The 72,089-nt window shown below is 45.9% G+C and overlaps 1 protein-coding gene across 2 annotated transcripts; it reads left to right on the plus strand.

Annotated features, from left to right (window-relative positions):
* The first annotated feature begins 3,305 nt into the window (after positions 1-3,305).
* On the plus strand, positions 3,306-25,130 carry LOC115650618 (acyl-CoA (8-3)-desaturase-like). 2 transcript variants are annotated; one of them, XM_030560834.1, is made up of 12 exons: positions 3,306-3,553; positions 9,812-9,922; positions 10,493-10,690; positions 11,806-11,907; positions 12,117-12,245; positions 19,220-19,280; positions 19,965-20,041; positions 21,482-21,579; positions 21,931-22,027; positions 22,610-22,689; positions 23,335-23,464; positions 24,178-25,130. In XM_030560834.1, exons 1-11 carry the CDS (start codon positions 3,353-3,355, stop codon positions 23,462-23,464), a joined length of 1,284 nt encoding a protein of 427 aa, XP_030416694.1. In that variant the 5' UTR covers positions 3,306-3,352; the 3' UTR covers positions 24,178-25,130. The 2 variants fall into 2 exon arrangements, with proteins under 2 accessions (XP_030416694.1, XP_030416693.1); XM_030560833.1 differs by having other exon boundaries at positions 23,335-23,460.
* Positions 25,131-72,089: the final 46,959 nt, after the last annotated feature.

The raw sequence follows: 72,089 nt of genomic DNA on the forward strand, positions 1-72,089 counted from the left end.
ACACAGCACTTTGTAATCTCAATTCAGCTCTTTCAGTGATTTCAGCTCTTAGCAGGGGAGCCCTGGTGCTGGTGCCCCATTGGCCCAACATGAATTCAGCTTAGCAGTCTCTAGATGGACTCCTAATACAATCAAAAACTAGCTTTATTTTTAACATTGGAGAGAGGAGGATGTGCAATTGGTGTTCCAGGCCCTCAAAAGGGGCCCATACCATCAGGTACACACACCAGTCCCCAACCTTTCTCCCCTCATGGGGTTTTGGAACCCGTGTTCCAAGTTTAGCAAGTACCATCTGTTGTCAGATGTGTTCTCAGATGCTACCGGTGTGGTGCTCTGCTCTCTCCTTGTTGGTATCTCTCGGCTGCGTGCGTGTGTTCCCTCTGTGTGCTGCCCCAGCTCTGCAGATAGCTGACACAGCAGACCCGAAGAGAACCCCCAATGACCACAGAGTCTAGGAAGGTACGAAGGCACGTCGTCCAGGTTTATTGCTGTATTGGATACAACAATAGTTCCCTGTAGGTTTCTTAGCCTAACTCAGGGCATACTACGAATATGTACTATGGTCAATGGACTCGGCTCAGTTAGTGGCGGGACTTTCCACTGCCCCTTCGGCCGGACAAAGACGTCGCCCCAAGGATGCATTCTTATACACAGGTACAAACAAGTTACACATCACTCCTGACGTATTGAGGTGCAACCCCTTTATGCAGTAAGGTGCAACCCCTCTACGTAGTAAGGTGCCGCCTCTCACCTTGTACATGTTGGTTTGAACAAAACAACTCTATCCATCATATTACCCTTTTGCATCTGTCATTGGGATGGGTCAGTCTGTTCCTTGTTATCTGTGTGGAATGTACAAGTATGTGAATGTTCTGATCTCTAGTGTTCAGTACCTTTTAGGTACGTATCTTCTTGCAGCATCAGCCCTTTCCTTGCCAGCTTCTGTGAGCAGGGCCTGCCTCTGGCTCACAGCTTCACTTTGCTTTATGTTAGCAAAGTCTTGGCCATTATTTTAGTTCAGGCCTCAGGCCTTATACTGGGCCTTTACCAGGGCCTTCACTTACTACACAATTGATTTTCAGTGGGAGTTAGGCATCTAAATATCTCTGAGGAGAGGATCTGGGCCCATGTTCTGAGCACAGCTCAGGGCTGAAATTGTGAATGAAGAGGAAGTGTTGGTGTCACTAAGCATAACCCTAAGTAACTCGGGAGGGTGGAAGGCCACAAGGGTATGGAGCCTTCCTGGTTTTAGGCCTCAGCAGACAAGAGTCCCTCCATGTTTGAACTTTAATCGATCTAAAAAGCCAGGTGTAACAGTCATTATCAGTTGCAACAGTTCTAACTGGTCTAAACCAGAAATAATGAGGCCTGTGCACCTTTAGCAGCAGGACAAGATAACTTGCAGAAGGAAAACTTACTAACGAGCTGCCGCTGCCAAGATTACTTAATGCACCTGCGCTTACATAATTGCTACAGGGGGAGGAAGGAGGAGGGTGGGGGAAGAAAGAAGAAAGAGAAAAAAAACTTATAAAAAGGGAAAAGCCGCTTGTGTAGGTGTGCTGGATCTGAGGCATGCTAAGTTTCTCACCACCACTTTGAGAAGTTTCTCACCACCACTTTGAGATCTCAGATAAACTTTGCTTGCTTCTCCACCCTGGTGTGTTTTCATTGGCGCCAAGCACTCAGGGCACGAACCACTGTTGCTTGCCTCAGGCACCCTCTGTGCCTGCAACAGAAGGGGAATTTGAAAATCAGTACTGCAGGTTTATACAGAAGACTAGTCTCTGCTGGTGCTGGGGAAGTTAACATCCCTTACAACTGCCACAGCTCCCCACCCCCCAGAAAAAAGTGGGGAAGAAGGAGGTGTGTTAACTATTTAAGTGCATCATTAATTTAGATAAGAGGCAGTGAAAAGTGGCAACAGCTCAGGTGGTTTAGCTGCTTTGTGGTCCCACCAATAGAAAAAGGGAAGGCAGCAACAGAAAACAGAGAGAGAGGGTGTATGTGGGGGGGGGAGGTGTTACCTGCCCAGCCACCTCAAATTTGAGTGGTGTTGCAACCTGGTGCATGGGGTCGCAACACCACTCAAATTTGGCCCAGCCACCCCTCTGTCATTCTAGCAGGGAAGAACTCCACTTTTATGACAGCTCTGGTCAAGTGCCAAAGGGGGCATGGGCCCTCCTCCCTTGTTGCTCCCCTGTTAACAGCCTGGCTCCCCAGCTTTCCTTCCTCCTCTCATGCTTATCTTGGGTGACTTCAGTTTCCAGGCTGCTGCCTTGTCTGATGGTGTGGCCATTCACTTCTTCTCCCTTTCCCAAATGGTTGACCAGTGATCTAGAGTCATCTGCCTTGGTGCCTCTCTCCACCTCATCATGCCACACACTGCTCATCTCTGATCTCTGGTAGCTGATTTCCTATCTCTGTTCACCATTTTATCTCCTTTAACGTTGTTCACCATCCCCTGCTGTCCTCCTCCCCATACCCTGTGCTCACAATGGGTAGCGTGTTCACTCACTTGCTCTCCTTTCCCCACACCGCCTGTTACCAAACCCAACTGGATCTTCCCTCACATCTTGGTAAACCCTGTAGAAGTCGCCATGTGTCTTTGTCCTGAAATGCAGCATGGGAAGCAACCGGCTGAATGAAGCCAGAAGAAGGATTTAGTCAGGGAGCAGGGGAGTTGGGGAAACAACCATCCATTTCTTCTGCCATTTGGTGGAGAAGTGACACTCCAGTTCCCATTCTCAGCCCCGTCCCAGGAGGGCAGTGGGGTAGGGAAGGACTTGTACCCTGACTCTTGTGAGCTGATTGTGCTGAAATCCGCTGGTTTTTAAGGGGGGGCAGGAGGGAGCAGCAGGAAGGATGAAAAAGAGGAATCCAGAGCACAGACACACGAGCTGCTCCCTGCTGGGGCTCCCCCTTTCTCCGCCCCGCTGGCAGCCAGAGGGAAAGACTAACATTAAGACCCAGGGGGCTCCCTTCACAGCAGAAATGCGGAAAGCATAGTGCTCCGTGTCTGGGATGATTGACAAGAAAATAAGCCAATAAAATGACAAAGACCAGCCTTGGGGGGCCCGGAGTGACTCAAGAACCAGTGACATTGCGAACCGCTGCAGGGCGTACTGCAATGTGCCGGGATGAAGGCAACGAGTTCTCGGCGGGACGGCTATGGGGGCGGAGTTACGGAACAGCTACCCAATGTGTTCTCTAATGGGCGGGGCTGGAGGAGGGTGCTAGCCAATGAGCTCAGAGGGGGCGTGTCCTAGGACAGGGCCCCGCTCTTGCTCTGGTGGATAAAGGTGGTGCGGACCCGGCAGAGACCAGCTGAGCGCGGCTGCAGCAGCGAGCGGGGATGAAGGAGCCGGAGCCGGGTGCGGGCTCCTCCCCGCGGCGCTTCACCTGGGAGGAGATCGGGCTCCGCACGGGCCGGGGGCACCCGCAGCAGGAGCGGTGGCTGGTGATCGACAGGAAGGTCTATGACATCAGCCAGTTCTACCGGCGGCACCCGGGGGGCGCCCGAGTCATCAGTCACTACGCGGGGCAGGACGCCACGGTGAGGGCCGGGGCTAGCGGGTTCCCTTCATTCCCCGTGCAGCGCTGAGTCCCGCGCTGGGGCAGGCGGCGAGCGGGTCATCGCGGGCGCTGGTGTGAGGGTCACACTGTGGCTGTGCCCTGCCTTGTGGTGCTAGCACGCTGTGGGGAGGTTTTGCGTGTGGCAAGCATTGAAGAGGTGGAGAGATCAGCAGGGGTGGTGGGGATGGGAGGTAGCAGAGCCTAGGGGATGAGCTAATGGGAGAGGCGATACTAGGCACAAGCTAAATGTTATGGAAAGGGGAGAGAGCGAGAAGGGATTTAGATGCAGGGATTTTATTCCCTGTAGGTGGGGCTGTTGGAAAAATCAAAGGGCTGTATCTAGAGCTAGAGGCAATGCCAGGAAATGAGAGGAATGGAGAGAGCAAATCAGGGGAGGAAGGAGCAGCATGGAGTATGTATGGGGCACAGATGGTGGAACATCTGAGTTAGCCCAGTTCCAAAGGGCCACCTGCTCTTTTAAGCCCTGTACATGTGATGATGATGATACTTCCACAGTTCTGTGAGCATCACTAGTCCCCATACAGAGATCCTGGTAAAGACCAGGAGGTTGACAGTGTGGTCCAAGTTCTCCTATGTACCTAAGTGAGAGTCTGGGAAAGGGGCTTTCTGGAGCAGCTGTATGGTGATGGGGATCCTGAAAGTCTGTAGTAAGACAGGGAGGGGAAAAAAGGAAGAGCAGGTTCAGTAGAACACGTGCCCCAGTGGTTGCAAGGTGATGTGCTAATGGGGAGAGGGAGATAAGTAGTGGGATCTGCTTATCTCCATTGAAGTGGTAGCTTGGCTTATTTGTTTAATTCTGATTGTGAATCAGAGATTTTAAAGCTGCAGTCTGAGGAAAAAAGGAGGTCACAGTATGTTTAGCACTGGACTTGTAAATTTACCATATATGTGCTAGCTAGAGGTTGATATGAAAGGTGAAGGAAAGGCCCCACCAGCATAGTCCTGGTAGCATGTTGCTGAACATCTAGATTCAGCAGGGGAGAGATAATTTGGGGAGATGGGGGTTTCTTATTTACCCCTTACAAGGGTATTGCTGTCAGTATTATCCTCAGCTCCATCACTTAGGCTCCAGTGTAGTAAAGCACTTAAGCATATGCTTATTTTTAAACATGAGGTCAGCAGGATTGCTCACACACTTAAAATTTAAGCACATGCTTAACTGCTTTGGTGGACTGGGTCTCTAAAGTGCATCTGCTTTCCAGGATTTTAGTTCTGATTTTTTTTTTATCTAGCAGTGTAGATGTACTTGGTATTTAGGTAACTGATGCTAGACAGAGACCAAAATCCCTACTCTGCTGAGCTTTCACTTTTAAAGCACAAGCTGACATGCCCATTATGCTTCATGAGATCACTTGTCTGTTAACGCCACATATGGTTTCTGGGTTTTACTGGCCAGCGCATGAATGCCTACTTCATTAAAGCATGGCACATATTTTTGCGTGTATGCCCTGGCTATGTGCACCCCAACTGTCAGCTGTCCTAAAGCATCTCAATGTGGGGAGCTGACAGCAGAGGGTAGGACTTGGGCTGGGTGAAAGTAGTAAAAAGATTTTCACACGTAAGATTTTTCAACAGTTCACTTTGTGTGGTTTTTGCAGACCCACAAACTGAAGTTTTGTAAAGATTTCAGAAGACCATTTTTTTTGCAGTGAGATGTGAGAACTCAAAAAGCAATTTTAATTGCCTGCTCCATTCCTGATCCAGTAGACTACAACATGCCCAGCCCAAATAATGCAGTTTAACTCTCTGGGTCTGAGAAGTGGCAATGAGAACTTCTACCAGAGAGAACACCCCCCCAAAAATACTGAAATCTGCACAGCCACATGTGGGTATTACATTTTACATGTTTGGAAACTGAGGCACAGAAAGGTTAAGGCCAACATTTTTGACTGAGGGTGCTCACTGGTATCCATCTATTTGTTGTTTTCTAATTAGGCATACAAAATTAGTGAACGCTTTTGAAATCAATGAGTCTGAACCTGTAAACACTTCTGCACATTTAATTTTATTTACCTGAGTAGTCCCACTGAGGTAAGTATTTGCGTGGTCAGGGTCTTGGGTCTTAACCTCTGTCAGCTGCGCTTTCCTCATCTATAATAAGGAGATAATGAAAAATACACTATGTATGTAGTTATGAAGTACTAGGTAAGAGCACATGACTTGTCAGTTCTTTTAGATAAGATCAGTATTTGCAGTGTTAAACCACATGCCTTATTTGGAACCAGAAGTACACAATAAGGCATCAGCAGAGACAAAAAACAAACAGCAAATACAGTACTACTGTTAAATGTAAACTACTAAAGAAGCAAAGGGAAAGCAGCATTTTTCTTCTGCATAGTAAAATTTCTAAGCTGTATTAAGTTAATATTCAGTTGTAAACTTTTCGCAGAACAACCATAGCGTTTTATTGAGAGTTACGAACATTTCAGAGTTACAAACAACCTCCATTCTCAGGGTGTTCGTAACTCTCTCTGAGATTATACTGTATTGTCTATACTAAGCAGAAGATACTGTGGTGGGTATAAACAGCTGTTCACAGGAGGTAAAACTATCTAAGGCAACACTGGAAGATTTTCAAATGCAGTCTCCATAATGTGCCAGATTTTCAAGGTTAGGTGCGCAGTCTTGCACACATGCATTCATACACGGACAGTCAGGCCACATCTGCATACAAATATTTGACTTGTGCATACAAGGTACACCAATTATTTATCTGAGTAAATTAAACGTGCAAATGTACCTTTGAAAATCTAGCCCCATGTTTGCAAAGAGCTATATAATTGCAGAGTATTATTAAAGGGTACTATCAACTTAAAAATCACCCTGGTGTCTGAAAATGTTTTCCCTGCTACTTTTACAAAAACAATAGCTAAGATTACTGGAACTGGAAAAATGTGACTACCCATGTAGGTGCTACCAAATACACACATCACATTTGCTCTTTCCCTGTGTAGTCAGTTTCTCTCTGAGTCTTTCACACGTGGGGAGAGAAAAGGTTTTTAAAAAATTAAGACGATGTGGTTGTAAACCACAAAGTTTGGCACATGGACTAGGGGCAGACATAGTACCTGAAACTACTCTTAATTGATTGTGATTGATGACATTTCAATTTCATTATGTCCCTTTTAATCCCAGACACCAACTGGAGTAGGAATAGAATTTGGGACCCAATGCCTTCTAGAGCTGCACAATATGGGCATAGCCAGCAGCCTAAGGCAATGTGCGGACCTTCACAACCTCCACAAGATCATGACAATTCCATCCATTTTAAGCCCTGTTCCAGTAAAAGAGTGTCTGAGAAATGGGTCAGTCATAAGGGTCACAGGCACTTTGTGTTGGATTTATGTGCTGTCCGGTATTAACAGACCCGTAGAGCAAATTGTGACAGATATGATAATATCCTGCAATAGCCTACACAAACCTTATTGAGCTGCAATAAACCTTATTTTCTTCAATTGTGTTTAATATCTTTGCAGTCCATTGTATTAAATGAGTGGTGTATATATCCTTGTGGGCGAGGTATTATATGTATTTTCACAGGAAGAGTAAATACAGCTTCTTCAGGAACTGGGAAAAGAGGGAAACGGTGATTAGTCAAAGATGTACAGGTTATAACATCTTCAGAGAAGCACCCTTCCCTGATGAGGTTTGCATAAACTGGATTTTCCAGAGATCAACAGACAAAGAAAGGACTTTTGGTTAAATAGCCTGAGTTAAAACTGACTTGGACCTTCTTTCTGATCCAGCAAAAGGCCAGGCCCTCTTATCCAAGGGGGAGGAGGGGCAATCCTTAGGAGAGGGTTGGGAGGTCTTTGGTCCACTGAGGCCCCATAAAACTTGGATTCTTGTTCTGAGCAAAGGATGTTATAAACCTGAAACCATCGGAGAACCACTGGGAGGGGTCTGAAGGACTCTTAGCCTCCCAGAGCCCATGCTGGAATTGAGGTGACCTCTGGTAAGCATATTACCAAGCCTGTAGGTTCTTTTATTGTTTTAAAATATGTTCTCTCTGTAATACTTTCCCCTTAAGAATTGAAGTGCTTGCTTAGAAAGAGCTGTATGGTAACTCATAATTGTTGGCAATTACCCTGTTGCTAGTCTCTGAAAAGAAAGCAAAACACAGACCCTGGCCTGTTAGGCAGTCTGCCTTGCTGGGGAATAACACAGTGTAGGCAGGCAACTGTTCAGCCTGGAAATACCCTGTTCAGAAGGGAGAGAGAAGCAGGTTTCCACGCAAGAGAGGCAAGACTGGCGAGCCAGAAGCCTAGAATGGGATGCCCTTGCTGAACTATATGGAGGGAATATGGGAACAGTTGCCCTGAACTGTGACACACACAACAAGCGTTACACTTTCTTATCTTCAGAAAGTAACTACAACTGGGTGAAACAGAACTGCTGACCTCTGAAGTAGCTGAGCTGGAGTGAATCCCAGCTTTTTTTGGATATTTTCTGTACTGGAAATCCAAAATCAGACTCCTAGAAAAAACCAAAAGCAAAGGAAAAGCACTTCCCCCTTAAATGCGTGGCTTGCTTCCTCAGTACCATGATTATCACTGTAGTGACTGGTCTAAACTTGTGGTGCCACCGTTTCCTGGTCTGCCCATGTACAACCCCCTTATTCTCCCTCTTCCAATAGGAGAACAGAGATGAAAATACCCCTCTCCTTCTCCCCTGTTTAGGTAAGCCTGAGCTGAGAGGATGCCCTCTCTCCTTCCTGATTAAATACAACAAAGCTGAGCTGGAATTGGCTGCATCAGCCACATTCAAAAACTGTTCCTGGCTAGGTGCCATTTAAAGGGCCAGCACTTTCCTAAAGAACAGAAAGCCATGTTGGCACGTGTTTTGCTGAGCAATGAACTGGAAACAAAGAAAACCAGGAGTGGGGGCAGGGATTCCCTTGAAAAGAGAAAGCAAAGTTAGTCCTGGGAAGACTGTAACTGCAATGCTAGGACAGACATGGGGAGAGGAAATGTAACAAGAGTCAAAGTGGAGACTTTCAGTGGGAGTGAGGCACCAAACTAACATGTGAACCCCCTCCATTGGGTTTGGAATCTAAAGCAAGGTGGACTATGAATATAGTGATACAGGTGTATATAAACCCTGACTTGCTTGGTTGTGGCCATGCTTTCCCAGAGAGGGCACAGGGAACATAAAGCTGCTAAGTGATTGCTGATTTTCCCAAGTGACAAGAAGTCACTGATTTTCCTGGCAGGGCTCTCCCAAGCAGCAGTGCACAGGTGTTGGGGGGAGTCAAGAGCGTGTTACACACACTGCTCAGTAATGTTGGGGGAGGCACCTGAGGGAACCAAAGGCAGCTAGAGGGGGAGCAGTAGTAAGCAGTGAAGCTGGGGGATGGGCCCGTGGGAGATTGTCAGTTGGGACAAACCTAGAACAGCCTAGGGGTTTTGTTTGCAGTGAGTGGCAGAACCTGGGGTAAAGGTGGGGGAACCTCTTCAACCCGCCTCCGTCACCTGATTAGCCTTTTCAATTCAGCCAGCCCAGCCCAGTCCTGTCCCTACCCTCCAGTTGCCCCAGTCCCCAGCCTCCCTACTAGCTCCTGTACACCCATTCTGCAGGTCACTGAGGCAGCCCTTTGCAGTGGATGAACCATGCTGGTTAGTCCAATAAGGAGAGTGCAGAGCATCCAAACAAGCAATGTGCATTGGAGATGTCACAGCAGTTCCTGTGATCAGGGGGAGCGACTGCAGCGTAAGCCTTGCTGTCTGCCCTTAGCCCAGCTGAAAGTGTGGGAAGTGGAGGGAACGGGAGTAAACTATTGCTTGGAATGCAAAGTAGAGGCAAAGGAGAGGGGGAAATAAGGTGTTAGAGAACCAGGTGGAGTACAGCAGAGGGCACATTGGTTCATATTTTGAAAGTGGACAGGCTGGATCCAGAAGAGGGACTGGCTGGTGGTGCACAAAAGGAGAGAAATGAGAGGAAACAGGATTCAGAAGAGAATGGGGTCAAGGATGCATGTTATGGGTTGGACAGGAAAAGACTTTTGATTCAGAGGTAGGGAGGAAGAGGGCCAAGATAACATGGTGATGTGCATTAGAAATAGCTATATAGAAAGTGGCAGAGAGCTCCTACTGCAAGGTATCTGTTTTGGCTTTGAAGAGATCGCCAAGGCATTGGGCAGGGAAAGAGGAAGGGTCCGGCAGTGCCACCTGCCCCAATGTGTGATTTATTTCACCCCATTCTCTTGTCTGTGTTTCAGGATCCCTTCACAGCATTCCACCTTGACAAGGCTCTGGTGAGAAAGTACATGAAGTCACTGTTGATTGGGGAACTGGCACCAGATCAACCTAGCTTTGAGCCCAGCAAAAACGTGAGTGTCGTAAAAGTCAGATGTTAGGATGGGATTAGGGCAGCAGTGGGGATGTGCTGATATCCCTCATTTACTGGCAACCAGAACTCCCAGGAAATGGCAAATCACGTTGCATCTTGGACTCATGCCTGTTTGAGGCATCCCCTTGGTGTCCACCAATACTGGCCTAGAAAAACAGGGCCTATTGGTCACGGGTTCCCTCCTGTGTTACCTCTACACTCATCAGGCAGGGAACAAAACATGTTAGCTACAGATTCCCCTCAGTGATACAGGGATGCAGACTGGAGAGGGCAGCTCCTACTGACCTGGGGATCCCTTTGGTGTCCTAGTGACTCCCACCTGAGAGTGGGAGTGAGAAGGGCAGATCCAGTCAGCCATAGGCTCTCCCTGATGTCACAGAGACCCTTCACCCACCCAAGGGTTATAGCATGTCAGCTGCTTACTTTCCCTGATGTCACAGCTACTGCCTCTGAGGGGACCCCTGCTTTCCACTGCCTGGAGCTCCCAGAGCTTCTGAGGCTGCTGTCTGGACACCCATGGGAGAATGCTGAATGTTTGGTCTCCCTGCAGAAATTGCTGCTAGAGGACTTCCGCGAGCTGCGCACCACCGTCGAGAGGATGGGACTCCTCAACCCAAGCCACCTCTTCTTCTTCCTGCTTCTCCTGCACATTCTGCTGCTGGATGCTGCCGCGTGGCTCACCATCTGGTACTTTGGGTCATCCTTGCTGCCTTTCCTCTTCTCTGCACTGCTGCTAGGCACCGTCCAGGTAAACTGCTAAGGGATCCTCCTGTACTTCCACAAACTCAGGACCAATGGTGTATCCCCGGGTGCTTCTGTCAGTACTTGTGATGCACTTTCACTTGGTGAGCCAAGGAAAGATACACTTGAAAATGCTTCAGAAATGTTGGGAGTGGGGAGCTGAAAACGACTGCATTTTTGGTCTCTCCCAGCAGGATGCACTATGAAGAGCAGTGTAGGAGTTCTGGATGTGAGGAGCTCACAGCTTCTCCATTCCTTACCTGTCTTAACAGGAGGAGCTGGAATGGAAGGCGCAGTGGTTGTGGGAAGTTCCCAGATATTTTAGACCCAGCCTCTCTTAGGAGGAGGTGCTGTTGGAAATGCAGCAGAAGCTCTGGATGTGGCAGGTTCGCAAGAATTCCAGTCCCCTCCTTCCCAAAGTCTGGTTGAGAGGAGGGAATGCAGCTCCTCAATGCATGCGTTTTGAGTGAGCAGAGTTAGAACTGGTATTCTATGTATCTCCTCCCCATAGTCTGCTAGAGCGCTTCATTCGTCCTGGACTTCTTGCTATAGTGGAAACAAGGCTATATTTCTCTGCTCTGGTTTGTATGAACTTTGAGACACACCAGGCAGTAGCCACTCCCTCCTTGTGTTCCCATGGGAACACGTAATGCGCTGGAGCTGAGGATATAGCCGCTCTGAAAGCCCCAGCTGTTCCTTCTCTGCCCAGGTGGTTCCTCTGGAATTACAAATGCTCAGAGGAGGCAGGCTTCTCCTCAAAGGCTACTTTGTTACGGTGCTCTGACCAGTTTGAAGAGAATAAATGCCCTGATTCTTAGTTCCATAGCCTTTTCTTCCTGGCCCCTTCTTCCCCACATAAACAATTCTCCAATGCTCTGTAATCTCACCCAGTCTGGGCTGGAGTTTAGTGGCAGTACAGTGAGGGAGCGATGATTGTTTGGGATTGTGTGTGGAGAATGGAAATATCTCCTTGTGACCAGTACAGGGTGCTCTCACCTGCTTGAGATGAACAGTCAGGAGAGCAGAAGTGTTGTTCCTATGACTGTACATGTGGAGAAAGAACACTGTTGCAGAAGCTCACTGAACTCTGGCTGTTTTCTCGTGATTCCTTTTGTCTTCCAGGCCCAGGCTGGGTGGCTTCAGCATGATTTTGGGCACCTCTCGGTGTTCAGCAAATCCAAATGGAACCACTTGGTTCACAAGTTTGTGATTGGCCATCTGAAGGTAAGTGTTTGGTGCTGAGAGCAATCGCCAGAGTTTCAACAGGACTCATGAGCAAGGAAGCCCCACAGGTTCAAGAAGCCTCTCGTTCCCTAAACATGACAGGGAGCAGAATGTGGTGCAGCTCTTGGGAAGGGGTAATAAGTGGAGGAGATGACTTATTTTTGGCAGCACTGAAGTTTGAATCCTCTGGGTCTCATTTGTTCCTGCAGGGTGCGCCAGCCAGCTGGTGGAATCACCTGCACTTCCAGCACCATGCCAAACCCAACTGTTTCTGCAAGGACCCTGATGTTAACATGCACCCCTTATTTTTTGCTTTGGGAAAGACGTTGTCTGTGGAGGTGAGTCTGGGGTCAGGTTGGGTCACTGGAAGTATGCAGCATTAAAAGGATCCAAAATCAGGAAGCAGCATAAAGTTGGGGAGAACACTGACTATCATGCAGAGCTGCAGAACAGCTGGGCTGGCTCTGTATTTCAGGCATTCTGGGAAGGGGTTGGGAGGGATGGACCTCTTGCTTAAAATCCAATTTCCTGTGAGAGAGAGGAAGTGAGAGATCATGGAGTGGCAGTAGCCTCCCTGTAGCTGTGGTTGAAACCAGCTTCCTTTTTTTTTTTTTGGTGTCCTGAGATAACTTTGACTTGGAAAATTTCCAGCTCTACTCTGGAGGCAAAAGGGTTAATTAAACTGCTTTTGAATCAGTATAAAAATTACCCAGATTTGAAATATTGTCTTATATTTAACATTACTTTGCCTTCCCCAGCTCCAAACAACTTGTTACAACTTCCTTAAACTTTCCATACAATTAAATTTCATTAAAAGTTGCTTTTTTTGCTATGTTTTTAATGTGTTAAAGATTGCTTCATGATTATGAGCCAGTATTCATTTTCTCAGCTGAAGAAAGGCTATGACAAGATACAGATGTAGATACAAGTTGCTTGTTTTGTTAATTTTTAGATTAGCTTGGCTAATTTTGGTGCTCCAGGAAGTGAAACACCAGCTAGCATATAAATATGATTCAAGATTCCTATGCATTTCAGCCAAAACACTAGCTAATTCAGTGCTGGACCTACGGGCCCACTGAAATCATTGGGAATCTATCAGTCAATTTCAGTGAGATTTGGAATTGGTCCCAGCTGGAGTGCAAATGCATCCCTGGTGTAACACTTCCAGAAATGGTTTTGACATTTGGGTTTTTTAAAACATGAACCCAAATGAATATAGTGACTGGCTCAGACTTTCTGATATTTTTTTTTTTCCCCCTGGAACTAAGGAATTGTTGTCCTACTCAGTGCAGGGAAGCAGTAAATTTGATATATCTGGATGTTAGTAATGCTTTTAGCACAGTTCCACCATGATATTCTCATAAGAAAACTAGAGAAATATGGTCTTGATGAAGTTACTGTAAAATGGATGCAGAACTGGTTAAAAGACTGTTTTCAAAAAGTAGGTAGTGGCTCATTGTCAAACTGGTAGGGCATATCCAGTGGGGTGCTGCAGAGGTCTGTACTGGTATCATTCAGTATTTTCATTAATGGCTGAGATAATGGCATGGAGAGTATGCTTATAAAATTTGCAGATGACACCAAGGTGTGAGAGATTGCAAGGTCCTTGGAGGTCAGGATTAGAATTCAAAATTATCTTTATAAATTGGAGAATTGGTCTGAAATCAGTAATATGAAATTCAGTAAGGACAAGTGCAAAGTACTATACTTAAGAAGGAAGAATTAAATGCACAAATACAAAATGAGAAATCAGTGGCTATGCAGTAGTACTGGAGAAAAGGATCTGGAGGTTATAATGGATCTCAAATTGACTGAGTCAACAGTGTGATGATGTTGGGGGGGGGGGGGCGGGCAGGCAAATATCATTTTGGGATGTATTACCAGGAGTGTCATATGTAAGACTTGTGAGGTAAGTCTTCCACTCTGCTCGGCACTGGTGAGGCCCCAGTTGGAGTATTGTGTCCTGATCTAGGCACCACACTGTGAGAAAGATGTAGACAAATTGGAGAGAGTCCAGAGGAGGGCAACAAAAATTATATGATTAGAAAAATCTGACCTATGAAGATGGGTTTAAAAACCCCTGAGCACGTGGAGTTTAAAGAAGAGAAGGCTGAGGGGGAACATAAGTCTTCAAATGTGTTGAGGGCTGTTATGAAAAGGACAGCGATTAATTGTTCTCAGTGTCCTCCAAGGGTAGGACAAGAAGTAATCAGCTTAATTTGCAGCAAGGGAGACTTAAGTTAGATATTAGGGAAAACTTTATAGTTAAGCATTGGAACAGATTACCCAAGAAGGTTGTGGAATCCCCATCACTGGAGGTTTTTAAAAACAGGTTAGGCAAACATCTGTTGGGGATGGTCTGGGTACACTGGGTCCTGCATTAGCGTGAGGGGCTGGACTAGATGACCTGTCCAAGTTACTTCCAGCCTTATGTTACTATGAATCTGTGATTCTGCTTATGTTAGGGGTGGGCAAACTACAGCCTGAGGGCCACATCCAGCCCTCCAGATGTTTTAATCCGGCCCTTGATTAATCCGGCCTGGGGAGAGGGGTCAGGGGTTTGCCCCACTCTGCATGGCTCCTAGAAGCAGTGGAATGTCCCTCCTCCGGCTCCTACATGTAGGGGCAGCCAGGAAGCTCTGCATGCTGCCCCCACGCCAACCGTGGCCCCCACAGCTCTTGTTGTCCGGGAACCACAGTCAATGGGAGCTGTAGAAGCAGCGTCTGCGGAGGGAGCAGCACATGGACAGGGCCGGCTCTAGGTTTTTTGCCATTCCAAGCAAAATTTTTTGGCTGCCTCCGACCCCCGCCCTGGGCTTTCACCCCCACCAACCAGTGCGCTCCCCCACCCGCTCCCCCTGCCATCCCAGCCCAGGGCTCCCCCTCCCTCCACAAGTGCTGATTCCATCTGCTCCCCCCTCGCCTCCAGCTGGTCCGGCGCTGGTAGGGCGAGGTAATCAGCGGGGCTCCTAGGCTGCGCCTCAGCCCAGGGTCTCTCCATCCAGGGCTCCCGCCTCCAGGACCTGAGAGGGCAGAGTTGTGGGACCACTCTGGCGGTGGCTGAGGAACCAGGGCAGGGTAGCCCCTGAGGGAGTGGAGCCCCAGAGAGCGGGATGCGGGCGCCACATGGCAGCGCCCCGCCCTCTATGGCCCCGCTGCTGCTGCTTCTGGCTGCCCTGCCACAGTCCTTGGGAGGCTCGGGTCACTTCGCCCAGCCCTGGCTGCGGTGCTGGGGAGTGGCCGCCCTGCGGCACCTGCAGGCGGCTCTGTGTGCCCCCACAGGACTGCCCCAAACCTGCGTGTCCCCTGTTCAGAGCCTGCCCGGCCTAGCCACAAGGTGCAGGCACTGCTCCCTGGCGGCGCAAACTGCAGCGACCCCAGGCGCCCACCACGCCCTGCTGCTGCCAGGGCCGACTCTAGGCTGTTGCCACCCGAAGCAAAAAAAATAAGATGGCTGGAATGCCACCCCTGAAAGTGTGCTGCCCCAAGAATGTGCTTGGTTTTCTGGTGCCCAGAGCCAGCCCTGCATGTGGAGCTGCCTGGCTGCACCTCCGCGTAGGAGCTAAAGTGGGGACACGCTGCTGCTTCTGGGAGTTGCTTGAGGTAAGCGCTGCCTGGAGCCTGCCCCCTACCCCCCTCCCATGCTTCAACCCTCTGCCCCAGCCCTAATCCCCCTCCTGCCCTCCAAACCCCTCAGTCCCAGCCCAAAGCACCCTCCTGCATCCCCAGCCCCTCAACCCCACTCCAGAGCCCACACCCCCAGCTGGAGCCTCATCCCCTCCTGGACCCCAACCCCCGATTTTGTGAGCATTCATGGCCCACCATTCAATTTCCATATCCAGATGTGACCATTGGTTTATGGGGAGCTAGTGGAGTTGTTTGAGGATGGCAGTGATATGGTCTCACTTATCTGTACATAAGGCATTGAAAATCAAGAGTCTCCAAGATAGGAAAATCTATTCACCCTTGTTTCCATGGAGATGATCTACAGTCTAGGTAGTTATCTGTCTCTGCTTTGGAGGCTAATCTGATATGGGTGGGTGTTCTAAACACTGCCACATATTAGTAGCATCATGTTTTATTTTGGCTTCTGTATTTTTGCATAGCATTCAAATTATGCTTTGTATCATATGCATTTTTCCAGTGCTAGGAACTGTATTAAGCAGCTGTACTAGAAGGTAGCCTACTTAGATATTGCCAGTTTCTGCTACCAATAGCGAGTTACAGTGGAGAGTAAGGCCCCAGGCCAGCATGTGCTTAACTTTACACACATAAGTAGTCCCACTGTCTTCAACGAGACTACTCACATGAGTATTGTTGGAGGTGAAGATGACTCTATCCCAGATCCAGGACCCTGCTGCTCTCTGGTTTATTCCAGAGCATTAATGAAGGCAAAATTCAGCTACAGTTGGATCTGTTGGCTTATCTGTATTATCCAGATGATAAGCACTCTCTTGTGACCATGTGGTGGGACCTTTTGTGCATGTCAGAGTGAAAGGAGCTTTCTGGATTAGTATCATCCACATGGAGCCATTTTGCTGATTGTCATTCTTTCAGTGGAGGCAGGTAGAGCAGAGTAGGACCATCCATCCTTCTCTACAAAGGTGACGGCTCTAATCAGGGCCTGCTACAGATCTGTCTTACTAACAGAGAGACAAGGTGGGTGAGGTAATATCTTTTATTGGACCAACTTCTGTTGATGAAAGGGAGAAGCTTTTGAGCTACACCAGAGCTTTTCAGGTCCCTCTGTAGCTCGAAAGCGTGTCTCTTTCACCAACAGAAGCAGGTCCACTAAAAGATATTATCTCACCTATCTTGTCCCTCTAATATCCTGGGATCAACATGGCTGCAACAACACTGCAAACATTAATAACTTAGCATACACATCAGAACATTCCTGTTTTCTGAGCCCCAGTGGCTCTGAGTTGAAAGATATGGATTGGGTGATGGTCAGGATCCTGGAGAGGTTTGGCTGTGTGTTGTATTCCATCTTTGCTATCTTCTCCTCTTGGTTAACAGCCTGGTGAGTTAACCCTGAGAGCACAGGAAAACATGAGCATATGGACTGCTGTTGGGTGTATTATTCAGTAGTGAGTGCCACTATTTGTCTGTGTGACTCTTATCAGCTCTGTGGTCTCTTGAGAGGATCATCTCACGGAAGGACTATCTGGATATGTGGACTCTCTACTTAGACCCTACATCACCAGCACTCCCAGCTATCTCTGTGACACCATTGATTTCCTGAGAAAACTACAATGCATTGGTGATCTTCCAGAAAACACTTCCTAGCCACCATGGATGTGGAGGCTCTCTACACAAACATCCCACACGCAGATGGAATACAACCTGTCAGGAACAGTATCCCTGATGATGACACAGCACAACTGGTTGCTGAGCTCTGTGACTTTATCCTCATGCACAATTATTTCAGATTTGGTGACAATATATACCTCCAGACCAGTGATACCACTATGGGCACCTGCATGGCCCCACAATATGCCAACGTTTTTATGGCTAACCTGGAACAACGCTTCCTCAGCTCTCATCCACTCACGCCTCTTCTCTACCTATGCTACATTGATGACATCTTCATCATCTGGATCCAAGGGAAGGAGACTCTGGAAGAATTCCACCACGATTTCAACAGCTTCCACCCAACCATCAATCTCAGCCTGGACCAATCTACACGGGTGGTCCACTTCCTAGACACCACAATACAAATAAGTGATGGTCATGTTAACACTACCCGATACCGAAAACCCACCAACCGCGATGCCTACCTTCATGCCTCCAGCTTCCATCCCAGACACACCACACAATCCATAGTCTACAGCCAAGCACTGAGGAACAACCGTATCTGTTTCAACTCCTCATACAGAGACCAACATCTACTAGATCTTCACCAAGCATTCTCAAAACTACAGTACCTGCATCAGAAAATAAAGAAACAAATCAACAGAGTCAGACATGTACCCAGAAGCCTCCTGCTGCAAGACAAACCCAAGAAAGAAACCAATAGAACTCCACTGGCCATCACCTACAGTCCTCAGCTTAAACCTCTCCAATTCATCATCAGTAATCTACAACCCATCCTGGACAATGATCTCTCGCTTTCACAGACCTTGAGTGGCAGGCCAGTCCTTGCCCACAGACAACCCGCCAACCTTAAGCATATTCTCACCAGCAACCACAAACCGCACCATAGCAACTCTAACTCAGGAACTAATCCGTGCAACAAACCTTGATGCCAACTCTGTCCACATATCTACACCAGCAACACCATAACAGGACCTAACCAGATCAGCTACAACATCACCTGTTCATTCACCTGCACGTCCACCAATGTTATATATGCCATCATGTGCCAGCAATGTCCCTTTGCTATGTACATCAGCCAAACTGGACAGTCTCTGCATAGAAGGATAAATGGATACAAGTCAGATATTAGGAATGGCAATATATAAAAACCTTTAGGAGAACATTTCAACCTTCCTGGCCACACAATAACAGATTTTAAGGTAGCCATTCTACAGCAAAAAAAAAACCTTCAGGACCAGACTTCAAAGAGAAACTGCTGAGCTTCAGTTCATTTGCAAATATGACACCATCAGCTCAGGATTAAACAAAGACTGTGATTGGCTAGCCAACTACAAAAGCAGTTTCTCCTCCCTTGATGTTCATACTTCAACTGCTAGAAGAGGGCCTCATCCTCCCTGATTGAACTAACCTCGTTATCTCCAGACTGATTCTGGCCTGCATATTTATACCTGCCTCTGGAAATTTCCATTACATGCGTCTGACAAAGTGGGTATTCACCTACGAAAGCTTATGCTCCAATACATCTGTTAGTCTATAAGGTGTCACAGGACTCTTTGCTGCTTTTTACAAATACAGACTAACACAGCTACCCCTCTGATACTTGAGAGAACTTGTGATAAGACAAAACCCTGGTCGTGGTCATAGTAATAAATGGAATCACATTTGTGATGTGGTTCCAGCGCCCCCTATTGGGGAAGAGCTTGTTGTGCAGGTCAGAATTCACATTTCAAGGGCCTAGACTAGACAGTTGTGAATCAGAGACAGAGCGGGGAGGGGTCCCTTTAGAAGATTTAAAATAGAGTGAAGTAGTGCTGTGGGTGAACTGGTGGGTGCCTGATACCATCTCTCACTGGGAAGGTATTTATGCAGACATTTTTCCTGATGGAGTTGGTAGGGGATTTGTGAGCCTCTCTCCTAGGGAAGCTGATGGAAGTGCTTGTATAAGTGTCTCTGTAGCCCAGGTAACCTACTGTGATCCCTTTTCCTTTCACAGCTCGGGAAGAAGAAGAAGAAGTTCATGCCTTACAACCACCAGCACAAGTACTTCTTCATCAGTGAGTATCTCCACTCCTGTGCAGTACCAGCAATCATTAGTAGGAGCATTATCAACAGATTGAGGGAAGTGATTATTCCCCTCTATTCAGCACTGGTGAGGCCACATCTGGAATATTGTGTCCAGTTTTGGGCCTCCCACTACAGAAAGGCTGTGGACAAATTGGAGAGAGTCCAGCGGAGGGCAACAGAAATGATCAGGGGGTTCAGGCACATGACTTCTGAGGAGAAGCTGAGGGAGCTGGGCTTATTTAGTCTGCAGAAGAGAAGAGGGAGGGGAGATTTGACAGCAGCTTTCAACCACCTGAAGGGGGGTTCTAAAGAGGATGGAGCTTGGCTGTTCTCAGTGGTGGCAGATGACAGAACAAGGAGCAATGGTCTCCAATTGCAGTCATGGAGGTCTAGGTTGGATATTAGGAAAAACTATTTCACTAGGAGGGGGGGTGAAGCACTGGAATAGGTTACCTAGGGAGATTTTTAAGGCCCAGCTTGACAAAGTCTTGGCTGTGATGATTTAATTGGGATTGGTCTTGCTTTGAGCAGGGGATTGGACTAGATAACCTCCTGAGGTCTCTTCCAACCCTAATCTTCTAGGATTCTGTGAATCACCAGAAGCCTCCGAATTAATTCCTTTGGAATATGATTACCTGCTTCATGTCTCTGTATTCTCCTTTTCTCTCCTCTAGTTGGACCCCCAGCCCTGGTGCCTCTCTACTTCCAGTGGTACATATTCTACTTCGCAGTGCAGCGCAGACAGTGGGTGGTGAGTATGTCCAGTTTTGCCAGACCCTGCAGTGCCTTCCCTAGTTTTCTGAATAAGGTTTGGTGTGGGGAGTTGGGACTGAAATGTCAGAGGGAGGAGTCCTGAGTGTGGAGTGGCTGGTCACAATATCTCACTGTTACACAGTGGATGGGTGTATGACTGGTGCTGAATCCTTTGATAGAAGAGCAGAGTGGGTGTCTTCCTCCTAATGCATGTGCTTCTCAGTCTGTGAGGGATCAGCTTCTGCTCTGGTAACAAAGGGAGCTGGGCTCTGCTGCTGTGCAGGGATGGTCATCAGTCACCAAGGGTTTCGGGGGCTTTCTCATCATGTTGTGGGGTTGGTGCAGCTCTGTGGAGCCTGACCATCAAATGGCACACGTGGCTGGCTTTGGGCAGGAAGGGAGACAGTACTTAATCTTCTGTGGCTGCCGGTGGGTGCGGGCAGGAGGAGGGAAACCATTGAAAGCTGAGGGGAGCAGGGAGGAAAGCTGTAGAAATGAGAGAGGATGAGAATGGAATTCAGTGCCTCATCTGCCTGGGACAACTACATTTAAAAAAAAAAGTAGATTTTTCTCCTTGGGGGGGAAAGGCCCCTTGCTCCTAGTTCCCCCAGTTTCAGTGGTGGGGTCTCCAAGCTCAGTGGTGGGGTCTCCAGGCTCATGCTCTACAGCCCAGCATGAGAAACCACCCAGAGCAGCACCAGGCTCCTGTACCAAAGACCTAGCCGCATCTGCCACTTCTCCTTGCCCCCAGAAGCTCTCTTGTTATCCCCTCTTTACACTGTTTGGGCTTCCCAGTGGCCTAGAACCCAGTGCTCCAGCAGCACAGAGTGACTGGGCAAAGGAGAATATGGGGGGGGATTCAGGAGCATGGTGGGGGGGGTGTGCTGTGACAAGGAGGGATAGTGGGGGTTGGGAGGCAAATGCAGAAAAGGAAGAGCTCTCACTTGAGATTTAGGCGCAAGGAAGTCTTGACTGCTGAGAGAAGTAATGAGAGGATTATTGCAGGAAAGAGAGTAAGTACCAGAGAAAAGCCCACAGGAAAGTGAAGAGGAACAAGGAATGGTGGGAGGGAAATGAGGCAGAACGAAGCTGTCAATAGCTGCTGCTGCTTTTCCACTTCCCAAGTCTCCTCTTTCTGCCCATTCTGGCTTCAGAGGTGAACAAGATATGGCCCTTCAGTGTGCGCCTTTTTTTGGCCCATGGCCCAGGTCAGGCTGATTACGTGCCAGGGAGTGAAGGGGAGCTAAAGCATATGGGCAGTAAGCGGGGAAGGGGGTGTCTTCAGGGCTGCATTTCAGATGGCACATGCTAGGGATGGAAGGGAGATAAAGACTGGGAATTTATAATGATGGTTTCTGAGGGTGCCAGTGCAGGGCAGTGGGCAGGAGCTGTAATCTACACCCTCGATGCAGGTTTCTCTCTGTCTCCTCTCTGGCAGGACCTGGTCTGGATGCTGACCTTCTACGTCCGATTCTTCCTCACCTACTTGCCATTACTGGGGGCGAAAGGGCTCCTGGGGCTCTTTCTTCTGGTCAGGTATCACTCAACTTGCTACCCCCTGTGGCTGCTTCAGCTCACAGCTGTTTCTTATCAATCCCTCTGCTCTGCCCTTCCCTAGCCTCTAGCCACCCTGCCCATCTCTCCTTTTCCTATCTGCCCCTGAATCTTCTGCCCATCCTGACTTTCTGTGACCTGACAGGGGAGATTATTTTCCCTGTTGTGTCATCACCTGTGTGGGCCTTTTGCTGTCCAGTTGGTTGGAGTCCATGGGAGAGGTTTCATCAAGCAGTAACTGCTTTGGCCCAGGATGAGTGCTTGTTCCTGGGCTGTCACAGACTTAGGTGGGCATGTGGTGAGTGACTGCTTTGTGTGTGTTTGTCTGCACAGGTTCATAGAGAGTAACTGGTTTGTCTGGGTGACGCAAATGAACCACATCCCCATGCACATCGATTATGATAAGAACGTGGACTGGTTCACTACTCAGGTATGACCTTCTGCTTCCCTGGGAGCTGTGGGCCTGTGGGTGTAAATTCCAGACCAGATGGCACTTTGCCATAGATGCTCGGGGTCAGCAGTGCACCTGCAGAGTGGTACAGGGTTCAGTAGGGAAAGGCCTTGTGAGCACTGAAATTTGTGGTAATGGAGTGGGAGTCTGCACTCATGGGGGTGACATGGTGATTGCAGGGTGATCTGGGGTTTTGCCTGGAGCTCTCCCGGTGCAAGATGTTCCTATGTCCTCTATTCTTGTGTCTTGACCCTGTGCCTGTTTCTGTAACAGTGAGGAGGTCTCCACAGAGGAGAGTCAGGGCAGATTTGGCCTAATCCTGCTAGTGAGATCAGCTCTGTATTGGTTAGGACTATGATCCCATATCCCAGAATGCCATTCTCACCCAGGCCTGGTCACACTGTCCTCAGGAGTGAGAGCTGTCATCCCCATCCTTAAATGAATCTGTTCAGGCTAGAGGAGAGTGAGGATGAGAAGGTGGCACCAGGTTATCCTGCTGTTCAGGCAAATGAGAGATGAGCATTCATGGAACAACACTCACTGCCCTTCTTCCTCCCCCAGCTCCAGGCAACATGTAATGTTCACCAGTCTCTGTTCAATGACTGGTTTAGCGGGCACCTGAATTTCCAGATCGAACACCAGTGAGTATGGGCGCAGGGATGAGGGAAGGAATCTTAAGGAACACCAGTCACTATGGGCACCAGGGGAGGGCAAGGGACTGTGTGCGGCATCAGTGAAAACAGGCACAAAGGAAAGGGCACGAAATCTATGGAGTACAGGACATGGAGGAGGAGTGGGAACTGTATTGGGCGTCAGATGGAAAGGCAGGAACTCTCTGGGGCATCAATGACTATACCCATTGAGGGAGATGGAATGGGACCTGGATGGGATATCAGTGAGTACAGGCACTGAATATAGTGAGAAGAGACCACTATAGGGCACTAATTGATTCCAGACTCAAGATGAGAATAAGGCACCTGTAAAGTTGACTCCTTGAGGGGAGGCAGGAAGCCTGTGAAGCACTAAGTGAGAGACCAGCTCTCTTGAAGGTTTAAACTAGTGTAAATGGTGGATTCTCTGTAATTTGAAGTCTTTAAATTATGATTTGAGGACTTCAGTAACTCAGCCAGAGGTTATGGGTCTATTACAGGAGTGGGATGGGGTGGGGTGGCGTGAGGTTCTGTGGCCTGCAATGTACAGGAGGTCAGAATAGATGATCATGATGGTCCCTTCTGGCCTGTGAGTCTGTGAGATCTCACTGAATCAGCCCACTTCTCTCTCCACAGCCTTTTCCCCACAATGCCTCGACACAACTACTGGAAGGTGGCCCCCCTGGTGAAGTCCCTGTGTGCCAAGCATGGCGTCGAGTACCAGTCCAAGCCCTTGTTCACTGCCTTTGCAGACATTGTGCAGTAGGTATCTGTCAATGTAAAAATGTTGTGCAGTAGCCTTTGACAAGATGGGGACACTGGGCCTTGTGGCAAGACAGGTCCACTAGGGATGTGGGGCGGGCGGGCCATCGCTGAAACAGAAGAGATGCAATAGAAATAGGATTGGATGGTTCATGGGACTGAGAATGGGATATGGACTTTTTTTATATCTTGCCACTGGTTTCAATCAGTTGCAGATAGCTAGTGTGAACATTCTAATGGAGAACACTCTGCCAGCAGCCCCTTCTCCCACCTCTCTCCCAGATGCCTCCCTTACTGTCGCTCTAGGATTATGTCAGGTTGGGAGTCTCCTAGACAGGTCTGTCACAAGCCTCATTCATTCCATCTGTCTTTTTATAGCCCTTATTTGTGGACTTGAAACCTTACTTGACCTTACATGTCTTCTCCTTTGCTTGCCTCTGTCCTTTTTGTCTCCTGTTGGGTTGTTTAACCCTCAGATCATATACAGTAGTCCCTTGTGACTCCATAGGGACTTGTCCTATGCCTTTCCCAGGATCTGTAGCGTGAATCGCTGTGTCTTTGAGGATCTCCATGATGTGTTCCAGACAAGGGATTTGAATATAACACTAGATTTTATTGCCCCCCACCTCAAATTTGCTTTATTGATCTTCACTGTCACTGTGCTGCCACATTTCATCATTAGTTTCTAAACTAATCAGACTCTCTCTATCCCTGCAGCTCTCTGAAGGATTCGGGGGAGCTCTGGCTCAATGCCTATCTACATAAATAAGCAGCAGCACTCCAAATAGAGGTATTCTCCACCCTTGCTGCCTCCCAGGGTGGTCACCATGAAGACAAAGAGAGCCAGCTGAGCCAGGGGTGTGGAGCTGGGCAAGCTTAATTCCACTAATGAGTGTGGGGTTTTTTAAGATGTTTGTTTTTCAATCCTTCTCATGCTTCTCCTGCTCTTCCTTTTTGGGACTGAATAATAGAGAGGATCAGAATGGAGGAGACCACCCGCTAGGAAGGAGGAGGCGCCTGTAGGTCTGGGAACGAATGCCTTTCTTTCTAGTGACATTTCACTTGCTGTGTCTGTAGGAGAGAAATCTTTTATCTAACACAGATATTTCTGAAACACCTGGCAGCTTGTTTTCTAACCCTTGTTCTGCTCCTTCCCCATGTGAAAGAATCAAGGAAGCTGGGGCAGTCTGAGAGCACTGAAGATAGAAGTTGGGGTGGTGGGAAGAGGGAACAATAAGGAGAAATGTAAGTGTGGGAAAGAGAAGAAACTGTGTAGGGGCTATGTTGTTAAACATCATTGTGCGTTTAAACCGTGTGCCCAAACTTTGAGGCAGTGGGGTAGAGAAGAAAGGCCAAAGCACCAGGCAGGGGCTTAGACTACTTTGCAGGATGAATGTGAGAAGAGAGACCAAACTGCAGTGCAGGCACAGGTGAGATGCTAGAGCTGTTTCCTAGAGGTGGGGTGTTTAGCTTGCTGTGCCCAATGAGAATGCTGCTACATATATTCCATATATTGAGTGCTTTATTTTTTTTTTGTAGAGGTAGGATGGTGAGCCCCTGGATCTCTGGGTTAATTATCATATTGCAACTTCCAGTGGAGATGGCATGAGTAGCTTCCACAGTGCCATACCCTAAAAGTGAAAGAGTTGATGGACCAGTTACTGATACTCAAAATAGACATTAATGCAAGGGGAACCTCTAGTCCTCTCAGATTAACTGCTACAGTGCCCCCAGCAATTTCGGTTAGGAAGAAGACTGGCCCCTTGGGAGTGTACACTCATTATACTGCACCCTTTGGCTACTGAGGACTTTGTAAATAGGGAGAGAACTCAGGATTTTTTGTATCTAAAGCACAGGATGCTCCCATGTGAGCTACAGGCAAATCTTCTTCCACTGTTGAGGCATTAGGGTTCAGGACACCACTTAAACATGTCTAACATTCCAGCCAGCAGAGGGCAGTGGGGGACACACATTGTGCACACACAAACACAGGCCAGTAAGTTGTGCCTCTGGTTGTCTATGGGTATGTGTGTCTACATAGCAATAAAAAACCCACAGCACTGAGTCAGTTAACTTGGCCATGGGGAGGCTTGGGCTGTGGGGCTAAAAATAGCAGTATGGCTGTTTGGGCTCAGGCGAGAGCCCAGAGTGCAAGACCCGCCCTGCAAGCCCCATGCCATGGGTCTTTGATTGCAGTGTGGACATACCCTATTAGGTAATGTACCTCCAAGACATGCTTTGAAAGGGTATGCACTTCACTGTAACATTGCCAGAGTATTAATTAGCCTTACGGCATTGGCCTTGTAGGTAGCATTGGGCAAACAGCCCAACTGCCAAAGTAGATGTAGCACCTCGCGTGACCTTTCTAAAAGCTGCAGTTTGATCATTCGCACCCTCCCTGCCCCCAGGGGCAGCTCTAGCCGTTTCGCTGCCCCAAGCACAGCGGCATGCCGCGGGGGGGGCACTCTGCTGGTCACCGGTCCCGCAGCTCCAGTGGACCTCCCGCAGGCATGTCTGTGGAGGATCCGCTGGTCCCACAGCTTCGGTGGACCTCCCACAGGCATGCCTGCGGATGCTCCACCGGAGCCGCGGGACCAGCGCACCCTCCGCAGGCACGTCTGCGGGAGGTCCACCGGAGTCACCTGCCGCCCTACTGGTGAGCGGCAGAGCGCCCCCCACAGCATGCCACCCCAAGCACATGCTTGGCGTGCTGGGGCTTGGAGCCACCCCTGCCTATCTGCATCACTTCTTTGTGTTTGGACCTCTCCTCTTCAGGTCTGGGTCCAACTTCTTTCCATCTCTCTGGGATTCTTAAATGGATAAGTGTGACGCAAGGACTCTCCCCATCTTCCCTGTCCTCCCCTCACTCATCCTGCAGCCAGCCAGCATCATGACAGCTTTTCCCAACTAAGGTAACAGGTGATTCAGGCCATGACTACACCACAGACTTATATGGGCACAACTGTGTCAGGGGTGAGAAGAGAGGTGATCTCTGACCAGCACAACAGTGCCAGCAAAAGCCCCTATTACAGACACAGCTATACCAGCAAAACTGTGCTTTTCCTTAGATAGCTGGCTTTGCCGGAGGGAGGAGGGTGGGGCTGGAATAAGATATGCCATTACAAAGCACAGTTTTGTTGGTATAGCTGTATCCACACATGGCAAGTTTTGGCAGTAGAGTATTCCACTGTGTGTCATTATGCCAGCAAAGTGCTCCTAGTGTAGACTTGGTCATAGTACTAAAGGAGATTGGGAAAGAAATGTAACTTCCGCTCTGAGGCCACCATCCAAAAGACTGGAGGGCTTGTGAAGTGGGCAGTGTCACCTCACCTTTGACAATGGCTGGGATGGGAATTTATTTTTGTTTATTGGAAATAATGGCAATTTAATTAAATCATAGGTCTGGAGTGTTGAATAAAGAGTGTAAATTAAATGAAGTCGTCTGGGCTCCAGTGGTTGTTTTCTCCTGTTCTGTCCCTTTTCTTTCCCATCATTTTCTTTCATGTGGGGGATTAGTAAGGAAACCTGCTATCTTCCCCAATCCCTTCTATCATAAGGGTAAATCTCATCTGTGCAGGAAACATGGCTTTGTGGGGGCTGGTCTGTAACTATGGAGTAAGCTGCTGCAGTAGCTAAGGACCATCACAAAACTTGCTACCTTCTGCTCCAAGGTCAAGGTGCATTTCTTCAACCTCGCCTTCACTAGCATAAACACAGAGCAGCAGGTTCATTTTACGCAAACCAACAAAACTGTACCAGAACAAAATTCAACACACCAATCTCCCCCATGGGGTGAGAATGAGAGGGAAAACAGATCACACCTAACAGAATTTAGTCATATCGCTGAATGCATACCTGGTAGGTGCTGAGATAATCTGGAGGTGAGGGCAGGGTAAGAACCTATAAAGACTAGAATAAAACCCATTAAGTCAAAGGAATCTTTAGGGGGAACAACTATTTATCCATGCTGCAGCAGCAGTGGCTGTGGCTGCTCTACCCTGATAATCTACTCTCTGGCCAAGTTCTCAGGATCTGGAAGAATCCTTGCACATCTATGAAGGGAGTTCTCTCATCTGTTGAGCTATTTACCCAGTGGAGGCTCTCTTCCCACCGTAAATCATTTTCTGTCAGCATGGGCTGTAAATCATGTTCGGCCCCCATTAACCGGTCTTGCTGAGCCAGGCTCTTAAGCTTCCTCGAGCACACACAGGCAGGGCTACACCCAGCTGCAGAAAGACGCAGACACTGAGGGTACGTCCAGACTACCCACCATATCGGCGGGTAGCGATCGATTTATCAGGGATCGATATATCACATCTCATCTAGACACGATATATCGATCCCCAAACGCGCTCCCCATCGACTCTGGAACTCCACTGGAGCGAGTGGCGGTAGCGGAGTCGACAGGGGAGTCACGGACATTGATCCCATGCCATGAGGACCCGAGGTAAATCGATCTAAGATACTTTGACTTCAGCTACACTATTCGCATAGCTGAAGTTGCGTATGTTAGCTTGACACCACCTCTTCCCCCCCCCCGTGTAGACCAGCCTAGAGATCAGTTCTGGGAAGACTCAGTTTAAACAACTTGCCCCAGCACTCAGGTGCCCACCTCCCTTGAAGTGCAGACCCAAAGGTATGCTGTCTTGCACTGTATAGAAGAATCTGCACAGCACAAGCTCATAAAAATTCACCCTTTTCCTCAGTGTGAAGAAAGATATGCACAGCTTCTTGCTAAGCCTAAATGTTGAATTAGGCAGGATGCAGAGTTTCTGTAGCTCAGAGTTCCAGTTATTTCTTCTTACAGACTGGACCCCTGTCTCAGTCTGGACTGTTCCCTGCCTTTCCCTTCAGGTTTGTTCCTTTGTCCCTTCAGGTACTTCCAGCAGTCTTCCGTCTTGGGTAGGCAATGGAGGAGATTCCTGTTTGCCTTTCTCCCCACCCTTAAATAAGATTTACATAAAGCGAAAATCCTTTGTTTGATTCCCATCCCCCTACAGGGGAAAAGTACCAGCAGTGCCAAGGTGCTATTTTGTATCAGGTGATAGGACCATCTGACCTCATAGTGTCAGAGCTACTTCCCAGGATGCCTTCCAGGAAGAAGGGAGATTAGTATCTTCACAGTCCTGTTGTTTTCTCCTAATGGCTCATCAAAGCTGGTGGCCTATTGTCTGGTGGGTGTCTTCCCAATACACACCCAGTTGTAATTGTTCCATAGTCCATATTCCTAACTTTAGATACAGAAATGATACATGCATACAAATTGGATAATCACTTTCAGTAAATCATAATCTTTCCGATAAGTTACATGAGCCATCTTGCATAAAATACATCTCAGTTATGCCATATTCATATCATAAGCATATTTCCATAAAGAATATGCAGTGTAATGTCACACACCAGTGAACATCTTCCAGGCTTGGGGCTGTCCAGAACTTTTCTCAGAACTCTGCGTTTTCTCCCTCTGTCACACTGCAAAAGAAGTATCCACAGTGCAGTGACCCCATCTCCCAGCTCACCTGGAAATACAGTGTGCACTGAAATAGCAAACAGAGGTGAAACAACTGAGCAGAAGCCTTAAAGTGCAAAACCAAAAGGGAGACTGAGTCAAGGCCGGAAATGTTGCATGTGACGACTCTGCTCCAAGTCACCCAGCTATAGGATGATCTTAGAGCAGAAATAAATTGTAATAATCTTACCTTTCTATAGCAGCTTTCATCATTCTAGGCTGTTCAGATACCACAAAAGTAGGTAATGTAGAGACTTGCAGTTTCACTGTTCAGACAGAGCCTTAGTTTCAAAAGATCTCATCTAAAACTTAAAATTTGAACAATATTTTTGCTCTCTGTGAAAATCCACTGGCTCTTTCATGTTCTTTAAAGATGCCTGGGGACGTGTGTTATCCTGGAGTGCCACCCATTCCAGAAGAGTCCTGGAGATTTCTGGTATCACAGACATCCCAGAATTATTGCAGTGTTATTGTAGCTGTGTTGGTCCCAGGATATAAGACACAAGATGGGTGAGGTAATATCTTTTACTGGGCCAACTTACAAGAGGGCTTCTCCCATTGATATAGTGACCACCTCTCCGGGAGGAGGGGTACCTATGCTATGGGAGAAGCTCTCCTGTGGGCATAGATAGTGTCTTCACTAAGCGCTACAGCTGCTGCAGCAATTTAAGTGTAGGTAATCCCCAAGATTGCTTGAATAGTGACAAAAGATTAAGTAATATTCCCCTGTCACATCAACTGAGGGCACTCATTGGATTGGTCAATCAAGCAGCCAGTAAGAACATCACTCAGAATATATGTACAGATGCTCTGAGACCATGGTAATGACAATGGTGTAGTCCAGAGTATGGCCTGTATTTCGAGTTTGCATGGAACAAAGTGAGGGCTTGTCTACATCAGAAACTTGCAGCGCTGGTGAGGGAGTTACAGCGCTGCAACTTTGAAGGTGTACACATCTGCAGGGCATCACCAGCGCTGCAACTCCCTGTTTGCAGCGCTGGCCGTACTCCCGTTTTGTCTCGGGTGTAGAGGATCCAGCGCTGGTGATCCAGCGCTGGTAATCCAATGTAAACACTTACCAGCGCTTTTCTTGACCTCCGTGGAAGGAGGAAGCCTCTGGTAATCAAGCTGGTCTCCTTCCCCAGCTTGCTCTCGCGTTCCCGGAACCCCGAGCAAGCAGGTCTCCTTCCCTGCGGTTTGCAGGGGGGTTCGGGAACGCGAGAGCAAACCGGGAAAGGAGACCAGCTTCGCCGCGGTTTGCTCTCCCGTTCCCCGAGCAAGCAGGTCTCCTTCCCTGCGGTTTGCAGGGTGGCTCCGGGAACGCGAGAGCAAACCGCGGCGAAGCGGGTCTCCTTTCCCGGTTTGCTCTCTAGTTCCCGGAGCCCCGAGCAAGCAGGTCTCCTTCCCTGCGGTTTGCTGGGTGGCTCCGGGAACGCGAGAGCAAACCGGGAAAGGAGACCAGCTTCGCCGCGGTTTGCTCTCGCGTTCCCGGAGCCACCCAGCAAACCGCAGGGAAGGTGACCTGCTTGCTCGGGGAACGGGAGAGCAAACCGCGGCGAAGCGGGTCTCCTTTCCCGGTTTGCTCTCTCGTTCCCGGAACTCCGAGCAAGCAGGTCTCCTTCCCTGCGGTTTGCTGGGTGGCTCCGGGAACGCGAGAGCAAACCGCGGCGAAGCGGGTCTCCTTTCCCGGTTTGCTCTCTTGTTCCCGGAACTCCGAGCAAACAGGTCTCCTTCCCTGCGGTTTGCAGGGGGTTCGGGAACGCGAGAGCAAACCGCGGCGAAGCTGGTCTCCTTTCCCGGTTTGCTCTCTCGTTCCCCGAACCCCGAGCAAGCAGGTCTCCTTCCCTGCGGTTTGCAGGGGGTTCGGGAACGCGAGAGCAAACCGCGGCGAAGCTGGTCTCCTTTCCTGGTTTGCTCTCCCGTTCCCCGAACCCCCCCTTGAAGCCGCCCAACAGCGCTGCAGTGTGGCCACATCTAACACCACTTGCAGCGCTGGTTGCTGTAAGTGTGGCCACTCTGCAGCGCTGGCCCTATACAGCTGTACTAATACAGCTGTAACTACCAGCGCTGCAAAATTTTAGATGTAGACATGGCCTGAGTGACTTGTATCTGGTTGGGTTACATCTTCCTTTAACTTTCACCCTTGTGCATTTTTATAAAATTCAAAATTAAAAATATATTTTTAGTTTCTCAGTCTGTGACTCTCACATAGCCAAAGTGGAACAATTGGCAAACCTGAAATATCTTGTGGCAATCCAAAATCTGGAGATTCTATCTCAGCCTTGAGAGAGCACATTAAAATCAGGCACCCAGCTACTTATATAATTATCTTCAAAAGACTCAATAAAAACCACTGTGTAAGCTGGATTTGAACCTCAAACAGCACCCTAGAACAGTGTTAAGCTCAGGCATGGTCATATATGGTAGCTCTGAAGGGCTGTTTTAAACCATATTACCCCCCAAGGAAATGATGGTTGATAACTATCAACCCATTTGAGATTGGGAAGATTTTGGTATTTGTCTGCATCAAATGCCCTTCAGTAGATTTATTTGCCCTAAGTATGATCCCTGGTGCATATTATTCATGTGAGCAAGTTTGCCTTCAGCTGATGCAAACAGCCATCAGTTTGTTGCCCAGAGCAACACAATGGAGCTTTCAGTGGCAGTAATGTGTAAACTGGACATTTTGAACATACCCTGGGTCTTTGCATTAATGATAGTGGACATAGCCCCGCAGCCTGCCTCATCACTGTCAATTGAAAGCTGGTTGTCCATTTTAAGACTTCTTCCTCCCTCATCTAGCCACTCAGTTTGTGACTGGACCTTGCTAAGATCTAGCTCTTTTAGGATAGGGTAGTCAAGAAATGTGGTCCAAAAAGAGAAAAAACTTGTGGGAAGTTTTAAAATTTTGAAGGCATTTCCATCCTGTACTTTTTCGAAATAAACCCATTTCTTTCTTTTTGACGATTTCCATGGAGTTATTTTATTAAAAAAAAAAGGTTTTTTTGTTTCAAAACTGGTGCTACTTTTACACAAATATTCATTTTTTAAAAGAAAGACCCATCACATAAGCCATCAAAATCGGGGTCTCAGAAGTCAGTGTTGACAAAAAAACAGCTGTTCCTACAGGGATGTGGGAAATGCCACGTCTTCCTTCAAGCGGGTCGTCATTTACTGACTTGCTTCCACTGTCAGACCCCACCCACTGACTGGGGCTGCTGACTAGAGCCCAGTATGTGGGACTGTGCTGAAACAATCAGAGGAGAGAGATTTTGCTTGCAAACACTATTGCTCTGAATTGTTTCATGTTCATCCCCGCACCTCACCAGAATTTTTGGAGGACTGTTGATCTATATCTGAAAAAGCTCCCCCCTTCACGTGTCCTCCCGGAATCGCTCGGCTGCATTGCAGCTGTGATGCACAAAGATGCTTTAGCAGATGGCCACATGGGTTTTTCCTTTATTATTATTTTTTAATACTGTGAGCCCTGAGAAGGAGGGACATTGCAGAGGGAAAGAAAGGGCAATGGAATGAGGACAGAAGGCCTAGAGGAGGGAGGGAAGACTGGAGAGGATCGTGGAACATAGAGTGCACAACAGGGGTGGGAGATACTGCAAAGGTGGATGTGAAGCAAATGGTTTTTTACTCATTTTCTCCTTTCAGAAGGTTAATGCAGATGCCTCCTCCCCCTTTCCCAGTCTTTAAATTAACACTGAATTTCACTCAAAGTGCTATAGCAGTGCAGCAGCTGCTATGGTGTGACAGGAGAAAGGCCAATGCCTAGTGCCAGGGTAGGCAACTTTTCAGCAGTGGTGTGCCTAGTCTTCATTAATTCATCCTAATTTAAGGTTTTGCCTGCCAGTAATACATTTTAACGTTTTTAGAAGGTCTCTTTCTATAAGTCTATAATATATAACCAAACTATTGTTGTATGTAAAGTAAATAAGGATTTTTAAATGTTTGAGAAGCTTCATTTAAAATTAAATTAAAATGCAGAGCCTCCCTGACTGGTGGCCAGGACCCAGGCAGTGTGAATGCCACTGAAAAATCACCTCGGGTGCCACCTTCGGCACCTGTGCCATAGGTTGCCTACCCCTGGCCTAGGGGCATTCAAAAAACACCCGCAGTTTCACTGATTTTCCTGTCTGCTTGTGGTATGTTGTGGACAATAGCCCAAGAAGCCGAGATGAATCTGAAGCAATTCAGGGAAATGGCATCTGCAATTAAAAAGTCTTTTAGCTGGTTTCTTTCCTTGCCCCCCTCTCCCTAAATCATGATCAGTAGCTCCCGAGCTCCCTCACGCTGGCGCACCTGATGTGTGGGATTCATTAGCTCAGCCACAGGCTTCTGGGCCATTTTCAATAGATAAACATCAGGAACATGATGGAACCGAGCGGGTGGTTTGGACAGGGTGGTTTCGATTTCTTCTTGGGGCCTGTGCTCTGAGGACACTCGTATGACAGTCCTCTCCCGAGGAAATATGAACTCCAACGTCCTCCATAAGAATGGTCTATGCATCCTGCTTCAATGCAGGGACCCCTGGGGAGCAGAAGGACTTGGACGGTCCAAAGGTACCCAGGGGCTGGCGTGCCGGCCGGAGCGCGGCCCCGCTCCCCTGGCCGGAGCGCTACAAGTCCGCGGATGCGCTCCCCCGGTTGGCGCGCTGCAAGCCCCGGGGCCCCGCTCCCCCGGCCGGAGCACAAGAAGTCCGGCGGATCCGCTCCTCCGGCCGGAGCGTGACAAGTCCGTGGATCCGCTCCCCCGGTCGGAGCACTACAAGTCCGCGGATCCGCTCCCTGGCCTGGCGCGCTGCAAGCCTCGCGGGCCAGCACCCTCAGCCGGAGCGGGACAAATCCGCCGATCCGCTCCCCCGGCCGGAGCGCAAGTCCCGCAGCCCCGTTCCCCCGGTCGGAGCGCGACAGGTCCACGGATCCGCTCCCCCGGCTGGTTCCCTGCAAACTCCGAGGCCCCGCTCCCCCGGCCCCAGCGAGACAAGTCCGTGGCCCTGCTCCCCCGGCCGGAGCGCGGATCCGCTCCCCCGGCTGGCGCGCTGCAAACCCCGCGGCCCCCTCCCCCGGCAGGAGCGCTGCAAACCCCGCGGCCCCGCTCCCCCTGCCGGAGCGCGACAAATCACGCGGCCCCGCTACCCTGGCCGAAGCGCCGCAAGTCCCGCGGCACCGCTCCTCCGGCTGGCGCGCTACAAGTCCGCGGATCCGCTCCCCCTCCTGGAGCGCTGAAAGCCCCGCGACCCCGCTACCCCGGCCGGAGCGCAACAGGTCCGCGGCCCAGCTCCCCCGATCGGAGCGCGACAGGTCCGCGGACCCGCTACCCTGGCTCATCCCCTGCAAGCCCCGCGGCCCCGCTCCCCTGCCTGGAACGCGAAAACTCCGGGGATCCGCTCCCCGGACTGGCGCGCTGCAAGCCCCGGGCCCCGCACCTCCAGCAGGAGCGCGACAAGTCCGCGGATCCGCTCCCCCGATTGGCGCGCTGCAAGCGGCCCGCGGGCCGTAGTTTGCGCACCCCTGGTTTAAGAAGCAGTTAATGAATAACACTAAATCTCCATAAGGTCTTTTAGACATGGGACTATCATGTGAACCAATATGACCATCTCGCTCTTTAAGCTAGATTTTAATAGCTCACTCATTACCATGGTATCAAGGTTTATTCTTCCATTATACAAGTCCCACAATTTGTAAATATTGTTCATTAACGAAAGGCTCAAGCAGTCAAGGAATTGTTGCCAAGATGTTTGAAGTTTGCCTCTGTGGCCTGTAGGGGCCGCTGTTCACTTGCATTTCCTCTGCTGCCCACTCTGCTCTAAATGCCGATGACCTCCCTTCGCTCACCAGTCACAGAATGCTTAAGACACAAATAGAACAAATGTTCGATGTGTTTGTGGCCATGTTTTCATGTGCACAGAATGGGACCTCTTATCGTGAACTATATTCATGTCACTTAATTATATAAATAATGTCTTGGGGCACAGAGGTGGTAGGGACACAAATATAAAACCAGATATTTCGGCAGCTAGGGCAAGGGTGATTATGCATCACATACATTTAACAGCAGAATTTAACTAAACTGACTATGTTTCCTAATTTTGGTTCTCTCTTCTCTTTCCTCTCTTTTTTCCAGCCTTCAGATTTTTCTCTAACTTCATTTATCTTCTCTCTTTTCAGTCCTCTCTCTCTTCTGCAATTCTTTTTCACTGATATACATTTTGATCTCTAATTTATCTTTTTTTCTTCTGCTTCGAGCCTCCCCATGTGCTTCCCCTACTACCACTACCCATGTTATAGCCACTTGGCTGGTATCCTATTTCTTTTTCCCTGTTATTAGGTGGCATCCACCGATCTGCACTCTCTATGGAACACCTCTTCTGCCCTTCCATCCCCAACTTCCACTACATCCTACTACTTGGCTCTTACTGTACGTGATCCTCCAATATCCTGCTTGCTGTCCACGTCCCCTCATGTCCTGTTTCTCTTCTTCCTACTTCTCACACAAAGTCATCCTGGCAGCGATGGGTGTGCTTTTTTTTTTTGGCAGTACTAGAAATGCAGGAATAGGGTGGGGTGCTGGAGTCTACTGCGGTGGTATGAGGAGGAGTAAGGGGTTTGCTGCAGTTTCTCGTAGAGGAGGGTGAACCAAAGTGAGGAGAGCTGGAATGTGCCAAAGACAAGGCAGGGGAAACAAGAGCCAGTTAGGGATGGGGTCTGTTAGAGGCTAGTTATGGCCAAACAGGGATGGTTGCAGTTTGAGGGGTTGGGGCAGTAGGCTCAGAAGGGCTAGAGGAAATGTAGAAGGGGGAAGAGAAGCAGGATTGAGGATGCTAGAAAGTACTAAGGGCAAGGTGCATAAAGTGAAGGGATGTCATCTCAAAGGTAACAGAAAGAAAGTAGAGGCTCCTTCTTAGAAGGAAGACAAGGAAGTTCCTCCCCCACTCCCATTTTTACATGCGCATTTCCTGTTTGTTTGAGGTTGAATTTTCATTCTGAGACAGGCATACAAGTAGGAGTCAGTAAGATTTCAAACACGGAGGTCAAAAATCAGGGTCTGGAAAGAAAAAACGCTTAAATAAATCTCATGATTTTATGTATAGGTGTGTGCATGTGCTTGTGAGAGAAAAGTGTTTTTCCATTCTATGAACTGACAATATAGTCATGTTGGGAAACTGCAAAGGAGTCTTACTAAATCCACTCTTCGAGAACAGTACATTTTTCAGAAATATCTGACGTGTGTGCAGGTATAACCCTGTATACCTGGTCCTGCCTCAGCACAGGGGTCTTGACTACATAATATCTCAAGGTCCTTTGCAGCCCAACATTGCTATGGTTCTGTAACTAACAACAAAGCAACGCATGCTTACTGAAATATACGAACACATTCATAGACCTTGGTGGCCTAAATACGGAACCATAAATATAATAAATGATGCCAAGAATAAGCAAAGAGAAAAATTAGTTAACTCACAGGAACATGCAGCTCTGGCAAGTTATAGCCTGCTATCCCCATTGAACTCTTGCAAACCCATCAGAGAAATTAACGAATGGTATTGCTACAGTAAAGAAAGCAGGGAGCACAATGCAAACTTTTAAGAAGCTGCACACACAGAACACAGATGAAAGCAGATTTCTGGCATTCACACAGTGCAAGAAGTAATCCGCTTGCAAAATCTTGTGAATGTAAGAGGAGTTTCTGCTATGACAGGGTAATTTTGAAAAAAATAGTAAGACTGTCTTATAATGTATAAATTTGCAAAAAACAACAAGAACTATAAAGTCCTCTTTTACTAGAGAGAAACTGAATTAGATAAGAGAACAAGATGGAAAAACATGTTCCTTCAGTAGCCTATATAATAAATACAATTACTATTGTACAGAAAGAAAGGGGAAACTAATTGTGATTTCAAATGAAGCCTAGATGCAACACAGGGCAATTTGATAAGAAATGACAATGTAATTCCCAGCAAAGAGGAAACAGTCACTTTCACTGATTGGGACTTCAGTAGTGAAAAGGGATCATTCTAGATGGTAGATAGCCTGGTCAATCTGCCTTACCTTCACTTATTATATTGAACTGAGTGTTTCTCATTATCTAGCTGATTCAAGACATAGTGGTAATACAGAGAGTGCTCTGCTCTTACTAGCTCTGGCATTGGAGACAGTCCAAAATATCCATAAATTAGTATTGAATAATTCCTCTCAGTTAAGGAGTCTCATGCGGGACACTGTAAGTTTATTTTGTTACTGTTTATTTTGCCCAGGGAAGTGGTAGATTCTCCATCTCTTGATGTCTTCAGCTCAAGACTGGATGCCTTTCTGTAAAATATGCTTTAGCCAAGCACAAATTCTTGGGCTCAGTACAGGGGTATCTGAGTGAATTTTAATGGCCTGTTATACATAGAAGGTCTGACTAGATAATCTAATGGTCCCTTCTGACATTAAGCTCTATGAATAATGTGAAATTGCTGAGGGAAACAATGACATAGTTTTGGCTGCAATTCCATCAGTATCCTAATAATACTGAGCTCTTTTTCTTTTTTTGATCAAATTTGGAAAGGACAGTCACGTAGTTTGCCCAATGTCTTGCCAAGATTGGTGTCTTGATGGCTATCTAAGTAAGGCAGAGGTGCTGTAACAATGTGTATAGTGGGGGTGCTGAAAGCCATTGAACCAAACTCTAAACTCTGATATGACAGAAACCTCTTCAAGCCAGTGGGTGCGGTAGCAACCCTAGTTTCAGCACTTATGGCTAGGGGAGTATGACCTGTAATAGAGGGGTGAATCACTATAGCAAAATTGGTAGCGAACACAAAATTATGTAGGTTAGTCAACATTGGATAAGACTGTAGGGAATTACAGAAGGATCTAACCAAAGTTAGATCTTCCTTCCAGCAAGTTAGAAAAGTATGGATTGGATGAATGGGCTATACGGTAGATAGAAAGCTGGCTAGATCATTGGTTTCAACAGGTAGTGACCAAAGTCTCAGTGTCCAGCTGGCAGCCGGTATCAAGTGGGATGCCACAGGTGTTTGTCCTGGGGCCAGTTTTGTTCAACATATTCATTAATGATCTGGATGATGGGATGGATTGCACCCTCAGCAAGTTCATGGATGACACTAAAGCTCAGGGGGAGAGGTAGATATGGTGGAAAGTAGGGATAGGGTCCAGAGTGACGAAAAGAAATTGGAGGATTGGGCCAAAAGAAATGCCAAAAGAAATCTGATGAGTTCCAACAAGGACAAATATAGAGTCCTGCACTTAAGACGGAAGAATTCCATGCACTGCTATAGTCTGGGGACCGACTGGCTAAGCAGCAGTTCTGCAGAAAAGGACCTGGAGATTACAGTGGATGAGAAGCTGAATATGAGTCAGCAGTGTGCCCTTATTGCCAAGAAGGCTAACAGCATATTGGGCTGCATTCGTAGGAGCATTGTCAGCAGATCAAGGGAAATAATTATTCCTCTCTATTCGGTACTGGTGAGGCTACATCTGGAGTATTACGTCCAAATTGGGCCCCCCACTACAGAAAGGATGTGGACAAATTGGAGCGAGTCCAGCAGAGGGCAATGAAAATGATTAGGGGGCTGGGGCACATGACTTCTGAGGAGAGGCTGAGGGAACTTGGCTTATTTAGTCCGTGGAAAAGAAGACTGAGAGGGGATTGATAGGAGCCTTCAACTACCTGAAGGGGAGTTCCAAAGAGGATGGAGCTAGGCTGTTCTCATTGGTGGCAGATGACAGAACAAGAATCAATGGTTTTAAGTTGCAGTTGGGGAGGTCTAGTCTGGATATTAGGAAAAACCATTTCACTAGGAGGGTGGTGAAGCACTGGAATGGGTTCCCTAGGGAGGTGGTGAAATCTCCATTCTTAGAGGTTTTTAAGACCCAGCTTGACAAAGCCCTGGCTGGGATGATTTACCTGGAGTTGGTCCTGCTTTGAGCAGGGGTTTGGACTATTTGACCTCTTGAGGTCTCTTCCAACTCTAATCTTCTATAATTCTATGAAAGTAAATGGGGATCTTTCCCATCTCCCAACCATCATAAGTTAGGTGTTGACTTTTGCTCTGATGCTTGATGGTTCATGGTCCTAATGTATTTGGTTATTATACTGCCTAATGTTAACCATATATATGTCTACTCTTCTTTTAAAGTCTACTAAGCTCTTAGCTTCAATGGTGTGTAGTGGCTATGAGTTCCACACATTTATTATGTTGTGTGTTGAAACAGAAAGGTTTCCTTTTATCAACTTTAAAATCCTCACCTTTCAATTTAATTAAACGTTACCTTGGTCTCTTCTCATAAGAGAAAAGATATACTCAAATTACTCTCTGCATGCCATTGTGATGCTTTGTACCTTGGGGGAACACCCTGCATCCCCATGTTCATCCTTATAATTTGATTGTGTGGTATACAATGAAAAGCTTATCATGTCAGATGTCTTTGAAAGGCTCATGATGCACTGAGCATTGTTGTTATAGTAATGTTATAGATTATCATTTCATGTATATAGTTATGAGGCTGAAAACATGTCCTCATTGCTTAAAACAAGCCCAGGCAAAACTCTCCAGAAGCAGAGGAGCAATTCACTCCTCATCAGGGCATATATGGGACAAACCCAGCCCTGCCTTACAGCAACAAAAGACACTGGCCTAGACAGCAACAAAGGATCTGTTGGACTCTCGACCAAGTCACTTCCCTTCCCTTGGTCAGTTTGGGACTACAATGAGGTAATGCTCACCTGACCCTGAAAGTGTGTGTGTGGGGGGGGCAAATCCAAGAGGGAAAAAAGAACATGATAAAAGGGAGAGACATTTGGCATGCTCTGTCTCTTCCACCTCCATCTACAAACACCACCATCAAGCGATTGAAGTGCTGATCAAAGGGGAAAGCCTGGCTGAAGGACACCCAGCCAGCCTTGTGGTGAAAAACATCTAAGGCCTTGGCTACACTACAGAGTTGCAGCGCTGGTGAGGGGGTTACAGTGCTGCAACTTAGGATGTGTACACACTTGCACAGCACGGCCAGCGCTGCAACTCCTTGGTTGCAGCGCTGGCTGTACACCCGGTCGAGCCTCGGCTGTAGAGGATCCAGCGCTGGTGATCCAGCGCTGGTCAGCAAGTGTAGACACCCACCAGCGTTTTTATTGACCTCCGTGGCATAAGTAGGTATCCCAGCATACCTTAGAAGCCTCTCTGGTAATCATGCAAACTCCACTGTCCTGGGCTCACCTGACCCCTCCTTTAAATGCCCCGGGAATTTTAAAAATCCCCTTCCTGTTTGCTCAGCCAGGTGTGGAGTGCAATTACTCAATCAATCAATCAGCAACCATGCCTCCACGCACCAAACTAGCCCCAGCATGGACCAATGCAGAGCTGCAGGACCTCATAAGTGTTTGGGGAGAGGAGGCTGTGCAAGCACAGCTGCGCTCCAGAAGGAGAAATTATGATACCTATGGGCAGATATCTCAGTCCTTGATGAGAAGGGGCCATGAACGGGACGTGTTGCAGTGCAGGGTCAAAACAAAAGAGCTGAGGAGTGCTTACTGCAAAGCTCGTGAGGGAAATTGCCGCTCAGGAGCTGCCCCCACAACCTGCCATTTTTACCAGGAGCTGGATGCCATACTTGGGTGTGACCCCACTGCCAATCCGAGGACCACGATGGAGAGTTCAGAGCAGGGAGAAGTGGGGGAGGGTGTAGAGGAAGGCGACAGTGAGGCTACTGGCGTGGAGGGAGACACCCCGGAGTCCCAGTACACATGCAGCCAGGAGCTCTTCTCAAGCCAGGAGGAGGCTAGCCAGTCGCAGCAGCAGGAAGTTGATGGTGAGGAAGAAACTGAGGATCGTGCTCGGGGTAAGCAGATTTTTATGTTTTGGGAGAGGAGGGTTTGGGTTATGGCTGCCTGCATGCATGTCTAAACGTGGAATAGCCCATTGATTTGCTCTATCACATCTCTGTAATCTGCCTCGGTAATCTCTTGAAAAGTTGCAGCCAGAGCGTTTGCAATTTGCTTTCTCAAGTTGATCGGGAGAGCCACCGTGGTCCTTGTCCCGGTCAGGCTAACTCGTCCAATCCACTGTGCAGCGAGGGGTGGGGGGACCATGGCTGCACACAGGCAAGCTGCATAGGGGCCAGGGCGGTATCCACATTGCTGTAGAAGACCCTCCCTCTCTTCCCAGGTAACACGCAGCAGTGATATGTCTGGCAGTAGGAAACCCTGTTGAGAATTTAGGGATACTTGAGTGCAGGGCGCCAGGTTCGTGTTTCCCCAGCCCATTGCGCTCTGTTGTTTACCCCTCCCCCTCCAAGCACATAGCCAGCCACGCGGTGCGCTCCGGTGTTATGCACCCCCCTCCCAGCAGGCATCCAGCACCGTGGTGCGCTCCGGTGTTCCTCACCCCCCTCCCAGCACGTAGCTAGCCCCGCGGTGTGCTCCGGTGTTCCCCACTCCCCTCCCAGCACATAGCTAGCCCCGCGGTGCGCTCCGGTGTTATGCACCCCCCTCCAAGCAGACATCCAGCACCGCGGTGCGCTTCGGTGTTCCCCACCCCCCTCTCAGCACGTAGCTAGCCCCACGGTGTGCTCCGGTGTTATGCACCCCCCTCCCAGCAGGCATCCAGCACCGCGGTGCACTCCGGTGTTCCCCACCCCCCTCCCAGCACATAGCTAGCCCCGCGGTGTGCTCCGGTGTTATGCACCCCCCTCCAAGCAGGCATCCAGCACCGCGGTGCGCTCCGGTGTTCCCCACCCCCCTCCCAGCACGTAGCTAGCCCCGCGGTGTGCTCCGGTGTTATGCACCCCCCTCCAAGCAGGCATCCAGCACCGCGGTGCGTTCCCCCCCACACTCACCAGCAGGACGGCGTGAACGCGTACCAAAGCCCAACCCCCCCCCAGCAGCTCGCCACCTTCCTGTTCACTACTGTCCCCTGTTCAGGACACCAGCTACCTCCTGTACCCATTGCAGATAAACCCCAGTGACCCATCGGTCAATTCCCACTCCCAAGGGGAACTCGGGGGAAAACCACTCACCCCATTGCTTGCCATGACTTTAGCTTCCCTGCCCTCTCTGTGTTATGTGAGGTATGTGAGAAGGATGCCACCAAAAGTCTAAAAAGTCCTTCACTGTGTGATAATAAACAATGTAGCCTCTGTGTATTACATGGTTCTATCTCTCTTTTTTCTAGTGACCTTGACTAATGCAGCCGGATCACCGGCCTCACGTAGATTGCAGAACTTGAGATGAAATCCCAGAAAATCAAAAGAGGAATTGATCAAATCAGTTATGAGTCACTACAACAGAGAAAGTAGGAAGACACAGGAATGGAGAGAGAAAATGTATGAATGGAGACAGAGTGTACATGAATGGAGGCAAACAGAAAGCAGGAGAAAGGAATTGTCTGCCAAAAAAACCACAAAGCAGATGATAAGCCTCCTGGCTCGCCAAACTGAGTCTTTCGAGTCTCTCGTAGCCATGCAGATAAATACGTACCGTTGTAACCCACAGCCCTCCCAAAGCCCTCTTTCTTGTTCCCCAGTATTTCCACAAAACAACTTTCTCCAGCAGCCAGTTTCTTATTACCCCCAGCTGCCCCCAACACCTGTACGATCACCTACCAGCCCTGATAACTATAATTCTTACCCTGTTCACTCCACCCCCATTACCCTGCAGCATAGTAATCCTGAAGTGCAGCAGACATTGAATAGTGATCAAAATAGGACATATTTCAACCTGTGAATGTACAGTCCACCACCCCAACCCCCTTGCCTTTTATGTACTGTATGTTGAATAAAGGATTTTTTTTCTTTTTCACTACGTTATATTATTGCTGGAAGTGGTAAATATTGTACCCCAAGGTACAGCAAAGCACATCAAATGCACCAAACATTACTGTTGGCACTCAGCATCAAATTGCTCCCTTAAAGCATCCCTAATCCTTGAAGCCCTTTCCTGGGCCTCCCTATTAGCCCTGCTCTCTGGCTGAGCAAACTCATCCTCTAGGCGTCGAACCTCGGAGGTCCATTCCTCACTGAAACTTTCACCCTTCCCTTCACAAATATTATGGAGGGTACAGCACGCGGATATAACAGCGGAGATGCTGCTTTCCCCCAAATCTAGCTTCCCATAAAGACACCTCCAGTGGGCTTTCAAATGGCCAAAAGCACACTCCACAGTCATTCTGCACTGGCTCAGCCTGTAGTTGAACCGGTCCTTGCTCCTGTCAAGCTTCCCTGTATACGGTTTCATGAGCCATGGCATTAAGGGGTAAGCGGGGTCTCCAAGGATCACAGTGGGCATTTCGACGTCCCCTACTGTGATCTTGCGGTCTGGGAAAAAAGTCCCGGCCCTCAGCCTCCTGAACAGGGAACTGTTCTGAAAGATGCGTGCATCGTGCACCTTTCCAGGCCATCCTGAGTAAATGTCAGTGAAACACCCACGGTGATCCACAAGCGCTTGCAGAACCATGGAGAAATACCCCTTGCGATTAACGTACTCTGATGCCAGGTGGGGTGGTGACAGAATAGGAATATGCATCCCATCTATTGCCCCTCCACAGTTAGGGAAACCCATTTCTGCAAAGCCATCCACAATGTCCTGCACGTTCCCAAGAGTCACAGTTCTTCTTAGCAGGGTGCGATTAATGGCTGTGCAAACTTGCATCAGCACCATTCCAACGGTAGACTTTCCCACTCCAAACTGGTTCATCACCGATCGGAAGCAGTCTGGAGTTGCCAGCTTCCAGATTGCAATAGCCACCTGCTTCTCCACTGGCAGGGCAGCTCTCAATCTCGTGTCCCTGCACCGCAGGGTAGGGGCGAGCTCAGCACACAGTGCCATGAAAGTGGCTTTTCTCATCCGAAAGTTCTGCAGCCACTGCTCGTCATCCCAAGATTGCAGGACGATGTGATCCCACCACTGAGTGCTGGTTTCCCGAGCCCAAAGGCGCCGTTCCACGGTGCTGAGCACGTCTGTTGCTGCCACAAGCAATTTAGTGTCTTCACCGTCAGGCGATTCAATATCATCGTCTGACTCCTCACTGTCACTGTCACTCTCACTTTGCAGCTGAAGGAATAGCTCCACTGCCATGCATGATGTGCTGGCAACATTCATCAGCAAGGTCCTCAGCAGCTCAGGCTCCATTTATAACAGAAACCGCAGAAATCGCGCTGCAGAATCACAATGCCGCCAAACTGCTCGGAATGTGTAGCAAAGCACCATGGGGCGTTGGAACAGGAAGCGGAAAGACCCGCACACTTCCTTCCCCTTCCCACAAGCCACAGCGCCAAAATGGGACGAGGTGCTCTGTGGGTTAGCTGCCCACAATGCACCACACCCAACAGCGCTGCAAGTGCTGTAAATGTGGCCACACTGCAGCACTGGTTGCTGTAAGTGTGGCCACTCTGCAGCGCTGGCCCTACACAGCTGTACTAACACAGCTGTAACTACCAGCACTGCAAAACTGTAAGTGTAGCCATACCCTAAGTTTGTAAGGGCAATGAAAGTGTAAAGATTAACTTAGAATGTGTTTTGCTGTTATTTCATTTGACCAAATCTGACTTGTTGTGCTTTGACTTATAATCACTTAAAATCTACCTTTTGTAGTTCATAAATGTGTGTGTTTATTCTACCTGAAGTAGTGTATTTTGTTTGAAATGTGTCAGAGGAACTCTACTTGGGATAACAAGCCTGGTACATATCAATTTCTTTGTTAAATTGATGAACTCATATAAGCTTGCAGCACCTAGTGGGCATAACTGAACACTGCAACATGGAGGTTCCTAGGATTGTGTCTGGGACCGTAGATATTGGCTAGTGTCATTCGGTTGCACAATCCAAGCAGCAGCTGGCCAAAACTGCTCACTCATGTAGTTGGGTGCACCTTACGTGCTAGAGGCTGTGAATGAACAGCCCAGGAGTGTTGGTTCTCACAGCAGAACAGGGTAAGGCTGGCTCCCAGAGTCAAGGATTGGAGTGACCTAGCAGATCACCAGTCCAGATAACACCAGGGGAACATCACAACCATTTATTATTTTGTATAACTATTATGTCCTCTTATATTAGTCTCATGTCTGTACTAAACAGTTGCAATATTTTCAATCTCTCTTCAAATGGAAGTCTCCCTATGCCTCTACTCACTTTCAAAGTCCATATCTGGATCCCTTACATTTCTGCTATATGTTTTTGACATAAATTAAGCAAGGATTAAGTTAAGTAAGGATTGACCTGTGATTCATATAATGAACTATAATATTTTCTTTATGAATTGTGCCAAAGTTTTCAATGAGTACTCCACAGTGACATTCTGGTCTTTTCCTTAGTGTTTACAGTTAATTAAAAACTAGAAAAATGTATAAATAGTTTTAAAAATAAAGTGATATTGAAAGAGTGGAAAATCTGTAACCTGTCTCTGAGATGCATTGTCTGATTTGCCTCAAATCTGGGAGAGAGAAAAATCTATGTCAAAGAATTGAAATAGAAAATGTCATGCAGATTGGATTTGATTTGAGGAAGTGTCTAAATCAGGATTATAATGGAGAGCTCATTACAGCCTTAATATGGAAAGAATATTCTCTCTGTATAAAAGGTAAATAAAAATTGAATTTAATTAAATTAAAAATAACCCCCTGTGTGGTTAGGTTGTTGATATCTGTGAGCAAACTGTTATGAACTGGACATAGGCTGCCAAGATCTACCTGGTTCTCAGCCTGAGAACATACAGTTTCCTGGAAACCATATTCTATATATCCTGTCTGCAATTAATGGATTTTAGGATAATCAACATATTAAACGTTCTACAATCAAATAATTCCTACAGCTGGCCAAAAATCAAAAAGAAAAGTGTGTGAATATGTAAACCATTTTCATTCCATTCATTTTTGAAACAGGCCAATTTTTAAAAATTATTTTGCAAAATGTTTTTCAAAATGTTTGTTTATTTTAGAAATAGGTAACTTTCAAAAATGAAATGTTGTGAAATTTTAAATAGAGAGTTTTTTTAATGTTTTTTTTAAAATAGGGCACTATATCGCTAACCTATCTAAATCAGAAATGCAAAAAACAAAGCAAGACAAATGAACACCAGAAAAAAAAGCAAAACCAGGGCCACCATTAGCCCCTTGCCCCCAATCACACCAATCCTCCTGGACCATTCATTACCCCCAGTCCACTTTGGCTATCTCGTCTACTTGGGCCATGATGATGACCTGACAAAAAAAGATGGATGACAACCAGTTATAAAGATCAATGATGACTGAATATGGAGAACACCAATGACAACGATGACCAAATATAAAGATGACCTAACATGAAGTCCAGGGGTAAAATTTTCAAAAGTATCTGGGGCTACATCTTCACTGCACATCTGTTTTGGCAGTGTGTTGTGTAGGTGTAGTGTACCTACATGCCACAGTGAAAAGCATGTCCTGCCTACACTGTGGCATGTAACTACACAACAATGAATGGCTCTGGCAGAGGTGAGGTAGTGGGAAAGGCATCACCGCACCCTTCAGTCATGTCTTTATTCAGTTAAGCCAAGCCTTACCATCTACACATTTCACTAGGAGGGTGGTGAAGCGGTGGAATGGGTTACCTAGGGAGGTGGTGGAATCTCCATCCTTAGAGGTTTTAAGACCTGGCTTGACAGTGCCTTTGCTGGGATGATTTAGTTGGTGTTTGTCTTGCTTTGAGCAGGGGGTTGGACTAGATGACCTCCTGAGGTCTCCTCAGACCATAATCTTCTATGATTCTATGATTCTACACTGCTATTTATACCCGTGCTAGGAGGGTTACACAGGTATGTGGAATACATGCCACTGAAAGAAGCAATGCAGATTCACCTTAAATAACTTAGGAGCCTGCATTCCAGATTTTGAAAGATATTTAGGTGCCTAAAGATGGAGATAGGCACCCCGTAAGATTTCCAAAAGTACCTAGTGTGATGTTCCCCTCTGGTGTTATCCGGACCGGTGATTTGCTAGGTCACTCCAATCCTTGACTCTGGGAACCAGTCTTACCCTGCTCTGCTGTGAAAACCTTCACTCCTATGCCGTTCACGCACAGCCTCTGGCATGTAAGCTGCTCCTTGATCGTGAAACCGAATGACACTAGCCAATATCTCTGATCCCAGACACAACGCTAGGAACCTCCATCTTGCAGTGTCCAGTTATGCCCACTGGACGCTGCAAGCTTATATCAGTTTGTCAGTTTAACAAAGAAATTGATGTGTACCAGGCTTGTTATCCCAAGGGGTGTCTCTGACATGCTTCAGACTAAACTCACTGATTCAGGTAGAATAAACAAACAGATTTATTAACTATAAAGATAGATTTTAAGTGATTATAAGTCAAAGATAACAAGTCAAATATGGTCAAATGAAATAAAAGCCAAATGCATTCTAAGCTGATCTTTACACTTTTAATGCCCTTACAAACTTAGATGATTCTCACCACAGGCTGGCTGGTTGCTCTTCAGCCAGGCTCTCCCCTTTGATCAGCACTTCAGTCACTTGCTGTGGTGTCTGTAAATATAGATGGAAGAGAGAGGAAGAGCATGGCAAACATCTCTCCCTTTTATCATGTTCTTTCTTCTTTCTTGGCTTTGCCCCCTCACTTCAGAGTTGGGTGAGCATTACCTCATCATAGTCCCAAACCGACCAAAGGAAGGGAAGTGACTTCCTTGAGAGTCCAACAGATCCTTTTGTTGCTGTCTAGGCCAGCATCCTTTGTTGCTGTGAGGTTGGGCTGGGTTTGTCCCATATATGCCCTGATGAGGCGTGAACTGCCCCTCTGCTCCTGGAGAGTTTTGCCTGGGCTTGTTTTAAGCAATGAGGACATGTTTTCTGCCTCATAACTATATACATGAAATGATAATCTATAACATTACTATAACAACAATGCTCAGTGCATCATGAGCCTTCCGAAGACACCTGATATGACAAACTTTTGCATTGGATACCACACAATCATTTTACAAGGATGAACATGGGGATGCTGGGTGTTCCCCCGAGGTACAAAGAGTCACACCTATGTGGCACCAAGACACTTTACCCAAGAGGCCCAACTGACCAATCAGAACACAGCCAGACTCCAGAATGGATTCAACTTGTTTTTTTGCTATGTGATGGTACCATGATGGTACCAAGAAAGCATGCAGTACCATGTATGACAATTCACACATCACCCTGGAAGCTTATATTCAACTGGTTGTCTACTGTGACCCCAACATCCTTTTCAGAGTCAGATTTCTAGGATAGAGTCCTCTGTCTTACAACCATGATCTACATTTTTTGGTCCTAGATGTATTTAGCTGTGTTAAAATGTATATTGTTCAAGTGAACCCACTTTACTAAGTGACCCAGGTAAGTCTGTATAACTGATCCCATTCCCATTATTATTACCATTCCACCAATGTTTCTGTCACCTACAAATTTTACCAGCAATGATTTTATACTTTCTTCCAAGATCATTGATAAGATGGAGATATTTTTTGACATCATACTGATGGGTGCCCAAGAGGGCACAAGACCAAATCCTTGTGTAGAGATGGTCCCATAGGAAGGTTGACTCTTACTTCTGATTCCCTCACCTAGCTGCAAACATCCCCCTCAATGCTCTGGGACTGCAACACATTCAGTGTGTCTCTATACTCGAGGCCTTAATGCTCCTCAAGCATCTGGCATCCACATTTTCCTTTTCACTGCTGCTCATACCAAGTTATTGGTCCAATTACACTATGTAAGTATAATTCATTTTCCTTTTTGAGAGCCATAATATCACAGAAATGTTGTGGTGCTGCAAGAACAGTCAAGAACCAGGGTTCGGGTTGCCACCTTTCCCAGAGTTCCGTGCATCATCATCATTTTCGCAGGGTGAACCTGATCATGCAAGCAGTGCTTAATGGATACTGCTGGGGCATTAAACCATTTTAGCAGCCCCTTACAGATCAGCATATCATGAATTTGCTCCATGACAAGCTGGCAGCCCAGCTGCAGTGTCATCATATCATGTCAAGATGTGCTAACAACTTAAACATCATGATGTGATGCTACAGTTTGCCCAAACAGAAACTCTTAAATGTGTCAGCCAAATACAAGGGCTGACCAGCAAAGTGAGGAAGGAGATTATAGAAATATTCACAGAAACCTGAAGTGTCAGTTCTGGGACATGCACCGAGGACTGGGAAGGATTGCTGAACATGGTTTGCTCAATGCATGAGCTTATACTGTAAACTGAGTTACTCAAATGGAACTGTAATCAGTGTGGGTGTACAAGAATGGAATAGAAATGTTCAGGAGGTTCTCTAATCCACTCTGACAGCTTAATAGGCCTCTTCTTTGGTCTGCCCACACAAGCTACAAAAGAAAACAACGTTCAGAGAGATACATTACAAGTAAGAAAGCAATGTACTGTGGATGACTATGGAAAGCGGCGGTTTTCAAAAGGTGGGGTGCACCCCTTGGGAGGGAGGTACAAATAAGTTATAAGGCGGTCTGTGAGCAGCACAGAGCAGAAGTTCTTCCAAATCAGATGCATCTTGCAGGCTGCTGCAGACCCTACCTGATGGTGCCATTAGGAGACCATTGCCATAGACAATGGGAAATTTGGCCTGAGCTCAGGGAGGGGGCTTCATTCCAGTCCGGGTCAGGTCAGCAGCCCTGAGGTACCTGCACATGTGCACTGCCAAGGTGCCGGATTTGGCAGGACCGGGAGGGGTCACCATAACCTCATGCTGTGGGAAAGAAGCAACGCAGAGCAGGTGGAGCCTCCTAGGCAGCTGCAAAAAATCTTGCTGGGCTCGGCAGCAAATAGGCTGGGCTTCTGCTAACCTGCTCCTGACAGGGGTGTGTGTTGGGGGGGAAGGTGGTGAGAGTGAATGGGAGGCACCCTTGTCTCCCCACCTTCCTCAGGCTCCAACCACCTCTGCACCCTTCCAGGCACCTGCATCTCCCTGTCTCCTGCTCTCCTCAGCATTGCCAGTTTCGCTGGCTGGTCTATCCCTCTCCTATCTCCCATGGTGGCAGAGGCACAAGGGACATGAATCTCCAAGGGGGGCACAGCAAATAAAGCATGCAAACCTCTGATGTAAAGGATATAAGGTAGCTGTGTTCCTGCTTCTTTTCCCTCCCCTATCTGTAAACGGAAGAATCTACTCCTGGCTTACAGGGCCTAGGTTCTTGTCTGAGACTCAGGGTCTGTCACCTGTGGAGCAGTAATACCAGTCCCACCTCCCACCAGTGTGGCACAGTAAAATAGAAAAGCGAGAGGGAAAGATATTCTTTGCAAACAAACACAGGTTTATTAGGGAACAAAGTATGGGATAACAGGGGAAAAACTTAAACGTGCAGATATGGTTGCTTCCCCGATTGAGCCAGAAGCTCAGGACCCCAAACAACCCCTTACCTGGTAACAGCCTAACGTAAAACATAACCCTCCCAAATACTCTATTACAGTCTTATGACTTATAGACAGGTTGATGATGGTGAGTGCCTTGCTTGCAGCTTGAGATCGTTGAACCCAGGACTTTCAATTGTCCCAGGCCAGGCTCAGTCCAAGGAAGGAGTTCCTGGATCGATGGTTCTGGAACCTGGACCCACAGATGGAGGATGGATCAGGAATCAGGATACCACAGGTAAGGTGCAGGTAAGATGATGTTGTTGCCCTCTGGATCTGATGAATCTTGGTCTGTTGCCCATGCAAACAATATGGCACTTGGCTGTCTCCTGAATGGACAGCAAGACAGTCTGTTTTGCGCAGTCTATTTATAACCTTAGTGGCACAAAGATTCTGTGGTAGAGCCAGTTAAAAGTGGTCACCCCACAGTCAGTTACTTTTCATGTGAAACTGTCCATGAAGATGGGGTACCAATATGGAGTCACTGCTGTCCTTCTTGGCAAATGCCAATTTGAAAGTTCAGACTCCATCTTGGATTTGAATCCCCATAACCTTACATCAACTGCAAACATAGCAAAACATTCAATAAATCATATGAAACCTTACAGAACATTACGGTAAGCATAACCAAACATGAATTAAGGTAAAATTCCACAACACGTCCCTAGAGGGTGAGTCTATGGGAACCAACAGTAAATGAGGCTGGCACCACAGAGAAATACTTGGTTTCTATGAAGGGTAGGTGTAGCTCAATATATATATGAAATAAATATCAACACCTTTCCATTAGTAGTACTTAAATTAATTTGAGATTTTTTTCCTAGGAAAATATATGGCAAAGGATTGAAATTTACTCTTGTGAAATTTCCTGAGGCTTAAATTGGGTTGAGCTGCAATTAATTTTGGATTATGCAGTTGGATTTTAGTGGAAATCACACTTTTCCAGTTTTCCCAATTTTCATCAAAATCATTAATAAATTGGCTCAATTTCAATATAATGGCAGTTTGAGATCTTCTGGGCATGTGTGTAATGTTAAGATATTGACACATTTCAGGTGGTTTTCACATTCATTCTTTAGCATCATTCCTAAATAACCCAAAACTCAGCAATATCCCAGCACAACACCCTGCCTATTGTATGTTAATGCTTAATGGGAAAACACCAGACACCTATACTTATGAACCCATATGCAGTAGTTGTGTAATCAAAGGATACTACAACTGTATATAAAAAATTTAGGGCTTTAAGACAGAGTGTGGCTTCTTATACCAGTTGTTTCAGTTACAGCAAAGTGTGGAGGAGTAAAGACACCCAGAGGGAGCCTATGAATAAATGTACTTTGAACCTAATGATTCTGGGCTCTTATTATAGCTTTTCCCCTTCTAGATCCTGACCACTTCTCTCCACCTGGACAACTGTGTGTTTCTCCTGTTTCCAAGCAAATTCTGGAGGCAGTTCAGACTTGTTCTAGGGGACAGTGCTTGGATATATTCCTTCTGCCCACATGCCTGATTTTCTTTCTGCATATGCAAACAAAGCAACAGTTCTGTACTCTCACTTTATGTATTTCCATCCTTGCTTTCCAAGCTAATTTTAAGGTAGCAGTGAGCAAAAATCATGTTTCCCTCTTTCATTGTACAATTTTTAATAGGATTGTGCTTAGTAGAGGTTTTTCTCTTTATTTCCCTCTCCCCAGCCCAGAGGAATGGACTATACAGAGTATACCAGTGGCCAGAAGATGCTCCATCTGTGAGGAGGCCATCTCAGAATCCACAGAAGGGAATTTTTGCTATTAGTTACTCCAAACCATGGCCCCTCAGGCTACCAGGGCTCAGAGTCTGGATGTCATATAGGGGCTCTGCATCCCCCTACACCAGCCAAAACTCCTCTGAAAATACCTCTATAAGGCCTCTCTAACACCAGGGCTCAACAAGTCAGTGTCATATTCATCCAGACATTCTCTGGATTAAGTCCAAAGTTGTTCTTTAACCCCGAGAGGGCCAATTCATTTCTATGAGGAAAAGCTAGAGGGTCCTATCTTGTGCTTAAATTGCCTTCCATCTGACTCCCCTTCTTCCCAAAAGAAGGAACTGAGCCTGTACAAGGATATACCCCACCCCTTCAGTTACATATGCAGATGAGGAACAAGGCCCTGGGATTAAGAAATGGAACCAAACCCTTGTTATGGAGGAGAGTCTTTCTCCTAAACAACCAAAGAAAATTAAGAAAGTTAGAAAGGCCTGGAACCACACGAGAACCTAAAAAAGCATCCTACTAACTCTTCTTTCTTCATCAGATCCAGCTCTTCCCCTGAGGAAGAACACTCTCCTTAAACCACAAAGATTCCTACATCCACCCCACAGTAACTTGGGCATTAGGCTTTTGCTTCAGTTTCCCCACCTTACAGTGGACAAATGTCCTCTTAGCACATTGTGGCAAGCGCAACTCGCTCCTGTCTCTACTCAAGTCCACAAACAGCTCAAAGACCTTTATACTGGTAAAACATCTGGTGCAGTTTATTTACAATGTAGGTTCCCACACCACCCTTGTACAGCATGCATCCTTAGGGAGCCCTCAGCACCTGCGACAAGCAGGAAAATACAATCAATCAATCTCTCACTGACTCTTCCCCCGACTGCCTTCGTCCTGTCTGGTTTTGTATCCTCTCCCTGATGGCTGAACTAGCCTTCCAGCTGTCCTCCACGCACCAATTAGGCACAGGTCTTCTCAACAAGGTCTGTTCTGCAGTGCTAGAATTGCTGGGCAGGGGGCACCTTGCTGCTGCAGCATCTCTCATCACCATGCTGCCTTCAGCTCCGAGGCCAATGAGGTGTTTTGAAGCTCCACTACCACACCCAATTCTTAGTGATAACAGCTGTAGCAATTTCACTGGGCTGGGGAGGGGAGCTTAGCAGCTCTTGCCTCCTGGTCAGTCTGCATGTGACGGTAACACCCAGGGTGAGACGTACCCTCCCTTCGCCCATTCAAACAGGTGGGGCAGAATGTTGGGTCCGGTAGGTTCCATGGCAGTTGGGATTGGCAGTTGGAGGGGTAGGAACTTACGTGAAGTAAGTGCAGTGAGAGCAGCAGAAGCCGGGGGAGGGGGGTCAGTAAGGGGTGAGAGGCAGGGGGAGAACTGAGAGAAAGAAATAGACTGAGGAACCCCCGTGGGGAAAACGTTACTCCCAGCTGCGTCTTGAGGGTGGGAAGTGACGGTGCACGAATGGCTGCCTGGCCCAGCTCGTGTTCACTGAACTTCCCCCCTACCCATGCGGGCAGCTTGGCATTGATGAGGCGAGCAGCAGGGTGTGCTGGTCCTGTCAGGACAGGCCTCAGGTCCAGCCCTGCCTGTTCCAGTGTCAGCCCAGAACCAAGGTGCATCCTGGGGAATGTTGTTCCTACAGGGACAAGGGGGCTGAAGCAAGGAATCTTGGGAAAGGGGCAGGGATATAAATACCTTCCTTGGCCTCCTTCAGAAAGGGAGACTGACCAGCACTAACTCCTCAGCCAGCTCCCTGAAGAACCAACCTGTCACTGGGGGAAACTGAGGCAGTAACTGCATTACCTCAGCTACAAGGTAAGAGTCCCTCACCAGAGCCCAGTCCCCTGTGTCTGAGTGCTCTCTGGGCCAGTGGGGCCAAGGCTGCTCTGGCTGAATTCAATGAGAGCCCTGTGTGACTTGTCTACGAGCCACTGTTAGTGCCTCTGACCACTGGGTTTTACGGACCCTGCTGAAAATCTGGCAGGGGGTGGATGTTGTTGGTCAGTGTCTCAAACCCCTGTTCTGACATGTCTCAGATGCAGGTGTGGAGCTGGTCACAGTCTTTGTTCCAGGGTGGGTTGATTTAAATCGAGCAATTTAAACCACCACGTAGAAATCCTTGATTCAAATCACTGATTTTAATTAACTTTTTCGCTTGTACTTTCATTATTTTTTAAAGAATGGGGCATTCTCATTGGTTGATCTAACCATTAAAACATTGAATTACAACTAAGTAGAGCCTTTACATTAGATTGAGTATATCTTTTTGCTGCCTGCGAGGGTATGCTATAACTGTGTACATTTATTTAAGCTATTATATAATTTATATTTTCAGATTAACTGTATATTTTAGTATGTTAGACAATGGTGACTAATATAATGCTTATTTAAAAGATAATTAACTTTTTGCTGATGACTTGTTAAGCTGCAGTAGATTGGTAACTGGACACAAAGCAACATATAAGACTTAATTTTATTAAACAAAACAACCTTAAATGTTTTGGTATATAAACGTCTCATCAAAAATGTTTACAACTAAATGATTTATTAAACAGGGATTACATATTAGGTACAGCGAAGGGCAACAAAAATGACTAAGGATGTGGAACAGCTTCATTATGAAAAGAAAAGAGGTGACTAAGGGGGGAAATGCTGGAGGTCTATAAAAACATGAATTAAGTGGAGAAAGTCAATAAAGAAGTGTTATTTACCCCTTCACATAACACAAAAACTAGGAGTCATCTTATGAAATTAATAGCAAGCTTAAAACAAATTTAAGGAAGTACTTCTTCACACAATGTACTGTCAACCTGTGGAACTTATTGCCAGGGGATGTTGTGAAGTCCAAGAGTATAAATGGGTGGGTTAAAAAAAGAACTGGATAAATCCATCAGTGACTACTAGCCAAGATGATCAGGGATGCAACTCCATGCTCTGGGTGTCCCTAAACTTCTGACTGCCAGAAACTGGGCTGGATGACAGGGGATGGATCTCTTGATAATTACATTGTTGTCTGAAGCATTTGGCACTGGCCACTGTTGGAAGACAGAATACTAGGCTAGATGGACCATTGGTCTGACCGAGTATGACCATTCTTATATGTAACCATAGTAAATGAATTAAACTGATTATTTCAGGCCAACCTGGGAAAATCTTCAAAAATGCCCAAGTGAAAGTGAGTGGAGCATAAGTTTCTACTCACCTAAATCTTTGAAACAGTCTCCTCAGTTACTTAGACTGTCCTTCAAACTTTTAAAATTTAGATCTCATCCCCTCCCTCCTTGTTTTTATTTATAGACTGGAAAAGAGACAAGTTTTTCTGCTTTTGATGACTTTGCCAGTCTCTTGCACTAAGTAGTACAGTCTTTGATTCCCACGCAGGAACAAGCCCTTAATACAGTACATGCTATTTTTATAAAGCTTGACCTCAAAAGTTAATCCCCTCCCCCATCTCTGATTCTTTCTTTATGTAGTAAAACAGGCTTTAACTCAAAGTTTTTGATAGAGGCTTATGGATTCAGCATATTTATTTTTTTACCAAAGTGTTTTAAGAGATTATAATTTAGGCATTAACATATTTTGTATTAAATTCAGATTTCATTTTAAACAGGTTATTTTTTAGATAGAAAACCATAACTTAAATAACAGTATCAGAATTAAATATTTTTTTTTATTTTTCTATTTTTAAATAAAATCAATGTTATCCACCCTGCTCCTCTGACCATATTTCCAGGTCACAGGGGAAGAAGCCAGGAAACCTAATTTTCACCTTCAGCTTTGATTTCTCTGAATGTCTTAGGTGTTTCCTGTTTCACTAAGCAGTTGCAGAGAGTGAGGTTGGACAATGAAAGCGCATTTTCCCCTCTAGAATTCCTTTGCCAGTTAACAAAACTGAGTTATTTGTAATTATCTAAGAACATAAGAACGGCCGTACTGGGTCAGACCAAAGGTCCATCTAGCCCAGTATCTGTCTACCGACAGTGGCCAATGCCAGGTGCCCCAGAGGGAATGAACCTAACAGGCAATGATCAAGTGATTGCTCTCCTGCCATCCATCTCCATCCTCTGACAAATGGAGGCTAGGGAAACCATTCCTTACCCATCCTGGCTAATAGCCATTTATGGACTTAACCACCCTGAATTTATCCAGTTCCCTTTTAAATGCTGTTATAGTCCTAGCCTTCACAACCTCCTCAGGTAAGGAGTTCCACAAGTTGACTGTGCGCTGCGTGAAGAAGAACTTCCATTTATCTGTTTTAATCCTGCTGCCTATTAATTTCATTTGATGACCTCTAGTTCTTGTATTATGGGAATAAGTAAATAACTTTTCCTTATCCACTTTCTCCACACCACTCATGATTTTATATACCTCTATCATATTCCCCCTTAGTCTCCTCTTTTCCAAGCTGAAGAGTCCTAGCCTCTTTAATCTTTCCTCATATGGGACTCTCTCCAAACCCCTTATCATTTTAGTTGCCCTTTTCTGAAACTTTTCTAGTGCCAGTATATCTTTTTTGAGGTGAGGAGACCACATCTGTACACAGTATTTGAGATGTGGGCGTACCATGGATTTATATAAGGGCAATAATATATTCTCAGTCTTATTCTCTATACCCTATTTAATGATTCCTAACATCCTGTTTGCTTTTTTAACCGCCTCTGCACACTGCATGGACATCTTCAGAGAACTATCCACGATGATTCCAAGATCTTTTTCCTGACTCGTTGTAGATAAATTAGCCCCCATCATATTGTATGTATAGTTGGGGTTATTTTTTCCAATGTGCATTACTTTATATTTATCCACATTAAATTTCATTTGCCATTTTGTTGCCCAATCACTTAATTTTGTAAGATCTTTTTGAAGTTCTTCACAGTCTGCTTTGGTCTTAACTATCTTGAGCAGTTTAGTATCATCTGCAAACTTTGCCACCTCACTGTTTACCCCTTTCTCCTGATCATTTATGAATATTGAATAGGATTGGTCCTAGGACTGACCCTTGGGGAACACCCTCTCCATTCTGAGAATTTACCATTAATTCCTACCCTTTGTTCCCTGTCTTTTAACCAGTTCTCAATCCATGAAAGGACCTTCCCTTTTATCCCATGACAGCTTAGTTTACGTAACAGCCTTTGGTGAGGGACCTTGTCAAAGGCTTTCTGGAAATCTAAGTTCACTATGTCCACTGGATCCCCCTTGTCCACACGTTCGTTGACCCCTTCATAGAACACTAATAGATTAGTAAGACATAATTTCCCTTTACAGAAACCATGTTGACTATTGCTCAACAGTTTATGTTTTTCTATGTGTCTGACAATTTTATTCTTAACTATTGTTTCAACTAATTTGCCCGGTACAGATGTTAGATTTACTGGTCTGTAATTGCCAGGATCACCTCTAGAGCCCTTTTTAAATATTGATGTTACATTAGCTAACTTCCAGTCATTGGGTACCGAAGCCAATTTAAATGACAAGTTACAAACCTTAGTTAATAGTTCTGCAATTTCACATTTGAGTTCTTTCAGAACTCGTGGGTGAATGCCATCTGGTCCCGGTGACTTGTTAATGTTGAGTTTATCAATTAATTCCAAAACCTCCTCTAGTGACACTTCAATCTTTGACAGTTCCTCAGATTTGTCACCTACAAAAGCCAGCTCAGGTTTGGGGATCTCCCTAACATCCTCAGCCCTGAAGACTGAAACAAAGAATCCATTTAGTTTCTCAGCAATGACTTTATTGTCTTTAAGTGCTCCTTTTGTATCTCAATCATCAAGGGGTCCCACTGGTTGTTTAGCAGGCTTCCTGCTTCTGATGTATTTAAAAAACATTTTGTTATTACCTTGGAGTTTTTGGCTAGCTGTTCTTCAAACTCCTCTTTGGCTTTTCTTGTTACACTCTTTCACTTAATTTGGCAGTGTTTATGCTCCTTTCTATTTGCCTCACTAGGATTTGACTTCCACTTTTTAAAGGAAGTCTTTTTATCTCTCACTGATTCTTTTACATGGTTGTTAAGCCATGATGGCTCTTTTTTAGTTCTTTCACTGTGTTTCTTAATTTGGGGTATACATTGAAGTTGGGCCTCTATTATGGTGTCTTTAAAAAGCACCCATGCAGCTTGCAGGGATTTCACTTTAGTCACTGTACCTTTTAACTTCTGTTTAACTAACCCCCTCATTTTTGCATAGTTCCTCCTTTTGAAATTAAATGCCACAGTGTTGGGCTGTTGAGATGTTCTTCCCACCACAGGGATGTTGAATGCTATTGTATTATGGTCACTATTTCCAAGCGGTCCTGCTATAGTTACCTCTTGGACCAGCTCCTGCGCTCCACTCAGGATAGTTGCCTCTCTCCTTGTGGTTTCCAGAACCAGCTGCTCCATGAAGCAGTCATTTAAAGTATCGAGAAATTTTATCTCTGCATTTTGTCCTGAAGTGAAATGTTCCCTGTCAATATGGGGATAATTGAAATCCCCCACTATTATTGGGTTCTTAATTTTGACAGCCTTTCTAATTTCCCTTAGCATTTCATCATCACTATTACTGTCCTGGTCAGGTGGTCGATAATAGATCCCTAATGTTATATTTTTATTAGAGTATGAAATTTCTATCCATAGAGATTCTATGGAACATATGGATTCGCTTAAGATTTTTACTTCATTTGAATCTACATTTTCTTTCACATATAGTGCCACTCCCACCCCCCTGCATGACCTGTTCTGTCCTTCCGATATATTTTGTACCCTAGAATGATTGTGTCCCATTGATTGCTCTCAGTCCACCAGGTTTCTGTGATGCCTATTATATCAATATCCTCCTTTATCACAAGGCAATCTAGTTCACTCATCTTATTATTTAGACTTCTAGCATTTATGTACTTTAAAACTTTTAAAACTTTAAAAAAACTTGTCTCTGTTTATTTGTCTGCCCTTTTCTGATGTGTCAGATTCTTTTTTATGTGACTGTTTATCATCTGATCTGGCCCTTACATTATCCTCTTCCATCCTCTGCTCCTGACTATAACCTGGAGATTCTCTATCATCAGACTCTCCCCTAAAAGAAGTCTGTGTCCGATCCACATGCTTTTCTGCAGCAGTCGGCTTTCCCCCATGTAGGCCATGCCTACACAATGGGGGATTCATGATAGATAATCTGCTGAACAGGACCTCCCAGTATGATGCAGTGGCTAAGAGAGCTAATGCAATCTTGGGGTGCATAAACAGGGAGATCTTGAGTAGGAGCAGAGATGTTATTTTACTTATGTAATTTGGCACTGGTGCAACTGCTTTGTCCAGTTCTGATGTCCACAATTCAAGAAGTTTGTTGATAAAGGCTTCAGAGAAGAGCCACAAGAATGATTAAAGGATTAGAAAACATGCCTTGGCTGTAGACTCACAGCTCAATCTATTTAGTTTAACTAAGAGAAGGTTGAATGCTTCCTGTTGCCCTGGTCACAGCAGCTGCCAGCAAAGGAGAACAGACCTCTTCAGCTCTGCCACTGTTCCCTTGAACATTTCCCTGTCACTATGCCAGGCTACTGTGACCTCACAAGGCATCACACTATAGTCTCCTACTTGGTAGATCTAAAACTCTGAAATTTGCTGGAAAGTATTTGTTACAGTGATTGCTGTCTGTTTGCTGTGTTGAGAATTGCAATATCTTGTGGCGGGGCAGGGAGGTGTCTTCAGAGTCTAATTCCAATATCCCAGACAGCATAGGGATTGCTTTTACATTAGAGAAAGAGCTGAACTGGGCACTGGACAAGAGCAGTGTGGGACAGTGAGACAGGATGGGTGGCCAGATAGGAGAGGAGAAGGACCATAGAGATAGAGTGGAGGGAAAGCAGAAACAAAGACAGACACAGTAGTAGATCACTGAACAAAACCTTAATTCTGCCCCAAGAAGGAGACCAGCCTTCCACTAACCTCTTCACCAAACTTCTCTCTCCAAACACAGAACACTGCCCCTCAACCTTCCCTTCTGCATGACTTCCCTTCCAAAACCTACATGTGGATATTTGGTATAATATTCTGGATGTTTGGACAGAGCAGTTTGGTGAAAGAGATGCTAGAAGATTGGTAGAGGGTCAGAAATAAGGTTATGGGTGTGTGGTCTGTGGTGTAAGGTGTGTGGCCAAAGGAGTCTTCACTATCAGCCAGTTTCTTACAGAAGTCTGGCTTGGTGCATGACTTCACAAGAACTGAGGGAGAAGGTTCTGGAAGATTCTAGGACAGCTGGAAGCAGTTAGCATATCAGTGAGGTGGAAGATTATGCCTTTGACTGAAGTGAAGGTGGGAATCCCCATTAGAAGAGTTTGAGCATAATGACTGCTTCTTTATAACTCAGTAGTGCTGTGGCTGCCACCCACTGGAAAGCCCACCAAACACTTCCAACTGTTTCTGAAAGCCATCATGAGGATGGACATGTGGAAATTACTGTTATTATTGTTTTTATTTTTATCTCAATTTAAATAATAACTAAAAAGATGCCTAACACCACTAACAATACAATTACATCTCAGCAGCATTAATATCTCACCATCAACAATACAACTAAATCTCAACCAGAAGTCACCCAGAATTTTACTGAAAATCAGGAAGACCAGACTTAGATTATACTTATACCTCCAGTGTAGCTTTGACAGCACTGCTTTTATTTCACTCTGCTGTTCCTCTTGGTCAAAGCTCCATTCTCTTTACCTCAGAACCCAGACGTAATATAGCAGGATCCTAGTCGCTTCCTCCACCCCAGCTGCAGGTCCTCTACCTGACAGCCTGGATGCTCTGTGGCTAACTATCCACTAGATACACTTAACTGGTTAAGTGGAAGGGATTCTCCATCTAGTCCCAGCAGAAACGTGTTTCCAGTCTCCAATGCATCATATTCTGGACTATCTGTTATTCCTAAAACCACAAGGCCTGGCCATTAGTTCAATCAAAGTTTATCTAGCAGCTATTTTAGTTTTCCACCCTCTGAATGATAATTTTCCTGTCTTTTTACAACTCTATCTCTATAAGGTTTTTAAAGGGTCTGGAAAGATTATAGCATCAGGTAGAGGAACCTGTTCCCCCTTGGGACTTGAACTTGTTGTTGTCAAAATGAATGGGTCCTCCCTTTGAACATTTAGCTACCTGTTCCTTGCTACATCTCTCAAGGAAGGTAGCCATTTTGGTGGCAATCACCTCAGCCAGGGGAGTTGGTGAATTATAGGCTTTAATGTCCTGCTGCGAAATCTTACCTCAGTGCCTCATCATGGTGCAGCGGTGACCGTGGCCGTCAGACAACTATGGTAGCGGGGTGTATGCCCTGGTAGGTTTAACCATGCTACAAAGGTGTCAGACTATCCAATCCAAGGAGGGGGATTGCTCTACCAGAGGACAGAGCGTTTTTCCTTCTCCTTAGAGGTTGAAGGCTAGTTGAGCTTGAGAAGGCACGTATGCCTGCCCACCTAGCCAGCAGGATGGCTCAAAGTTAATGGCTAAAACAACACGAGTAAATGGGTCTTAATTCCCTGCGTCTCATCAAACCATTCTTCAGTGGTGGGGTGGAAATTGAGCGACGAGAGGTTACTAAAAATGTCAGGTGCTAGACCAACATGGAAAAGGACAACACTCGCTGTGTGCACTTACAATGGTAGGTTGCTGGCGAGAGAGGAAATGTTAAACCATCTGGTGTAGGAGAAGAAAAGGATAAGATGCGATATCCTCGGTATCTGCGAAACCCGACGAAAGGAGTTGGAAGTCAACTAGAAGGATGGAAGCACTGTGAGGCTCAAAAAGGGAGATGACGCTAGAACCTTTGGAGGAGTTGGATTTATCATCAGTAAGGATTGGGTTTCGAAAGTCATATCATGCCAGTTAATATCATCACGTATTGGTGTGCTGCATCTTCAGATGGAGTCAAAAGCTATCCTCAAGGTCATCCAGGCCTACTCTCCCACAAGTGCAAGTGAGGACAAAGAAGTGAAAGAATTCTACCAAGAGCTCGAAAGAACCCTCGCGCAAAACTCCACTTACACTGTCATGCTGGGAGATTTCAGTGCCAAGGTCAGGGGGAGGGAAAGCTGGCAAAAAGTTCATAGGGAGATACGGCAGCAGTGAAAGAAATGAAAGAGGAGAAAAGCTGGTAACGATGGCAGAAACGAAAGAACTTTATGTGGCAAACACCTGATACAAAAAGAAGATTGCAAAAAGGTGGACGTGGATCGTGCTAAGCGCGAAGGGTAAAAATGAAATTGACTAGATTTTAGTCAATAAAAGACGCATTGTTCAAGACATCTCTGTGGTGCAGCCCTTCAACACTGGCAGTGACCATCGCTTGCTAAGAGCGAAGTTGATTTTCGATGAAGTAGTGGAAAAGAAAGCTTTACAGATGGCAAACAGGAAACAGCGCCCAAAGACATTCGATAAAGCAAAGCTGAAGAAAGCCATTTCTGGGTTTGACTGGAGCCAGACAGAAAAGTGTGACAAGGACTATAGTATCTTTGCTGACAATCTGAGATGTCGCATAAAAGCAGCTGAAATTGAAAAGATGAAGAAGGCAAAGGGAAGAATCTCAAACAAAACGAAAAGCTTGTTAGAGAAGCGGAGAAATATGAAAAGGAGCTTGGATAACAACCTCGAGTACTCCATTCTATGCAAGCTTATACAGCAAAAACTGAAGGATGACTTTGAGAACTTCTGAAAGGAAAAACCCCTTAAAACAGCTGAATCATGCAAGAGCCTCAGGACATGCAAGCAGGAATTGGCACAGTATAGATTGAGCGTAACAGCATTGAAGAACAAGGATGGAGAGACAGTAATTGACAGAGTAGGGATGGAAGAAGTCTGCAAGGACTTCTATACAGAACTATTCAAATCAAGAATCAGCGTCCCTCTCTCAATGCTCCAAGAGTTAGAAGAACACGTCCCCCCAATAATCGTCAGCAAAGTCCGAAGTGCACTACACCAGATGAAGAAGGGAAAAGTTCCAGGCAAAAATGGAATAATGTCAGAAATGATTTCCGCAGGAGGCGAGAAACTTTGGAAGGACCTCTCTTTAAGATTCAGTTGATACCTCGAAGAAGGAAAAATACCATCAAGCTGGAAGGATTCAAATACCATCTTGCTGTACAAGAAGGAGGATTGAGAAACTCTTAAGAACTATCGCCCTATATGCCTGCTCTCTCATATCTATAACCTCTTTACAAATGTGATAACAAACCGATTCTTACAGAGTTTGGATGAACAACAGCTGAGAAAGCAGGCAGGGTTTAGAAGAAATTTCAGCACGATCAACCATATATTTATCCTTAGCCAGCTCCTAGAAAGAGCAAGGGAATACAAACTCCTGCTGTGCATTGCTTTTGTCAACTATGAAAAGGCCTTCAGTAGTGTCAACTTCAATGCAATATTAAAAGCGCTCGCAGAGCAGGGCATTAACACACAGTACATCAGTTTGTTGAAGGAAGTGAATACTGGATGTATAACAGACATTACTCTCCTCAAAACTCCCCTCCGCATCCCAATCGAGACAGCTGTAAAGCAAGGAGATACGATTTCACCAAAACTATTTACCGCCTGCATTGAAATGGTTATGAACAAGATCAGTTGGAGGAGTGGTGCTAATATAGATGGTGAACGATTATCTCATGATAATTGTACTAATTGCTGAAAGCACCAACCAACTGCAGAGCATGCTACGAAGACTTGACAAGAAAAGCAGTCAGGTTGTTCTGAAAATTAACTGTTGTGAAATAAAATACATGCGACAAAAACCCCGAATAATGGTAACAGGAGAAGAAATTGAAGAAGTGGAACAGTACATATATTTGGGCCAAGAAGTTAATACGTGCCAAGACATGAACGGAGAACTCTCACAAAGGATTCGGGCAGGATGGTGTGTGTTTAATTACATCAAGGATATCCTCAAAGGAAAAATCGACAAGACTACACGTACATATATCTTCAATTCAACAGTGCTGCCAGCCATGCTGTATGGCAGTGAAACGTAGGCACTGACAAAGAGAGAAGAACAGCAGTTGTCGGTAGCTGAAAGCGCAATGGAATGAGTTATGTTGGGAATTTCCCTTCTGGATTGTATCCCAAATGAAATGATTAGAGAACGCAGTGGTGTGAAAGGTATTGTTATGGAAAGCAGATATAATAAGATACGATGGGCAGGCCACATAGCACGGTTCACGACAATAGGTGGACCGCCATCATTACTGAGTGGTACCCGCGAAAACAGAAAAGACCACCTGGTCGGCCTCCAAGAAGATGGGAAGATGACATTGTAAAATGTTTTGGGCAAACATGGAGAAGAAAGGCAAGAATGCGAGAAGAATGGCGGATGTGTTGTGATCAGCGCAGTCTTAACAACAGCTGAAGACCAATCAATCCAGGTGATCCAGGTGAATGTCTCATTCTCCGTACACAGCCTTCTGTAAGACAAGATTTACCTATGTCCCTATCCAAAGTTTCTGACAAAGGTGGTGTCTCACTTCCATGTCAATCGATCAATAGATCTACCTTCTTCCTTCCTGAAGCTTCATGGTCATAATGATGAGAAGAAATTTCACACTTTGGATGTTAGAGCATTAGAATTCTACTTGGACAGGATCAAACATCTTACATCATCCTTACAATTGTTTATGGCTGTGGCAGACAGGATGAAGGGACTCCCAGTTTCTTCTCAGAGGATTTCATTTTAGATATGTTCCTCTATCTGCTTGTGTTATGACTTGGCCAATGTAGTTCTGCCAAGCAGAGTAATAGCACATTCAACAAGATTTAAGGCGGCCTCTCTGGCCTTTCTAGCTCAAGTGCCTATCCTAGACATTTGTAAAGTGGCAATGTGGGCTCCAGTGCATACCTTTGTCTCACATTATGCCAGATTTCAGCATTCTAGAGATGATGCCGGGTTTGGATGTGTGGTCTTCCAAGCATCATTCAGGTAGATTCTGAGCCCACCTCTAAATCAAACTGCTTATGAGTCCTTTGACGTGGAATGGACCTGTGAAATCAGTCAAATAAATGATTAACTTGTTCCTTAATTGTTGTTCTTTGAGATGTTTTGCATGTTGTCCATTCCATAACCCACACTCATTCCTCTCTGTATGGGAATCTGTCTGGTAAGTAGGAACTGAGGAAAGTTGGGGTTTATACCATTGTGCAGCAGCAGAGGACACACGTGCCAAGCCTACAGATACTGCTGAGAGAAAAATCTCCAATAACTGCACTTGATGCACTCACACCTAAAGTGGAATGGACATGTGCACACACATCATGAAGAATAACAGTTATGGAACAGATTACACTGCTCTACAGCCAAAATGCTTCTGAAATAAATGTAGTCCAACTTTACTAATTCTGGGTCACTGAGAACGAAAATGATGCTTAAAATTGTTGATTGGCTCTAGTTTTCAAGATATGCTATTGGGTCAGTATATACGACCCTTGACTTGGGAATGGCAGCGGATAAGTGAGTTATAAAGGGAAGGGATCTCAATTTACACCAGAAATGACTAAAATACATCTTTGACTGGATCTAAGAATAAATCTATGACTGGGTTTGGACAGTACTTGCTTTTTTAGGCAAAACAATGAATGATGTAATCTGAAGCTGGTATTGCATCATACATGATATGAATTGCATCATGTTATTCCTAGAAGTCATGGATGATGCAATCATAAGGAAGCTTACATCACTCTGCTGAACAAATTGCCCTATATCAGCTCTAGAAATCATACAGTGTCGTGCTCTCTTATTTGTCAGTGTTTGATTTTGCAAAGGGACACATTTCTGTTTAGCCAAAGTGAGCAGAGATGCCTCGTACTTGTGTGAACAGTACAGATAACTTCTGCTATATTGGTGGTGAAGTGACTTTTGCATCACAAAAGCGCAGTATAACCACTATGGTTAAGGACTGCCGGTTCCTGATGCACCAGAATCATTCTTACTTGAGTCAGATGAGGAAGAGGAAGAGGATGAAACTTCTGGTCCTGAACCATCAATGTCACAGGACCCACATTTTCTCCCATCCTCCTCCTCTGAACCACACCTCATAACACAAGGTGAACTGAATGACCTTGTCAGGGATTTGGAACTACCCAAGAGTAAGGCAGAGCTGTTGGGTTCCAGACTACAGCAGTGGAATCTCCTGGCAGGCTATCAGGGCAAATGGAGCCCATCACTGCTTGCAGACTATTGCTGGACAGTGACAAGAGATGCTCCATTTAATGAATACAAGAGACAAGCCAAGAAGTGCCGAGTAGACACTGAATAGGACCAAACTATGTACATAATAGTTTTTTGCCTTTTGTTTCATAATAAATTTTATTTATATAACCCTTTTGCTGATTTTTAAAGTGTTACATAAACAGGACAAGTGAAATATTATCATGTAAAGCAACCATAAACACATGAAAAGACCTAGGTTTACAATTTATGATTAAAACTCTACTATCTACACAATATACATAGACATAAAATGTAAAAACTTAAATATCTTAGAAACAGTAGCCAATCAGTTGTTTTAATTGTCATGTTTGAATTCAGCACATCAAAATACATAATAAATAGCACATTTTATCTCTGAAGCAGACGACTTCTCAAAAATTGTAGACCAGTGTTAGTAACCATTTCTTTCATTTCTCACTAGTGCAAAAAGCCAGCAATTCTCAGTTGCGACAGGACATCCAAATGTGTGAGTGTCACGCCAGGTGCCTGACGTTGGCCAGCTGTGTCTGAGCACTTTCCACTTTGGTAAAGGAAAAAGCAATAAACAAAACTCTGTCCCTCCTCTGCCTGAAGGCGAAGCCTGAAAGGTAATAGATTTTTTCCCCTTTCCCTCCCACTATGTGAGAGTACACTAACAACAGTGATTGTGGAAAAGCTAAGTCACAGAAATGGGTGTTTCAACATGCCCACATAGAAACAGATACCAACACCAGGCAGACCTGCCTAAGCAGTTATTTATTCTCTAGATTGGCTTTTTCCAGTCCGAGGAGCTGCTAGTGCATATCTCCCTATCTCTGACATTCTTTGCCTAGCTATTCTTCTTTCTTGAGTGAAGTGGGATGCATGTGTAAGTTACAGAACTTAATACACATATTCATGGCTACCTGGCATTCATCCTGTGTCTTCTGATTCCAGATCCATTCTCTAACCACAAGAGACCTGGGTTCTAGCCCTGACTCTGTGTGCTAGTCTTGTCTTGTCTGGTTCTATGATGGAAACATTGTGACATCTGTTCAAGATACTACCATAGATGTGTATGTTTTTGTGCACTGGAATGGGAACAAATTATAGCTCCTAGAGACAGCTCATGTTGTCTGATCTCAGCAGTCATAGGTAGAGGCTGGGACTTTAAAATGGGTCTATTTCTTACCGGAGGAGAAATAAGCCATGCATCTATTGAATCTCTGTCCATTGTTGCTCTGAAACAAAATTAAAGATACACTGCATTGCTCCTTGTGACAAAGGATGCAGGATAACATCACCTTCTAAACAGCCAACCCAGGACTGACTCCTTCAGAGATGACGTATGATGGTCTTGTGGTCTGCAATTTATCTTATCCATCAACAAATATTTCTGTTGGTCAAGTGGAGGGACATTGGAGAAATTTAGTCAGCCAGATGCCACTCCCCTAGGCCATTGCTTCCTAACAAAATGTCTGGGATCAAACATTCCATGCTTGTTGATCTAGAACACTGCTAATATTTTACCTATCAACACTTGGAATAGTCAGCCCATGACTAAAAACAGAAAGAACTGTGGAGGCCATCTGAGGGTCTGCAGCCTGTAGCTCTAAAACATTTATGTGGAGCTTTTATGTTTCATTGACCATAAACCTTCCACTGACCATGAATTGTGGAATCCTTAATGATTGCTATTGAGGTAGAGGAAGGGTTGAAGAAAAACGTCTTTCAATAAACTGTCCTTTATTTCTCACTAATTGAGACATTTAAATTTTGGAGTAACGTCCAGAGGTGCCTCAATGTTGTAGAATCATAGAATCATAGAAGATTAGGGTTGGAAGAGACCTCAGGAGGTCATCTAGTCCAACCCCTTGTTCAAGGCAGGACCAAAACCAACTAAATCATCCCTGCGAGGGCTTTTTCAAGCCAGGCCTTAAAAACCTCTAAGGATGGAGATTTCACCACCTACCTAGGTAACCCATTCCAGTGCTTCATCTCCATCCTTGTGAAATAGTGTTTCCTAATGTCCAACCTAGACCTCCCCCACTGCAACTTGAGACCATTACTTCTTGTTCCGGCATCTGTCACCACTGAAAACAGCCAAGCTCCAGCCTTCAGGTAGCTGAAAGCTGCTATCAAATCCTCCCTCACTCTTCTCTTCTGCAGACTAAACAAGCACATTTCCCTCAGCCTCTCCTCATAAGTCATGTGCCCCAGCCCCCTGAACATTTTTATTGGCCTCCGCTGGACTCTTTCCAATTTGTCTTCATCCTTTCTGTAGTGGGGGGCCCAAAACTGGATGCAATATTCAGATGTGGCCTCACCAGTGCCAAATAGAGGGGAATAATCACTTCCCTTGATCTGCTGGCAATACTCCTACTAATGCAGCCCAATATGCCGTTAGCCTTCTCGGCAACAAGGGCATTCTACTGACTCATATCCAGCTTCTCATCCACTATAAACCCCAGGTTCTTTTCTGCAGAACTGCTGCTTAGCCCGTTGGTTCCCAACCTGTAGCAGGGAATGGGATTCTTCCGTCCTAAGTGCAGGACTCTGCGCTTGCCCTTGTTGAACCTCATCAGATTTCTTTTGACCCAGTCCTCCAATTTGTCTAGGCGACTCTGGACCCTATCCCTATCCTCCTGCGTTTCTACCTCTCCCCCTAGCTTAATGTCATCTGCAAACTTGCTGAGGGTGCAATCCATCCTATCATCCAGATCATTAATAAAGATGTTGAACAAAACTGGCCCCAGGACCTACCGCTGGGGTACTCCGCTTGATACCGGCTGCCAACTAAACATCGAGCTGTTGATCACTACTTGTTGAGCCCGATGATCTAGCCAGCTTTCTATCCACCTTATAGTCCATTCATCCAATTCATGCTTCTTTAACTTGCTTGTAAGAATACTGTGGGAGACGGTAACAAAAGCTTTGCTAAAGTCAAGATATATCACGTCCACTGCTTTCCCCATCTATATTTGGAGCTTAAATCATTGGCAGCTAATACTGTAATGGTCTCCTCTGGAGTCTAGCATAATTTATCACATACGTGAGACCCACTGGCCTCAAAGAACTCTTTCTCAGGAGCAGTATGGTTTGGTAAATGTCCGTAAAGCTTTCCTATGGAAGAAAAACTGTGTTTAAACTTAAATTGGTATTGCCTATATTAACAGTGTTCTCTGGGTGGGACTCCAGATCTAAGGGCTTGTCTATGTGGGGAAATAGACTGGAACAGATATTGTGGAATTATGCTTTGGAAGTGGATTAAACTAAACCACAAAAAGGCACACTCATTGCAGAATAAGAGTGTCCGCCTAAGGAGTTAAAGCAGAATAGCTACTGCATGTTACATTCACATCCTAGCTTTTCAGAATCACTTTCCTGTGTAGACAAGAGTTAAGTCTTGATCACAGAAGTACTTGTCCAACAAAAGAAAAATGTAACCATATCCACTGATGTATAGTTGTTGTTGCAGCTTTGTGCTGTTTGGGTTCTGAACCCTGAGCTATGTCCATAGAAGACCAACACAAGTTTCTCAAAAATAAGTTACTAAATTTGCTCCTCATGTGTCTTTGAGTTGCGCCTGTTCGTTTCACTGACACAAACTTTTTTTTTACTCTCATTGGGTGAAATTTTGGCTCCGCTAACATCAGTTGCCAAATTCCCATTGACTTCAGTCAGATGAGGATTTCACCTATTGTTAATAGTGCCAAGATGGCTATAGGGAACCAGCTGGAGATTACTCTTATCCTTGAACATCGTTAAAAACTGTTACTTAATTTCAGTTGGAAAATCCTGATCCTCAGTGATGTTGCAAGACACAAAGGATTTAGGTAGGTTAAAATCCTGGGTGGAGTTTCAGTGCTGTCAGCAGCTAGCAAAATCACCTCTTGATATGTAAAGTCAACATATTTGGTCTGGAATCTTGTATTACACCCCAATATTATAATTCTATCCTTATGACTCTGGATTTGTATCTATGCATAGTCCTATACACTCAGAAATCCAACTGCATTAGAATCCATGGAATCCTTTATAGCTAGTTCTATTCCCCCACCTCAACCACCTAACCTACCTTTCCTATATAGTGTTTATTCTGGCATTCTTGTATCCCACTGACTGTCATTCCATCATGTTTTACACATTTGTATTCTGTCTTGGCTCTTTTTCATTGCCAGTCATTATAGTTTAAAATGCTCTAGAGGGGATTATTCAGGGAATTACGAACTAGTAAGAATTACCTCTGAACAAAACAATAATAAAAAATAGAAATGAAAAACACCTAGAAAATCAAACTATAAGAGGTTCTGACCAGCATGGTTTTTGCTAAGGAAACTTGTGCCTCACTGATCTATTAGAATTTTTCAAATATGTAAACTACTGGATAAAGGATAACTAGATAACATAATTTAAAGCTCCAAAAGGTCACCATAATAGGCTACTAAAGACACTAGTCGTGGGATAAGAGGCAAAATACTGCCATGGATCAAAGAGTGGCTAAGAGATAGAAACCAAAAAGTAGTAATAAATGGTAAAGTTTCATCATGATAAAAGGTTACTACAAGGATATGTGCTAGAATTGGCGTTGTTTAAAACATTATTGCTCCTGTTTCTGACACTAGTGTTTCCCCACTGCCATGCAATAGCAGATGTCTAGGGCCTTATGCTGGAGTCTCACTAAAGGAGAAATCAGTGCCAGGGAGAGTGGATATAGTCTGTGGGACTATTGTCAGGACTGGTGTGCATATATATGTAAATAAGGTAAGTTGCAACCTCTTCTTCCAGGAATCTCAGTCCAACACTAATGCCTGGTTTTCAGATAGCAACTCTGCCTCAAGAATTGATTTTAATGAGAGCACAAGTCAGATAGCAAATTCTTCTACATATTGCATAGTTCCCTCTCTGCTCTGCAATGTTGCATAATCAAAAACTAACCAAGCATGTCTTCCCAAAAATCAAAACTTGCTCACAAGCTAAGAAAAAACACTTGGAAACTGTTTCAAGTGGCACCTGGTGATGCCTCCCATAACAATATTTAGTAGTGATCTGGAAAAGCAGGAGAGCTGTGAGGTGACATAATTTTCAGGTGACACAAAAAATGTATTAGTCAAGACTGGAGAAGAGTATGAGGAACCACAGCGCAATGTAACGAAGTTTAAATGGATAACACAATCACAGATAAAATTCAGTGTCAGTTATAGTAGTGTAATGCACATTGGAACCACAGAGCAATGTAACAAAGTTTAAATGGATAACACAATCACAGATAAAATTCAGTGTCAATTATAGTAGTGTAATGCACATTGGAAGGAACAATATGAGCTATTTACACAACTTGCTGGGTGTCACACTGTCTAGAGTGGCTTACAACCACGAGTGCCAACCTCAGGGCAGACTGCCAAGAAGCAGAGCAGAGACCCCAAATTGGTTGTGTTTTATATCACCAACCCAGTAACAAGTGTGAACTCCAAAAGCTGTAAAGATCTTACTATGGAGTCACAGGAAGACTGGAGTGCCTATGGGGCCAATCTTGCAACCCAGGCAAGCTGGACTTAGCAATAGATGATTTACTTTACACCAAAATTGCAATAGTACTCAGGTTTCTCCCAGTTCCAAAGGACTAGTCACTTCCCCCAGGTCAATTTGAACCTTAGATCTCACACCAAAGACAATGCTTGTAGCCAATCCCATAGTAAACTATCTAAGGATTTATTAATTAAGAAAAGAAATGAGTTTATTACAAGGTTAAAATAGGCAAACATACATTAATGAGTTACAGTCTATGGTTTTA

The sequence above is a fragment of the Gopherus evgoodei genome, chromosome 4 (genome assembly GCF_007399415.2).
Source record: "Gopherus evgoodei ecotype Sinaloan lineage chromosome 4, rGopEvg1_v1.p, whole genome shotgun sequence".
In the NCBI taxonomy this organism is placed as follows: Eukaryota; Metazoa; Chordata; order Testudines; family Testudinidae; genus Gopherus; species Gopherus evgoodei.

What these genes read in the sequence shown, in the direction of transcription:
- LOC115650618 (XM_030560833.1), top strand. Translation starts at nt 3,353, where the DNA reads ATGAAGGAGCCGGAGCCGGGTGCGGGCTCCTCCCCGCGGCGCTTCACC. An exon ending in ACGCGGGGCAGGACGCCACG is followed by an intron (nt 3,554 to 9,811) that starts GTGAGGGCCGGG and finishes TCTGTGTTTCAG; the next exon opens with GATCCCTTCACAGCATTCCA. An exon ending in GCACAAGTACTTCTTCATCA is followed by an intron (nt 19,281 to 19,964) that starts GTGAGTATCTCC and finishes TCTCTCCTCTAG; the next exon opens with TTGGACCCCCAGCCCTGGTG.